The following is a 72,089-nucleotide window of genomic DNA, read 5'->3' as shown; positions in this document are numbered from 1 at the left end:
GCGGAAAATTATCCAAAAAAGCTTATTCCACTAATTAAAAAATTCTCTGAAATGGAATTCCAACTTCATCACATACTATGTGAGTCATTTACACTCTTTTTTTTTTTCTTTTTTTGAGGCAGAATTTTCCTCTTATTGCCAATGCTGGAGTGCAATGGTGCGATCTCAACTCACTGCAACCTCTGCCTCCTGGTTCAAGTGATTCTTCTGCCTCAGCCTCCCCAGTAGCTGGGATTACAGGCATGCACCACCACGCCTGACTAACTTTTTGTATTTTTAGTAGACGAGGTTTCTCCATATTGGTTAGGGTGGTCTCGAACTCCCAACCCCAAGTGATCTGCCTGCCTCAGCCTCCCAAAATGTTGGGATTACAGGCGTGAGCCACCACGCCCGGCCCACACTCTCTTCATGTGCATTACTTAGCTCCTTCATCTGGAGCCACAAATATGGTGGTAGTAGTGGTACCTGCCTCAGAGTTTGAACAGCATTTAGCCTTGTCCAGCACAGCAAATACTCAATAGATGTTGGCTATTGTTATTATTCACACAGTCTTCAAACTGCTATCAGAGGTGGTTGTAGACATGGAGACCACTGTTCAGCTCCCTCTTCATGGAAGGACTTGTGGCCCAATTGCAGGGAGAAGTCTTGCCTGAGGTCTTGTGCTTCCTGGGACAGCCATACCTGCTGACCGAGTGATGGGGACTGGCAGGTTGGGTATGAAGACCCAGCCACTTCCGCCAGGTGTATGATAGCTCTGCCAGGCAATGCTTGCTCCCAGTCTCCCTATGGCCTGATGGAGACTTATCAAGTCCTCATGGCAGTTGGCATCTTCCTCCACTCAATTCTTTCACAGGTGTTGAACCCTAATAAACATCCATCTGAGTGTTTTCTTTCCAAGAACCTTATCTGTAGCAGTTGGTTCTGGGAATGATCCAAGAAAGTAGGTGACTAGATGGAGCTTGGGAGCTGTGTTACTCACCTCTCAGCCAGCAAGGAGGACCCCAACCCCATGGCAGGTGGAATATAGGAAAGCCTGTGCACACGGTGGCTTCCCACCATGGTGAACTGGCTGGGGTACTTGTGGCTGGAGTGTGCTGGCAGTCAATGAATGTAACAGGCACTTGAGGTTGGGGGTTGAAAGTGGGGATAGTAGCTATGAAAGTAACAGCACTGAATGGCCATTGCTGAACACCATTGATGTCCCCACAGAAAGATAGTGAATAGCAAAATGTTACTAACAACTAATAGCCAGAAATGGAAGTCAGAGGGCTTCTTTAATTGCATGCAAAGAAACTTTCATCTTCTACAAAAGGAAGTGGGGAAAGAGCCTAACTAGGAGAAGCCCAAGACTTAATAGAGTGGTTAACTGCCCAACCAGGGCAAGCTTGTTATGCCAAGGTAAGGTCCCTGTTTGGGAAAACCTGGGATCCTCACCAATAGGATAGGGATATCTGGGTGGATGCCCATGAATATTTCAATTTCCCAGACTCCTCAGAACCGGAAACATGGCCCAGCTCTCTTTTTTTAGGGTTAACCCTCCCCATCCCTCAAGACAATATAGAGGCCCCTCTCTGCATAGCAACATGTATTCCCATAGGGCCCACTTCTGTCTCACCTTCCCACTTTGGGATTTCCTTTAAGAAATTCTTACCAGCCAGGCACTGTGGCTCATGCCTATAATCCCAGCACTTTGGGAGGCCGAGGTGGGTGGATCACCTGAGGTCGGGAGTTCAACACCAGCCTGACCAACATGGAGAAACCCCATCTCTACTAAAAATAAAAAAATTAGCAGGGCGTGGTGGTGCATGCCTGTAATCCCAGCCACTCAGGAGGCTGAGGCAGGAGAATCACTTGAATCTGGGAGGCAGAGGTTGTGGTGAGCCAAGATTGTGCCATTGCACTCCACCCTGGGCAACAAGAGTGAAACTCTGTCTCCAAAAAAAAAAAAAAAGAAAAAAAATTCTTACTCTGAGTCAGTAATTTTTTCTTTGTTCTTTTCTTTCTTTCTTTCTTTTTTTGAGACAGGGTCTTATTCTGTCACCAGGCTGGAGTGCAGTGGCATGATCTCAGCTCACTACAATCTCCGCCTTCCAGGTTCAAGCGATTCTCCTGCCTCAGCATTCCTAGTAGCTGGGATTACAGCCACCCACCACTAAGCCCAGGTAATTTTTGCATTTTTATTAGAAACAGGGTTTCACCATGTTGGTCAGGCTGGTCTTGAACTCCTGACCTCAAGTGATCCACCTGCCTTGGCCTCTCAAAGTGCTGGGATTACAGGCTTGCCCTACCCGGCCTATAATTTTCATAGTCTATTTATGAATTTTTACAGTTTTACCTATTACATTCAGGTCTTCAGTCAACCAAAGATAACTAACACACACAGATTTTTTTTTTTCAGATAGGAGCCAGTTTTCCAACTCCATTTATTAAATATTCCATCTTCTGCCCACTGATTCTTGATAACATGTCTATCACTTGTCAAGTTCTAGGATAATCATAGGTTTGTTTTAGAATTTTCTAGTTCGTGCTATTTGTTTGCTTTGTCATGTGCTGCTTTTTTGGCTCTGGCTTTGTAATATGTCTTAGCAACTGGTAAGAGGGTAGGTTTAAGTAATAATCATCATCACAGATGAAAATACTCAGGCTTGGAAAACCTGAGAAAGTGTCTAAGATCACATTGCTAAGTGGCCAAAGGGGGATTTGAACTCAGATTTGAGTTATTTCAAAGATCGAGCTCTTTCCCCGCCACCAGGCTATCTTTAGAGCTGGCTTTTTTTCCCATGAATGAAAAAAGAATAGGATGGTATTTTGATTGCACTGACTTCATGCTCCCAGCCTCAAGTTCCTTCCCAGAAGAAACTGATATTTCCTTTTGGAACTAATGAAACCACATTGTTGGCTTCCCTTGGGAGCACCCAGCAGTAGAAGGAACCAGTCCTGAGCTCAGGACCCAGAGAAATAACCCCTGCTTCAGTAAGCTTCCTGTTTCCTGTACTATGGTAGCAGGGAAGGGCTGGGAAGCCTCATAATTATCTTTACCCTTTGAAAATAGATCTAAACACATCTGTCCTCTGCTGAAAACAAACATAAAACACTACCCCACTCCAAGAAAAAACAAAACCTGCAATGGATCTCCGAGGAAGCAATTTGCTGCAGACTTTTCTTTTTTTTTTTTTTTTTGAGACGGAGTTTCGCTCTTGTTACCCAGGCTGGAGTGCAATGGCGCGATCTCGGCTCACCGCAACCTCCGCCTCCCGGGTTCAGGCAATTCTCCTGCCCCAGCCTCCTGAGTAGCTGGGATTACAGGCACGCGCCACCATGCCCAGCTAATTTTTTGTATTTTTAGTAGAGACGGGGTTTCACCATGTTGACCAGGATGGTCTCGATCTCTTGACCTCGTGATCCACCCGCCTCGGCCTCCCAAAGTGCTGGGATTACAGGCTTGAGCCACCGCGCCCGGCCTGCTGCAGACTTTTCTTGTTTTTGTTTCTTTCTAGCTAATACACCTCTTTTACCTAGAATAGATTCATATGCAGAAGCCCCAGATGTAAAACATTAAAATGGAGCTTTAAAGACAAGGGTCCTGGAACCCTGTCTGTTGAGCCTCCTCCTTGTGCCTGGCATGCAGTGGTATTATGTAAAATATTTGTTGGCTTAATAAAGAAAGCTTTGGAGCCTGTCCATGGAACCCAGTTGATTATCAACTGACCCTGAGTTCAAGGCTGAGCCTCCAACATGGCATTTAAGCCCCTTGTAAATTTGGCTCTGTCCTAACTTATCTCCCGCCCTCTAGACCAATGTCTGAACCATACCAGCAATCTCCTTATTCCCTACTTTGCCTGTTTTTTTTTTTTTTTTTTAATCTGTGCCTTTGCAAAAGCTTTTTCCTCCACCTGGGATGCATTTCTTCTCACTTCTCCTGTTGCTCATCAGATTATTGAAGGACGACTATCAACATCTGTGTTTTCTAGATGAGAAAACTGGGCTTACAGACATATGACAATATCAACAGCCATGGTCAGAACCCATATCACTCTGCTGCAGAAATGTTGAAAATATATGACATGAATTCACTGGTTAAGAAAAAAAAAATGTTTTGAAAATAAAAGCCATTCACTTGTTATTTTTTTTCCACTGCTGTAGGGAAGGCTCTAGGGAGGCAATTATTAATCCGAGGGTTGAAACGCCTTGTCACTGATTCATTTATTCAACCAAAATTTATTGAGCACCTACTGAGTGCCAGGTAGTAAGGATATCTAGAAGAAAAAAACACAGGCCTGCCCTCCAGGAGTTTGCACACTCGTGATGGGGGAAAAAAAAAATCAGACAAAGGCAATGCTTTGTGTCGAGGGCAGGTATGACAGGAGAGTCCGTGGGAGGCTCCTGGTTTAGTGGGGGCTGTATGGGATGTCACAGGAGATGCCCGTCCAATGTCGGGTGGTGAAGGGGTTCATGAGAGGCCCTTGGTCCAATGAGAGGCTCATGGGAGTCCCCTGATCCAGTGGCTGGGGGTGTCACACAAAGCTTGGGGAAGAAGGGATATCTGGGATGAGGAATAAGGGCTGCATGTAGAAGGCTGAATGGGAAAACCAGGGGAAGAAGTCCAGAGAGACCCTGGAGGAGAATGTACAAAGGTCTGGAGGCCAGCCCTCTTTCCCTGGGCCCTGAAATAGACTAACAGCCACTTGTAATGTGTGTGAGTTCCAAGCTAACTAAGAAATCTATGAGGCCTAGGCCAGCTTTTCTGGGGTTACTGCAAATCCATCATTGCTCAAAGTTGCATTGTGTAGCTTGAGGTTAGAGCTTTGTAAAGTCCTATAGAAAGGGATACAGGAGGTTGAAAGGCATTCCAGGCCACAAGAAAGGATGGCCTTTTGGAAAGATTCTTGGTTCACTTTTTCCCCAGAAGCATCCCCTGCCCAGGGGCTGCAGGGACCTCTGGCTTAAGAATGGTCAAGTGAGGGCCATTGCTCCAGCTGGAAGGTAGCACCTAGACTAGCTCAGGAGAGAGGAGACAGGGAGCTTCGGGTTCGGGTAGTGTCACAGGCCACACAGGGCATCCTGCCGTGACCTATGCATGCCTCACAGAGGGCTTTCTGCTTGCCTGAGTTGTCTTTGTTTGGATGGCTTTCGAAGGTGAAACATTGATTATTCTAAAGGGACAGACTTCCCTATCCCTACTCTGCTGCATTTACAGTCAAATAAATTTGAAAAAGAAAATACCCACTCATCTGACTCCAGATTCTATCAGTTTTCCCTCCAGCCATGACTTAGGAGGGCAAAAGTTCAAGCCATCTCAGATACCTGAAGAAAATCTCACTGTCCCCCCAACCCTGACATTTGTATAGACCAAAAAAAAAATAAAATAATAAAATAAATAAATAAAAATAAAAATAAAAATAAAATAAAAATTTGTCTAAATGGGTCTCAGAGGAGTCCTGGAGACAGGTGAGTCCCCATCCTCCATCAGCTAGGTTCTAGTTATAAGAACTTGGGCACACAGCTCACCCTCTCTAAACCTCAATTTCCTCCTCTGCATGACACTTCTTAGAATTATATGAGTCAATGCAGATAGAGCTCTCGGTACCTGCAGTTACAAGGGTTTAGTTCTCTTCCTCCTGCCCCTGTAGTCTGGGCAATAGAGGCAAGTTATGAGCTGGGTCTCCAGACCAGCGTTTTCCCTTCCTCCACCGACCCGATTTCCCACAGCTTTTCAGCCACCCAGGGATATTGGGTCTTCCACACTTCGGGCTCCTCCCCTGAAACTACACAGCTCTCCCTCTCCCTCACCAAAAAGGGGCCCGCTGGCGCATGGCAGACAGCATTTGCCCTCCAGGTGTCCAGTCTGTTGCAGGTCAGGTCTTGGCTTTTTTTCCATCACTCACTTGGACTCTTCGTGTTACTTCCCCCCACCCTACAGTGTGAGACCTCCCTCCTCTCCCACCCTATCTCCTTCAAACACTTCAAGCACACCTTCTTCTAGTTCCCTTGTTAGCTGTAGGTGCTGAGCTCCCACTACTGCCGATGGCGCCAGTTTTGCTTTTGGCTTTGAGGCCAATGTCCATAAAACAAATGTGTAAATCAATAGTTATGGTCAGAGACGCACAGTTTCTGTGCCACGTGTTCAGGGGGTGGAACAAGGGAACAATCCTCTGCTGGCTCTGGGGCAGGAAAGACTTCACAGCGCCTGTAACACTGAAGTGGGTTTTAAATGTTGAGTAGAAGTCCAGATGAGGAGAGGAATAGGGGAGAGGTTCTGGGCAGAGCACACCAGAGTGTAAATGCATAGAGGGGCGGAAAAGGCCAGGGTAACAAAGCCCTGTTGGATGTGGTAGGGAGGGAGAAAGGCCAGGAGATAGTTCATAAGGGATGCTGAAAGCCAAGCAGGGAGTTTAGAGTTTGTTTTCCTGAAAGCAGGAATGGAGACCAGAACGGCAGAGAAGCATCACACAAGCACCAGGTATCTGAGCTCCCAACCTAGACTCCAGAAGACAAGAGGGAACACTTCACCAGTGCCCCAGTGTTCTTCCCAGGCACTCTTTTCTGAGTCATCTAATACATCTAACAGAGAAACCAGCACCCAACACGGCAGTTCTCAAGCTTTTTGGTCTCACGCCCTTTCCTCCTCTTAAAAATTACTGAGAAACCCAGAAGAGTTCGTATTTATTTTTGAGACGGAGTCTCGCTTTGTCACCCAGGGTGGAGTGCAGTGGCATGATCTCGGCTCACTGCAACCTCTGCCTCCCAGGTTAAGTGATTCTCCTGCCTCAGCCTCCCAAGTAGCTGAGATTACAGCACGTGCCACCACACCCAACTAATTTTTGTATTTTCAGTAGAGAAGGGGTTTCACCATGTGGCCAGGCTGGTCTCCCAAAGTGAGCCATAGCAACCAGCCTCCAGAAGAGTTTTTTGTTCATTTGGGTTTCATCTATCAATATTTACTTGATTAGACATTAAAACGAAAATGTCAAAAATATTTAATTCATTTAAAATAAATTCATTACATGGCAGGATTTCTTTAAAAGCATCTTTTTATGAAAAATAACTACCTTCAAAAAACTAGCAAGAATGGCATTGGATTTGATTTTTGCAAATTTCTGTTGTGCAGTTTAATAGAAGACAGCTGAATTCTCACATCTGCTTCTTCACTCAATCTGTTGTGATGTCACATATTGTGTGCCCTTTGGAAAACTCCAAAATATACTTATAAGAGAGTGAGGGCCAGGCGCGGTGGCTCACGCCTGTAATCCCAGAACTTTGGAAGGCTGAGGTGGGCATATCACTTGAGGCCAAAAGTTCAAGACCCCCAGCCTGGCCAACATGACAAAACCTTGTCTCTATTGAAAAAGTGGGGGGGGGGGGGGAGGGGGGGGGGGGAGGGGGGGGGGGGGAGAGAGAGAGAGAGAGAGAATGAAAACTCAGGGAGAGTTTTAGTGTTTTTTTTTTTTTTTTTTTTTCTGAGATGGAGTATCATTCTTGTTGCCCAGGCTGGAGTACAATGGCAGGATTTCGGTTCATTACAACCTCCGCCTTCTAGGTTCAAGTGATTCTCCTGCCTTAACCTCCTAAGTAGCTGGGATTACAGGTATGCACCACCATACCTTGCTAATTTTGTATTTTTAGTAGAGACAGGATTTCTTTATGTTGGCCACACTGGTCTTGAACTTCCGACCTTGGGTGATCTGCCCACCTCAGCCTCCCAAAGTGTTGGGATTACAGATATGAGCCACCATGCCCGACCTAGTGTTTTTATGAAAATAATCTTGACACTTGTAATCCCAGCAGTTTCGGGAGGCCAAGGCAGGCAGCTCACTTGAGGTCAGGAGTTCAAGACCAGCCTGACCAACATGGTGAAACCCCATCTCTACTAAAAAATAAAAAATAAAATAAATAAAATAAATTAGCCAGGTGTGGTGGTAGGCACCTGTAATTGCAGCTACTTGGGAGATTGAGGCAGGAGAATTGCTTGAACCCGAAGGCAGAGGTTGCTGTAAGCTGAGATCATGTCACTGCACTCTAGCATGGGCAACAGAGCGAGACTCCAACTCAAAAAAAAAAAAAGTTTTGATTTCATAGACCCCCACCTCCCCTGGCTCTTGAAAATGGTCCTCAGACTGCATGTTAAGAACTGCTGGTCTAGCAATAACCAGGCAAATCACCAGGGGAACAAATAACTGTGAAAACAGCAAAGAGAGAAAGACAGGATGAAATCACAGGCAGGATAGAGACTGGCTCAGGGAGTGAGAGGGGTCAGGGGCTGCAGGGAGGCAGTGTCACCTTGGGTGACTTCGGAACCAATCAACTTAGGTTTGCCACCTGGCTCTGCCACTTGGTAGCTGTGTAGCTCTTCCCTGACTGACCTCAGTTACCCCATTTGTAAAACGGGAAAAGTGTGTCATATAAGTAAAGCACTTAGCACAGGATGAGACACTGGGCTTGTAAATGACAGCTCCATTTTCTTGGTCCAGAAGAGAACTTTATGAAAACAGCAGTATTTGTTTAGCAGGCTGCTTTGCTTCCATAACATGGGTCAGATATGACACCCAAATGCATAGACACCTTGAAAAGTCTGGTGTATTACCAGGGTTACTTAGTCTAAAGGCACAGTGTGATGTGGCTGCCAAGCCAGCAAGACTAAATTTAGGCTGCATTAATAGAGGTATTATGCACAGAACAAGGGAGGTGAGGGCTCCCCTGTAGTTCATATTGCTCAGCCCCTCCTGAAGTATTGGGTTCATCTGAATGGGGAAGGACTCAATTCACTCATTCCAACTGAGGGACGTTTTTCAGCTTAAGACTTGGCCACAGGGTGGGACGTGGTCAGAGAGAATGCAATCACTCTTCTCAAAGACCTAAAGGACTGACACAGGAAAGAGCGGTTAAATTGGCTCAGGGTGAGCCCCAGAAGTGAACTAGAGCCTGAGGACAGCCTGGTTAGAGAGGAAGATCAGGAATCCCAACGCAGCGACCCTTCAACCACTGCAGTGTCTGAAATCTAAGAGGTCTGAGCTGGAGGGAGTGCCTGCGGTTGTTGGAAGCGTGCATGTGGAGGCTGGAAGTCACATGTGCAGGAGGCACTGCACTCCATTGCGGGGGTCCCCCTCAAGCCCTCCCCAGTTCTGAGTTCCTATGCCTCTGGAAGAACAGCAAGATTGTCAGAGGAAATCAAAAGAAAACATTGAGAAGAAACAGTCCCTCGAGACAGGGCAAAGGAGCAGTGGGCATTTTGTCTGGCAGGTTTGCCTGGCTCTCTGCCAAAGTTGATCTGGAGGTTGGATGTAGCTGCCAATCCTGTGGCCTAGAAACAGACAGGAGAAAACATGGCATTACTCAGAAACAGGTCGTAAAAATGAAAACTTTCTGTTCCCCAAATGCCAAATGCTTGGGCTGTGTTGCCCAGCTGAGTGGGTTGCCCACCGGCTGCTTGGGAACACTGAGCCGATCACAGTGAGGCAGAGAAGGCAGCGGCACCCTGAGATCAAAGGGCTCACCCCACACATGCAGCAACACGCTCTTTGTGGGAGAAAGGCAAAGAGAACTTCTCTTCCAAGACAGTCTTTGACTGCAGGGTAGGCAGTTGGCACCCACATCAAAAAACAGACCTGGCCTTTGTAAAGATACTCTCAATCCACTCTCTCACGATCTCCACCAGCAACCTGGGGCAGGCATCCACAGCTCTATTTTACAGATGAGAAAAACAGAGCAGAGGGAGACAGACTTGGCTGAGTCCACTCAGCTGATGCGGCTGGGAAGAAAACAATGGGAGACCGATGGACTCCAGGTTCCAACCCAGACCCTCAGACCTGGCCTCGGCAAAGGCTTTCTGGGAGTGCTGCTGTCAGTGTGCTCTCCCACTAAGTCTCAGATGCACACCCATCTGGAACTGGTCAGTAGAACCCTGCAATCTCCACCACCAGACAGTTCACTGCATTATGCATCAAGACTTTCAGAACCCGGTGGAAAGCTCCCTGGAGCTGAGGAACGAAAAACAGAGCTGCCTTCGAGGCACTGTTCATTGACTATCTTCTCAGGCCACTTTCAGAGCCAAAGGGGTTCTAGCGAAGGTAAAGCGGGAGCTTAGGACCACAGGAAAGACAGCAAAAGGCATCTCAACTATTGTTCACTGTCTGTCCACCCAACGTTGCCTCAGTATCTCCTTCGGTCCAGCCTTTCACCCGGTTTTGGGGACACAGAGATGAAAGGCACAGCCCTGAATTTTGAAGAGCTCACCAGTTTTCTCTTGTTCAGTACCTACAGTGACACACCAAATGCAGACAATCCCAGCTCAGGGTTTTCACCTTTATGGCAGATACTTATAAGCGGCTGAGGGAACCCAGGAGTTCCCTGGCCCAAATTAGGGGGAATAGGGGGTCATGGGAAGTCTTCCTGGAAGAGGGGCCATTATTTTGCATAAAGAAAAATTAGCAAGATAAAGGACGTGGAAAAATTCCAAACCACAGGCTCACCCATGGTGATTGCTCCTTGTTCAGGGGATGCATGCATCAGAGCAGCAACACGTGCCAGGACAGAGAGGGCACCATGCCAGGGTGGGGCTGCATTTCCTCCTAAACTCCACCACTGTCTCTCACCACCACAAGCACCTAAAATACACAGGTCCTAAACTCCAAGTAGGAGGTAATCTTCCAGTGGAACAGCAACTGGAGCAGAACAAATAAGGCCCTTCCTTTCCCATGCAACGGTGCTTTCCTGGAAGCTCCATCATAGGAGCGCCACACCAGGAAATCATCTATAACACATTTCACTTCCATTTCCAAGTCCACTTCAAATACAAATGCCCCGGCTGTGCAGGAAAGTGGCCGAGCTGAGTGGCAGGTCGGCACAAGAAAGGCAGCAGAATGCTGCAGGGCACTGGTTACCTTCAGTGAAGGAGAAATTATATTGAGGATACTGGGAGCCAAGTTTCTCACTGTCCTGGAAGCAGTTAGAAATATGGGAAGGCAGTAGGATGAACCTTATGGCAATTTTTTTTTTTTTTTTTTGAGACAGGGTTTCCCTCTTTCACCCAGGCTGGAGTGCAGTGGTGCGACCTCGGCTCACTGCAGCCTCAACTTCTGGGCTCAGGTGATCCTCACCTCAGCAGCCCAAGTAGCGGGGACTAGAGGCATGCACCACCATGCCTGGCTAATTTTTGTATTTTTCCAGAGACAGGGTTACACCACGTTGTCCAGGCTGGCCTCAAACTCCTGGACTCCAGTGATCCACCCATCTTGGCCTCTTGAAGTGCTGGGATTACAGACGTCAGTCACCATGGCCTGGCCTGAACCTTATGGCACTGGATCAGAACTAATGGTACGAGTGAACTCCGTTTTCAGTATCTATGTATATATCAAATGTAAATTTAAGTATGTATCTACTGTGTGTCCACTTAGATGGCTTGGGAGATGTGAGATTCTAATAGTAGTGAGCATGCCTAGAACAAGGGTTTGCTTTCTAAATACAGTCTACATTAAGGGGAGATAGAGCTCTTTGATAAATGGCTGATTCCAGTACTAGGGCACAGGAAGTGGAAGAGCTTGGAATACATTACTGTGCCAGAAAGTAGAGAAGTATTCAGAGGGTAATGGCATGTCAGAACACAGAAGCCAGCTTTAAGAAGACACACAATTAGTCAGGCGCGGTGGCTCATGCCTGTAATCCCAGCACTTTGGGATGCCAAGACAGGCAGATCATTTGAGCTCAGGAGTTTGAGACCAGCCTGGCCAACATGGTGAAACCCTGTCTCTACTAAAACACACACACACACACACACACAATCACAGAACCTGGGACAATTCCAACATCAAAGTAATGATAGTAATGGATTATACACCACTGAATAAAATAGGAATCTGAGTCCATACAGATAGAAATAATGAGGAAAACAGTAAGAATACACGACTAATAAATGTAGAAGGAATTTGAAAATCACCACTTGGAAACCATCACAGTAATAAGTCAGGCAAGAATAAATACTAAAATGAATGGGCCAAATTTTGATGAGAAACACGATATTTACAAAGGCTTAAAATATCTCCCTATAAAATATCCAATACAAAGGGACAACGAGTAAATTTCCATTGAAGGCTGGCAGACATCACTCTCTTCAGGGTTCAAGTGAACATCACCAATGATGGGACACATTGACACCCTGTGTCACCTTATGGGGTGCAGTGAGGGGCACAACAGCACTTCTGTGTTTCCTCTGAACATGCATATCAAGTGTAGTAATGAGGAAACACCAAACATACATTGAGAGACATTTTATAAGACAATTGTCCCACAGTCTTCAAAAAATGTTAAGGTCATAAGATCACAGAGGGACTGAGACAGTGAACTGGAGATTCATTAAATGCAGTTAAAACGCAGTGTATTAACGTGGATCGGGCCCTTTTGCTTGGAGGACAATGTTGGCATAGTGTACAATTTTAAAAGGTTCTCTAAGGTGGTGGTGGGGTATGTGGGAGCTCTCTGTGCTGTTCCTGCAACTCTTCTGTAAGTTGAAAAACTGCCAATGCTCTTTGCAAAAATGAAAACATGGTATAAACATGATAAAACCATCCTGAGTCACAACAGTTAAAGATATGGCTGAAAATATTTTACAATTAAGTAGTAACAAATTGGTTTAAAAAAAGTTTAACTGCAATTACCTTAGAACTGAAGACAATATAAAAATTATAGTCAAAATGCTGTTAGGCAGAAGCAGGCCTAATTGACAATTTCTGTACAAAAAAACAACAAATGCTATTCTAAGACATAGTCCCACCAGCAACTCATTCTCAACAAATTTTCAACCAATATACTGGGCTCGAATCTGCTATTGTGTGCAACAAAACTCATATGGCTTGTATGATTGTGCTGCAAATCAAAAGCAGTTTTCAAACAATTTTGGACTTAGAGGTGGAAGCTGTCAACATCCGAGGCCAGTATCCAGAGCAAGCATCCCATGAGCCTCAAGGTGGCAACCCAATTGGCAGTTCCAGTCCTGGTCAGCACACTGAAGTGTGGAGGGCCATTTATAGCTAAGAAGCCTGTGATGGTTTTGTGTCAACCTGACTGGGTGAAGGGACACCCAGACAGCTGGCAAAATGGTATTTCTCACGTGTCTGTGAGGGTGTTTCCAGAAGAGTTTAGCATTTCAATCAGTAGACCAGAGTACATGATGCCCACCCTCACCAGTGCAGGTGGGTGTCATCCATTCTATTGAAGGTCCAAAAAGGCAGAGAAAGGGCAAATTTGCTTGAGTTGAAACATCCACCTTCTCCTGTCCTAGGTATGGGCCTTACACCAGTGCACCCGACCCCATCCTCGGCTTTCTTAAGCCTCTGATCTTGGACTGAACTACACCAGTGCCTTTCTGGCTTCTCCAGCTTGCAGACAGCATACTGTGGGACTGCTAGGTCTCTCCATCATCAGATGAGTCAATTTCCATAATAAATCTCCTTTTCTGTTTTTCTTGAGAACCCTGACTCATGCAAAGCTGATCTAGAGAGCTAACAGAAGTATAGACAGAGCTTCCTGGTCTTTCATGGCAAACACGATACTTGTAAAACAAAACAGATGAGGTTGCTTGGGGTTAGAGCCCAGGTTCCCCAGCTGCCTTGAAGACGACCTCATGGGCTCAGGAAAATCACTATCTCGAAACATCTATAGCTACTGCAAGCTGAGTTAGGAAGCTCTGGAGTAGGAAGATGAGGAGTGCATAAATCAAAGGCAAGAAGAATGGAAAATTAAGTTTGACTACGACATGAGGCAGAAGTCCAGGTTGACTGTTTTCTAGTTTATGCTCATGGAAGACAAGTTAGATCTGTAAAGGATCCATTACTATTAAAATGGCCTCTGTCACAGTATATCAAGCTCAACGGCAGAGACCATTTTGGTATCTGCAGCACCATACCACACATGAAGAAAACCTGTCATTGGTTTCTTTGGTCCTCCCAGCCTCCTCTCCAGTGAAAAGCCTACATGATGGACCACTGCTTTCCAAATCTATCTTCTTCACCACAGTAAAGTCTCTTTACAACCAGCTTGTTACTGTTCTTGCAGTTCCCCAAATGCTACTGACGGTACTGAATTTTTTTTCCCACCAAGTCCAAGCCTCACTCAGTTTCATCACTCCCCTTTCCATCCCCCCATACACAAAGTATGCAGTTCTGGAAACTCTCCCCCCTCAACCCCCGCCCCACCAAAACAAGTCCAATTGCTATTTCTCCCACCGGGGTTCCAACCACTCTCTTCTTCCAGCTAAACTTAAGATGCTTCCTCCAACTGCCCCAACTCCAATCCATAAGGATTTCCAGATGCATTCATCTGGCTTTGCTTTTCTGACTGACGGTCATACTATGCCAGGTGCTTTTGACAGTGTGGCAATGAACTTCATTACCTTATTGTAAGGATAAGAAACTGTAGCAATAGCCAAGAGTAACTTAGACACCAGGAGGTCAGTACAACAGGCTCACAATGTTCCTTTTGTGAGTGGATAGTAGGGGTGATACCACTCCTCTGGAAAACGCCTACAACGGACACATGGAAGCCGAACTAAAGCTAAGACCTGAACTCGAGTTCAGAATGTTAGGAGAGAAATAAAAAGCATCATATAACTTAGGGTGGACTAGACAGTTTTGAACAGGGGCGCCAAACTTTTGCTGTAAAGGGCCAATGAATAGGCTTTACAGGGCACCTTGCCTGCTGCAGCTATCCAAAAGCGTTATCTTAGGAGCACAAAAGTAGCTATAGACAATACGTAAAGAAGCCGGGCGCGGTGGCTCACACCTGTTAATCCCAGCACTTTGGGAGGCCAAGGCGGGTGGATCACGAGGTCAAGAGATTGAGACCATCCTGGTCAAAATGGTGAAACCCCGTCTCTACTAAAAGTACAAAAAATTAGCTGGGCATGGTGGCACGTGCCTGTAATCCCAGCTACTCAGGAGGCTGAGGCAGAAGAATTGCCTGAATCCAGGAGGCGTTGGTTGCGGTGAGCTGAGATTGCGCCATTGCACTCCAGCCTGGGTAACAAGAGCGAAACTCCGACTCAAAAAAAAAAAACAAACAAACAAACAAACAAACAAACAATACGTAAAGAAATGAGTGTGCCTGTGTTTCAATAAAACTTTATAGACACTGAAATGTAAATTGAAACCTTCAGGTGATAAAAAAACATACATAATTAAAACCATTTAAAAATGTAAAGACCACATTTAGTTCATAGACCACACAACAAGTATAAGCCAGATTTAGCTCATGAAGCTGTAGTTTGCCAGGTCTTGGCTTAGGGGCTAAAATGGAGAAAATGGACAGAGGCCAACTGAACTTCGTGGCTGGAGAATCCACCAGCAGTGACTGGGTCAGAACACCCCATTCCCTGCAACTGCTTACTTTCGGTAGAACATTCTGCAGCAGCCTTTTGCTGGCTGCTTCAGACAAGTAGTATGGAACAATGGAAATTTTATGCATTCCCTAAAAGCCCTCACTAAACTTAACTGACATCCCATCAAGTACCCCATCTCTTTGTTGGCTGAGAAAAGAACCAGGAGACCCAATAAAGTCAATCTAGTGCCTGGGCCTCCTATATGCTACACTCACCAATTACTGAAGAAAAAAGAAGTATCAGTGACAGAAGCATTGTCAACTTTCAATCTGATTCTTTGTGACAGAATCATTTAAAAAATGAGAAATGCAATGTTGGATGTATTGAAAATATTTTATAATCAAGTCTCTAGAATCCTAGCCATCCAGTACAGGAAAAAATTATATTGGAACACTTCAGTATTTTTAAACAATGAAAAAAATATTTGACTAGAGGATGGCATAAGAAATTTACAAATACAAACTTAGGTTTCCTCATATTTCCCACAGAGCAACTAAACAATAAAAGTATTTCAATAAATGACAGTATACCTCAAATGCAAAATTCCAAAGTCAAATAGCCACTTACATTAAGAGAGTTACCAAAACAGTTTGTAAATTAAACAATAACAGCAAAAGGCACAACAAGCCTGTTTCTTTTAAGGTGTCTCAGCTGATTCATTAAGAAGCAGATAAACAAGGTACTGTAAGGAACAATCAAAACTTGGCCTGGGCTGTCTTCTGATCATTAATCCTAGTATGTGCAGATTCGTTGTCCAAGGACAAAAGCTCCATGCCACCTTCTGCTGTAACTTTCCAAGGAAAAGGTTTTTTTTTTTTTTTTCCTTTCCAGTTTTCACTATGCTCTGAGTAGACAAGAGTATGTCATAAAATAAATGAGAGTATTCCATTATACGACCAGAAATGCCACCTCTTTTCTCAACTCATTGCTCTGCCTTGAAAGATGAACATATTTACAAATTCTCATTTTATTCTCCTGGGAAATTATGCATGATCCATTAAAAAACACACAATATAAAGTCCAAAAGTCTGTCATGTTTACTGGCAGTGGTGTGATCTCAGCTCACAGCAACCTTCACTTCCTGGGTTCAAGCAATTTTCATGTCTCAGCCTCCCAACTAGCTGGGACCATAGGCGGGCCCACCATGCCCAGCTAATTTTTGTATTTTTAGTATTACATAGCATTTCACCATGATAGTCAGGCTGGTCTCGAACTCCTGGCCTCAAGTGATCTGCCTGTCTTGATCTCCCAAAGTGCTGGGATTACAGGCATGAGCCACCGTGCCCAGCCAGTTTCATTTATTTTCATAATAGGTTATAAGTGCATGATGTAAATGCTTAAAAATCATCACCAACCTGTGCTAAAGATATTGAGGAATTATATATAGAGAAATCTGTACAAATTCATCTTCTTACTCAGTATCAGATGGCTAAAAAAAAAAAAAAAAAAAAGAAAAAACAAAAACAACCCGAATTATTTCTTTAAATACTCTTATTTATACTCAGGAAAACAGATTTGAAAAACTGAACAAGTAGACATCTGCCCCATTCATGATCAAATAACAATGCCAATGAAGGAGACTGCAAAGAAAAAACTGAGATGAAAAAATCCAAATAAAAGCCAACACTGCTATTAAGATTTTTCTTTTAATATGCCATGAGATACCTTGATTGTATATTTTTCAAAGTACTTTCCAGCCACATCTCCCAGCCCTTCCAAAAGATTTTGCCAGTCTTTCCAATGCAATAAAAATGCTGGATTATAGTTTTGTCTACCATCTCTTTTTGAAAGCAATATACTAATGATTTTAATGGTAATACACTCTTATCTAATAAAGAAACACATTTACAAATATCAGAAACTCAGTTTTGAAACATTTGCATTAATTTTGAACTGAATCAGCATTTTGTGGGTTTTTTTAAAAGGCAGCAGTTTGACTCACGACTTGCTGATAAATACATTTCTGCTGAGAGAAGGGGAAAAGACAGGGAGAGTGAATGCTGCATTTCTCCATTGGCCCCAAAAGTGCTAATTTCACAAAGGGATACATCAAAAGCAAACATGCAATGGCTGTTTTAAAACTTTTACTGCAATGTAACAATGAAGTAAACAGTAATTAGACACCTACCAATTTTTCCCCAAAACAAAACAAAACAAAAAAAATGTAAACAGGAAAATAACTCTGCCTATACTTGTACAGCTTCTCAAATCATGTTAGAAGGGTCTCACATTCAATGATCAAGAAATTTTAAAATAGCAGTAATTATTTTCATTTTAAGAAAAGGTTCCCTTTCTCCCCTCCCACCCCAAGTATTTAACATGAAAGAATGGGCTTCCTTACACATTAATTTTATACTTATTTTTGAAGCAGCAACAATTAACCATCAATAATTTGGCATTTCTGTTTACAGTCGCTACAAAAATTTTTTAAATTTCACAAAGCCATTATCCAGTGTTGCCATGAAACAGAGACTGTAAATTCTAGGTAGCTAAGATTCTTTCTGAAACCAATGTTAAGTCAAAGAAATATAAAGCAGGGCATTACACTAAGTTTCTGGATCTAGTACACTAAAAAGAATGAAACCTAGGAAAAGTTACCTACTGTTTTACAGAAGAAATAAAAGACCTGCAAAAGCTGCTTTTTGGTTGTATAATATTTTACACACTGTGTGGAGTTGCGGCATCTGCTAACTGAAGCAGACATGCACTGTATTTATCCCTGCCCTATATCCTAGATCCCTCCCTCCCCACCCCCAACAATCTACTACCTTATACCAAGTATTGTGGATATGAGCCCAAGTCATCCCAGACAATCCAGTGAACAAGTTAGTGTAATGCACTGGTGTGAAGTGTGAGATATAAAAAAGTCCCTTTCAATCTTCATCAAAGTTCTGCTGTAGAAGAAAATTGGCAGCCAAATTTTCATTCTTCTCACAAGCAAAATACGCTTGGATCACAAGTCCTTCGGGAAATCCTAATGCCTTTAACTGGAAGAAGAGGGAAAAAATATGTAAGTCCAACACACCAATTATGACACGTTTAATTTTATCCGGATCATTACTCAAAAACATACTGCAACCAAAAAAAGCTCTTGAGAATTTTACATGAATTAATCTCTATCTGAATATGGATTTTCTGCCCAACCCAAGGGGTTAGATGGAATCTAGACCCTTTCCTTTACTAATCACGTAAAAAAAAAAAAAATCTTTGTTTCTAGTTAAAGCTTAACAGGTACTATGTTAATACTCTTTGGCCTAATTAAAAATTAGTTGCTAATTGCTATGGTTTAAAAATAAATGACCCTACAGAAACGTGTAAATCAAATGGCTTCTAGTATATTAAGAGTGACGATAAGGATGACAGTACCTAGAGTATAGTTTAACCATCTCACCTAATTATTTGTACAGTAAAAGCAAATGTTTTATTTATTAATGCCAATTCATGTCTTTCATTTGGATCAAACATCAATCTCCTTGCTTTATTCAACACTCCAAACTAGAAAAACAGGTGACCAATTATTAGTAAGTAATACATGATACATTTTGAAGACAGTGTTCTATTTTTATCTGCTTAACAGTTACAGCATTTTAAATGGTGATACCAGCTACTTAATTTCATTTTCCTAGTCTATTAAAAATCACTTGTGACAATACTTACTGCCTTTAAAAACTCAGCCAAATGTCATCCTCCTCAATTGTCTTAATCACCTTGTGTTAGATCAGGGTTCCCAAACCCCAAGGCCCCAGACCGGCACTGGCCATTGGCCTGTTAGAACTGGGCTGCACAGGAGGTGAGCAGTGGGCAAGCAAGTGAAGCTTCATCTTATTTACAGCCGCTCACCATTACTCCCATTAACTCCTGAGCTCCATCTCCTGTCAGATCAGCAGCTGCCTTAGATTCTCATAAGAGCATGAACCCTATTGCAAACCGTGCATGTGAGGGATCTAGGTTGTGTGCCCTGTATGATAACCTAATGAATGCCTGATGATGGGAGGTGGAACAGTTTCAATTCCAAAATCACTACCCACTCCACCTCTACTGGTAGAAAAAATGGTCTTCCACAAAACTGGTTCCTTGGTGCCAAAAAGGTTGAAGACTACTGTGTTAGATTATATTTGGAAATGACCTTTAAAATCTGAGCAAAAATCCCAATTCATTATGAATATTGATCTATGAAAGGAGAAGAAACTAAAAAATGAGTTATCCAGATTAAAGCTAGGATAGGTGAAGTGAAAGACAGGGTACAATCCAACTGCCTCCTTCTACAAAACATAGTTTAGATTGAAAGACACAAGTAGGCTGAAAGTAAATTGACAGAAAAAGATATATACCATGCAAATGGTAACCAAAAAAGAGCTGGAATGGCTACATAGATGAAACAGATTTAAGATAAAAATTGTTACTATACATCAAAAGACATTTTATAATAAAGGATCAGTAAGACACAACAATTATCAACATATATAACAGAGTCGCAAAACACATAAAAACTGAAATTAAAGGAAGAAACTGGCAATTAACAATAGTTGGAGATCTCTATATCCCCACCTTCAATAACAGATAAAACAGCTAAGGAAGAAGACTTGACTATAAACCAGTTAGATCTATATTTATAGACCACTTAATAAGAACTACATTATATTCTTCTTCAGTATACATAGAACATTCTTCAGAAATACCATTAAGAACCTCAGTAAGTTGAAAAGTACTGAAAGCATGTTCTCTAATCATAATGAACTTAGAAAGCAAAAGAAGAAAATGTGGGAAATTCATAAACTTGTGTAACTTAACACAATCCTTAAACCAAAGGGAAAATTAAAAAATATTTTGAGATAAAGAAAGCAAAAACACATCATACTAAAACTTATGGGATGCTGCTATAGCATAAACGCAGAAAGAACATTATAGCTGTAAACATCTGCGCCAACAAAGATAGGTAATAATCTAATCTTAAACTAAAACTAAACAAAGACAAACCAAACTAAACCTAACCTAAAAGAGGAAGAACAAGAGAAAAAAAATAAAAATTGGAGAGACCTAAAAAACAAAACCAAAAGTTATTTTTATTATTATTAAAAAAAAAAAAAATCAACAAAATTGAAAAACGTTTAGTTAAACTGGGAAAAAAACAAAAATCTTAGGACTCAAATTACTAAAATCTGGAATAAATGCAGGGACATTACTACTTTATCAAAAGAATAAAATGATTATAAGGAAATACATATAATTGTATGCCAATAAATTAGATAACTCAGATAAAATAGACAAATTCCAAGACAAAAACCACCAAAACTGACTCTAAAAGATGCAGAAAAACGGAGCAGACCAGTAACAAGTGACTGAATCAATAATCACAAAACTTCCCAAAAAGCAAAGCCCATGCTCAGACTTCTGATGAATTCTATCAACTGTTCAAATAATTAACACCAATTCTTAATAAATACTTCCAGATAACAGAAGAGAGTAATTCCCAACTCACTCTAGGAGGCCAGTTATTACCCAGATACCAAAATCAAAGACATCACAAAAAAACTACAGACCAATATTACTTATGAACAGATGTAAAAATCCTCAACAAAATATTAGCAGGCTAAATCCAGCAACATATAAAAAGGATTACACACTGTGACCAGTAAAATTTATCCTAGAAATGCAAGGTTGGTTCAATATACAAAAACCGATCAATGTAATAAAGCATATCAAACAACAAAACCCACATGATCATCTTAGTAAAAACATTTGACAAAATCTAACACCTGTTGGATTGAACAGGTGTTGTGATGAACACCTGTTTTGATGAATAAACTAGGAACAGAGGGACTTTCTTCAACCCGATAAAGGGCATCCACAAAAAAAAACCACAGATAACATCATACTTAGTGACGAAAGACTGAATGCTTTCCCCTAAGATCAAGAACCAGACAAGGATGTTGGCTCTTGCTAGTCTAATAATATACTGGAGTCTCTAGAAAGGGCAATTAGACAAGAAAAAGAAATAAAAGGTATTCATATTGGAAAAGAAGTAAAACCGTCTCTATTTGCAGATGACAGGATCTTGTATATGGAAAGTCCTAATAAACTCAGACACAAACTACTTAATGAATAAATAAGAGTTCGAGGAGATTTTAGGACAAAAGATCAATATACAAAATTAAATTGTACTTTTATATAACTAGTAATGAATAATCTGAAAATGAAATTAAGAGAAAAATTCCATTTATAACAGCATCAAAAAGAATAAAAATACTTAGGAATACATTTAACAGTACTGCACAACTTTTACACAGAAAACTATAGAACACTACGGAAAGAAATTATAGAAAAACTTTATTATTAATATGGAAATACTCCCCAAATTCATCTACAGAATAAAACAATCCCTATCAAGATCCCAAGCAGCTTTTTTTTCCTTTTGCAGGAATCAGACAAGCTGATGTTAAAATTCATGCAAGGAACACAAAGGATCCAGAGCAGCCAAGATATACCTTGGGAAACAATAAAATTGGGGTAACTAACACTTTCCAATTTCAAAACTTACTAGAAAGCCACAGTGACTTTCTAAGTTAAAATGTACTTTATCTGATTTCCATGTTAAAACACTTTGCAATATAAGGAAGGGCAAGTACTACAATTCCTATGATTCCCTGTTATAGTAAAAATGAGGGAAAAAAAGAATGACTAATCATGATATAATAAAAACTAGGTTACTGGAATCAGAATAGCAGAGTTCTGATGTTTAATATAAATAAAAATGTAAGTAAAAATGAAAAATCTAGAAGTAGGTATATACTTATAAGACTTTTTCTTCTTGAATTTTAACACATCAATGAAATTATACCTTTACTGCTCGTCCTTTGGCTTCAAAAAAGACAAGATGAGGGAACAGGGATAAGAGACAATCTTTACTGCAATCTGCAAGGCAATGCTCTATTTGGCTCTGTCCATCAGAACTCTCTCCAGTGAATGGAAAAGTTCGTATCGGTTCTATCCAATAGTAGCCACCAACCCCATGTGACCTCTGAATATTTGAAATAGGGCTAGTGTGACTAAGGAACTAATTTTTTTTTTTTTTTGAGACAGAGTCTCACTCAGCAGTGGCGCAATCTTGGCTCACTGCGACCTCTGCCTCCCAGGTTCAAGCAATTCTCCTGCCTCAGCCTTCAAGGTAGCTGAGACTACAGGTGAATGCCACCATGCCCAGCTAATTTTTGTATTTTTATTAGAGATGGGGTTTTGCCATGTTGGCCAAGCTGGTCTTGAACTCCTGACCTCAGGTGATCCGCCCACCTTGGTCTCTAAAAGTGCTGAGATTACAGACGGGAGCCACTGTGCCCTGCCAAGAACTAACGTTTTAAAGTTTTACTTAAACTCACCCTTTCTATAGCTTCTTTTTCCTGAGGCGTTACTTGAATGTAGTTCATATGACCACTTCCAGCTTCTGCAATTCCTCCACTGCCACCTCCACCTCCTCCTCCTTGACTGCCAGCTTCTTGAACTGGTTCATTTAACATCTGAATAAAATGCTCCTGGTGTTGGCTAATTTGCTGTGGGATGTGAAGGACAAGAAAAACAATACATTAAGTATCTGCAGGAACAGGAATTCTAAATATTACTAAGAGAAACAGCTGTACTTTTACAAACGTAGTATTTTAGTGATTCCGAATTATTCAGTCTTTGGAAGGATGTGATTTCTTGTACATTAATAAAGAAATTCACTACTTTTGGGTGAAGTAAACGGTGAAGAAATTCAAATTCCTAAGTATTCTGAGCCCCCTGTGCTTTAAAAAATAATAATAAAAAAAAAATAAACTACTGTAGGACTACTGAACTTATTCTTTATACTTGCATATATTTTTACCTCCCACACTAGTGGGCACTAAAATGCTGTACAAAATTCAAATACTTGGTGATCTGAGCATCAAATAAGTCTCACAGCTATTTTTTCTAAGAGTAAGTTTTCCTGTTGCTTAAAAGTTCCTAAGAAAAAGGAACTAAGTAATAAGCTTGTGAGAAGTGATTTAAAGTTAGGCAATGTCTTTGTTACACAGCTTCCCAAATTCTTTAACATGTTAGTATGTACTGGGAAACTCCAAGAAGGAAATATAAAATGTTTCCCAAACTTATTATTTGGTCAAATTAAATTAACCCAACCTCCATATCTCAATTGCTTTTTAGTACACCTGTCTAGATTACAATATTCTACTGAGTGTAGCTTGGGAGAATACATTCACCATTCTCAAATACAGAGTTGGTGGGGAGGGGGAAGGACGTTCACAAACTTTTTAAAAATGTGATACACTCTAACCCACTTGTGAAACTGACACTGATTAATCACCTGAAGTAACTGAGGATTCTCTCGACCTATCTGCTGTAGTAACGCTGGGAGCAGGGAAGGATTCTGTTGAATAATTTGTCTCATCTGTTGAAACTGAGGCTGATTCCGTAAAAATTCAAGGGGATGTCCTAAAATACACATAAACACTGTTAAACAAAAGCAATAAATACACTTACAAAGAGTGGTTAAACAATACATTTAGACAGCAAACACTAAGTAAAAAATTGTCTGAGTTCTCAGATGTAATAAAACGAAGGAAATGATGAAATCTTCAAACTGTACCAACTTGCAAGTTTTATACAGCAAAAATTACTCCTATTAGCAAAGAAAGTGAGTGCAGAACATTGACTGTAACAAACTTTCCTAAAATTGGCCTTGGCATTCAATATTATAAAATAATACTAGGAACTTTCCCCCTGTGCATGTTCTATCAAAATGAAAAGTACTAAAAGTTGGTCCCGTTGCTTAAGAGCTCTTAAGAAAAATATATGCCACAACTAACAAAAACAAAAACTCACTTACTTTATAAACAATCAAAACCCCTTAAAGAACACAATCTGAGCTTGAATTCCTAGGAAATGCTAAACCAAGGAAGAGAAGGATATTTAATATTTAAAGTTTGAGGTCAGGTTTGCAAAGCAGGAGAAATTTTAATGCAAACTTACTTACATTAAGGAAGACTTTGGTTATTACCATTAAATTTCAAACATAAGCCGTATGGTAATCTAGTACTAAAATATCTAGAGCTCTTCAGTCTAAAATCCATTCACAATAGTAAATGTTAATAATGCCAAATAAAAAATAAAATAAAATACAGAACTTATGGCTTTTTCAAGGTGCCAGTCCTTGTCTGGTTATGTTATAGGAAACCAAAAATTATACATAAAGGAAGTATGTTTTTGAGGTTACTAATGAATAAAAGAGAATTTTTAGATGTATGTTGTAATTTCCTATTCAGGAAGATAATCATTCAAATTAAAATGGTCATGACACATGGGTTTTTTGTTTTTCCATATATAATAATAGCTTTATAGAGGAAGGCAATGAGATTTAGAGACTATGTTACCTAATAAGTGCTGAAAGGAACAGGACCCCAAATCCAAAGCAAAGCTGTGGCCATCTCTTTCCACTACCATGCTCAATCTCAACAAACAATAGGCCTGTCCTCTGGAGGCTACACAAAGCACTTAGTGACTTTTGTCAACCAGAGGTGACTATCATAATCAGAGCTAGGAAATGGATGAAAGAATGGCTTTTTCAAAATCAACAACTTACTTTATTAATATACGCAAGAACAAACGAAGGAGAACACTACATAATTGCTAAGCCAACCTCGGGCTCCAGGCTGTGCTCTGCAGTCAGACCTATAGCAATGTGTGGGTATGGTCAGTACCCGAGTAAGGAAGACTTTGGTTATTAACATTTGACTTGAATGTTAGCTTTGCTTTCTCCTCTAGACACAAGGTTTTAAACCTCTCACGGTTTCATTTCCTTGGTTGTATAACTGCTAAAATCCTGCTGGCTTTGAAATCACATACACTTTGTAACATTTATGGAGAGAGTAAGAGACAAAGTGAGCAAACCATTCTGAATGCCAGTAGAGAGTAACACCAAATACAAACTGGAAAGCATCTTTTCCTTAGAACAAATAAAACAATATGCCCTTTGACAAAACTGCAGCACTGATGTTTAATATCAGCAAGGATACCTTTTATATCCACTTGGGAGAGTTTCTTTTGGGCCTTTCTCAAATATCAGAGTTACCCACTGCTCTGGGAATGAACCTCATTTCTGAAGCATTTCAGATTAAATTATCTTACACTAAAAATTCAGGGTCGTTCCCTTCCCCATCCAAGAGATTCCACTTTACCTCCAGAACTTGTTGTTGTAGTCGTTGCTGTTGTAGTTGCTGCAGCTGCAGCCACTGCTGAAGACTGAGGAGCCCCAGTACTAGCTGCTTGAGGGGGGTCAACCACAGCCTGATTTTCTCTATCTCCAGGGATTCCCTAAAACAAAATTTCCAAGCTTTAAGATATCCCATCAAGAAAAATTAAATATTATACAGAGTAAAAGATTTATAGTCTATTTAACATACTGTCTGATTTTCAAAAGCATCAAATAGATGTTTGCTTCAATTAAAAGTAAAGGATTATTAACCTGCATGGATTCAAATTAGATTAGAAACGACCTGGGTGCATTATAGAAAAACCCACATTGCTATATTAATGCAAAGCAGTACTGATCAACAGAATTTTCCATGATGATGGAAAAATAGTCTCTGTGTTGTCCAAATACCAGGCACACATAATTATTCAAGTTTGAAAACCAGAATCTATACATGTACCTTCTTAAAACAGAACATAACCAAAGGTTTTGGTGCTACTTATTACTTCAGTTAATTTTTTAACTTTTTAGAAATCTTCATCAGCTGTTAGTGATAAAAAGGATTGAGTGTACAATCTTAGCTTAAGATAATCCAAACAAAGAAGTTTTGATGGGCATCTGACAGTTCTAAAATGACTCCTGGAGAAAAAATATCTAAGGGATAGGCGAGGTACCACAGTGGCCAGGCAGCAGGATCTCCTCTACTGATCCATGGTACTGACAAACTGTCACTCAGAAGGTATATCATAAATTTGAGATACTTTTGAGTAAAGTGTTACTTTGAGAAAGTGTCACTCAGAAACTATCTCATAAAAAATTAATTTTATTTTTTATTTTTAAATTTTTTAAAAACACAAAATCAATCTAAAATAAATGGAAACCATTTAGTTTTCAAAGGGGATGCTTTTTGCAAGTGTGTGGTATTTATCTTCTAAAGTTGTTAGAGCTTAAAACTGCATGCACTAAAATCTTTTAGGACACCCTATTTTGATGCACATGATTTGACAGACTTGTCATTTAAAATTTTTAAAAAGTCTTTATCACGTTCTTATAGATTCTGAAAAGAGGAGAACTAAGTATTAAAATTGAGTAAGATGATAAATGCTTCCATTTCCTAAGAAGCCAGAAGCCAAAAGCAACAACGTATAAAGGATGAAGAGTAACAGAGCAGGAATATGGCTGCATGCATTAGATGTCACTCCAGGCCTTAAAACAAATGTTTTTGAATGAGTTCACCAATTCAAACCCTTAACTTCGATGGGCAGTTATTAAAGTGCTAACAAACTACATATAAATTTAGGATCCAGAGCATCCATCACATTCTGTTTAATTTATTAAACTAAAAAGTTAATCTTCATTGCTATAGATCTACCTCTATTCTCACACGTTACAAAATCTCTTATTAGATAAGGAATCAACATTTCTTCCTTCCATCCATTCAACTTATCTGTTAACTACTAACAGTTAAAGGCAGCTCCCCACCCCGGTCTATGAAACAAATAGCAAATATATAAGAAAATATTTGTTATAAATTGGTTGACGAACTCATGTCTCAACTGTTTATTTGCATTTGATGCTATATAGCAGTTTTAGCATTTGGCAATTTTGGTGACAATGATTTATTTTATACCTCAAAACTCCACAACCATTAGCTTAAAATAATTGATACTGTTGAACTTATGCAGAATTCTAAATCAGATGTAAATGAAAGCCACTCCAAAAAACTAATACTTTTATACAATCTGTTTAGGCTATGCACTCCTCGCCAAAAAAATTCACAACAATTATTAATTCCACACAAACTGGATAACCTGCCACCATTTAAAGACACTACTCAAGACGACATTGAAAAAGTGAATTGAAAAAGATAAAATAATATGCTAAGAAAAGGTTTTGAGAACTTCACAAGCAAATGCATGGGCAATAAATGGTAGAGGCAGAGTACAGTTTTGAGGCTTATAACGGACTCTTCTGAAACTAGCTAGCTACCTGAAAGGAGTTCCTAACAGAAGTACAAACTAGACACAAAGGAATGCATTAAACTGTGGACATAATTCCCAAAGGAGTTAGACTCATGCAACTCTAAGATGGTATTTGGGCAATTCAGACTTAGAAAAAATACTCCAAAACACAATAAAAATCTAAGATTTTTAAAAAGTTAATTCAGGCTGGGCGCAGTGGCTCACACCTGTAAGCCCAACACTTTGGGAGACTGAGGTGGGTGGATCACAAGGTCAGGAGATTGAGACTATTCTGGTTAACATGGTAAAATCCCGTCTCCACTAAAAACACAAAAAATTAGCCGGGCGTGGTGGTACGTGCCTGTAGTCCCAGCTACTCGGGAGGCTGAGGCAGGAGAATCACTTGAACCCAGGAAGCGGAGGTTGCAGTGAGCTGAGATCACGCCACTGCACTCCAGCCTGGGTGACAGAGCGAGACTCCAAAAAGAAAGAAAAAAAAAAAAAAAGTTAATTCAATCACTTTAGCCTGTGTTACATCTGTAAAACTAGCAGACTTTCATCTTAATACTAAAGGTTTCAGTCAATGTCCACAATACTCTATTTCTCAAAATCTTTCATTACCAGTAAAAAAAAAAAAAAAAAAAAAAAAGATAACCTTATTTAAAAAGTCCCTCAACTCCTACTGACTATAAAAACAAATTCAAATGCCAAGGGAACCAGGTAAGTAACATCATTCATTAAATGCATGTTATATTGGTAACAGAGTGAATCAGAGGATAATGAATTGAGTCCACAATCTAAAATATTTTTCTAAATCTCTTGCAAAAATCTGAAATCAAAGTTGTCCAGATAAACCAAAAATCTGTACTTTTATGTGAAATTTCCCAGTTTTTACAAAGTTGGCAACTTATCACAGAAATATATACAGTATGAGCAGAAGAATTTGGCCTGGGCTCTCAAGCTTGAAATTTTTGCTCTGAATAATTCATGCATAGTGGTACCTAAAAAGCTACTACAACGTTGGACCACTAGATTAAAAATTTGCCCCCTACCCCCAACACATCCTTTGAGGATGACATTAATTGGGGTACAAGGTGCTATACCCCAACTGGATAGCCAGTCTTACAATTCATTTAGCCATATTGTTTCTAACTAAAACCTAATCAGAATATTTTAGAAAAGGTTGTATTTTATTAACACACAATACTAACATAATAGGAAAAATAAAAGTATTATGCGTATCATCTATCAGTGATTGGTTAACTGGTCCTTTAAAATCTGTTTCTTTGACTTTGATCTTAAACAACTAGAACAGAGAAAAGTCAAACATGTTTCTCACCATTAAAAGATACTCCACTGCTCTATCAGGGTTGTTGAAACTGGCTCTCAGGGCTGCAATTACTTGCTCTCGTTCATAGCCCATTGACATGATCTCAGTGACCATATTCTCATAAGACTGACCCGTCACTAAAAAGGGAGGGTGGACAAGAAAGAAAAGGAACATTTAATAAATAAGCATTCTCTACACATTTCTTGATTCACATATACAACATTTCAGGCACTACTGTGCTAGGAACACAAAGATGAGTAACAGTATAAATTACAACATATATGTATTAGGTAATGGTTCCCCAAAGATGCCCCTGGTTTGATCACTGGAACCTATAAATAATTTACATGGCAAAGGGAACTGAGGTTATAGATAAAATTAAGGTTGCTAATCAGCTGACTTTAAGATAGAGACCTCATTCTGGATTAGCCAGGTGGGTCCAACGTAATGACAAGAATCCTTAAGAGTAGTAGAAGGTGGCAGAAGAGAGGGTCAGAGAAACAGGTGTGAGGAGGAGAAGACAAAAGCAGGATGAGAGATGCTATGCTGTTGCCTTTGAAGATGAAGAAAGGGGCCACAAGCCAAGGTATGTGAATAGTTTCTAGAAGCTGGACCGGATCAGGAAAAAAAAATTCCTCCCTGGAGTCTCCAGAAAGGAATGCTGACCCTGATTTTAGCACAGTGAGCCCTGTGTCAGACTTCTACAGTACTAGAAGACAGTTAATCTGTGTTGTTTCACACCACTAAGTTTGTGGTAACTTACTACAGTAGCAACAGGAAACTTATATAATAGGTTTCACAGTACAATAGAAAATGAGGTACAAAGGTAAGGGAGAATTAGCAGGAGATCAGAGAAGGCACAGGAGATCAGTGTCTCCTCTGGTAAGAGGAGACACTGATTTCTAAAATCATGCTGGTGAAGGGATGGCATTTCAACAATCAACTCTGATGCAACAAGTTCAGTTTCCCTTTGACACCTTATATAACCAAAACTGTGGGGAAAGAGCGGTTAGGAGCTGGAAAGTTAAAATCCTGTACACTATACAAAGCTGGCAAAATGCCCTAAATGCTACTATTCCAACAAGTCACTTCTTACAGACTCCTATCCTCCCTCCTCTCAGCACAGACAACATGCTGAATAAAAGAAAGTTGTTTCTCTCATAAACTTACCTCACTTAAAACTATCCTTTCTTCCACTTGCTTTCTAGGGACCATTACCTTTACTGTCACCTCACAAAACTGAATTTGGTTATCCTTTCTCTTCTCCGCCAATACCTTTCCCCTCTATGTGATTATCCTGGGTCAGCAGTTAACTACGTCCTGTATTTCACCGTAAAACAAAAACAAACACACCTCCCTCCTTTGACTTCATCCTAATTCCTCTTTCAGGAATCATCTGCTGTCTTCCCATCACAGCCATAGCTATGAACATGTGTCCCCTTTCTCACATTCCACTCATTCCTCATTGCAATTCCGATTTCCCTCTCAAATGTGTTCCCCCATTATCTGTCGGCTCTCTTTGAACAAAAAGCACCTCTATTCACTTAAGTGCTTGAACAGAAACCCTGGTGATTTCAGTTCCTTTTCTTATTCCTTCCACACTTGATTTACCAGCACACCTGGTAGCTTCTATCTCTAAATTACACCCCAAACCCATCTCTTCATTCTCTACTGTCATCACTGAAGACAACAAGCCCACAACAGTCTCTGGATGGGATTACGCCCTGTTTCCAACTCGCCTCTATATCTACAATCTATTCTTCAGCCAGTGCAAAAGTCAATTAAAAAAAACACACAAAAAAACCCCCTCATCTCATTTCTGGCTCCAGCCCTCAGCAATCCTCCATCCACCACAATCATCTTCCTGGGGTTATTTTACCAGGCCACACCTCTTCCTGCCCCAGGGCCTTTACATAACACCGGCAGTCTGGGATGGCCAGTTCCTTCAACACGTTTCAGTTCCATATTTAAAAGGTATTGCCTAGCCATCCTACATAGGCTTTTTTCTTTGGGGAAGCCCTTTATACTTTTAATATCATTTATCTTTTTTTTTTTAATGTTTCTTTTTTTCTTGCACCAACTGAATGAAGATTTAACTGTGTAGGAAACCATGTCATTTTGCATATTTTGCTGATACACAGCTGATACTCATTATCTGTTGAATATTTTTTCCTGCAGAATTTTCAAAAATAAAGGTGTTTAATAGCTAAAAAACCCCCAAGTACCATGAACAGATTAAGAATTTGATACACTGCTTAAAATAATAACTTTCCTTTTCCCATCCCATAAAACAATAGTTTTTAATATTTTTTATTTTCATATCTATTCATATAGTTCGAGCACAAAGCAACTTTAGAAGCAATATACTTTCAGTAACCTAGTTTCCAGATACAGAAATCAGTATCAATACAAACAAAATTAAGAGCTACAGAAAATAAGAACTGCACTATTTTGACATGATGTTTCTCTTTAGTTCTCTCTCACTAATTCATAAAAAAAGTTTAATTTCAACTACTTTAAAATATGAGGCCGTGGCTTGGAGAGATTAATAATTTGGAAAAAGTATTAAGTCATGGTGCAGAGATACAAACACAGACTGAGAGTCAAGAGTCTCCACACCTAATCAATACACTATGACTCCTAAAATAATGTTTCTGAGTTAAATTATAAAATCTCAAAAATATCCATAAGCAGTGTGATATGTTTTAGATCTTAAAATTCTGAAGACGAACGACTGTAAAAAGAACTAGGGAGGCTGGGTACAGGGCTCATACCTGTAATCCGAGCACTTTGGGAGGCCAAGGCAGGCGGATCATCTAAGATCAGTTCGAGACAGCCTGGCCAACATGGTGAAACCTCATTTCTACTAAAAATACAAAAATTAACTGGCTGTGGTAGTGGGCACCTGTAATCCTAGTTATTCTGGAGGCTGAAGTTGCAGTGAGCCAAGATTGTACCACTGCACTCGAGCCTGGGTGACACAGTGAGACTCCATCTTAAAACAAAAACAAAAAACAAACAAAAAAACTAGAGAGACTGGACAAGGAACAGAGTTAATGAGGCAAAAGACGTGGTGATAAAGAACCTTATATATCTTATTCAAAATAAGCTTTGAACAGATTGCCTGATTCAAGTTATACTACGAGGCTACTGTAACCAAAACAGCATGGTACTTCTATAAAAACAGACACATTAATCAGTGGAACAGAGCAGAGAACCCAGAAATAAAGTTGCATACATCTACAACCAAACTGATCTTCAACAAAGTCAACAAAAACATACACCAGGGAAAAGACACCCTACTCAACAAATGGTGCTGAGAAACTGGATAGCCATATTTAGAAGAATGAAACTAGATCCAGACCTCTCACCAAACATAAAAGTTAACTCAAAACAGATTAAAGCCTAAATATTAAGACCTGAAACTACAAAAAACCTAGAAAAAGTCTTCTGGACATTGGCTTAGGCCATCTAACAAAGTGCTATTATCCAGAATCTACAAGAACTTAAACATCAAGAAAAAAACAAATAGCCCCATTAAAAAGTGGGCAAAAACATGGACATTTTTCAAAAGAAGACATACAAGTGACCAGCAAACATGAAAAAATGCTCAGCATCACTAATCCTCAGAGAAATGCAAATTAAAACCACGAGATGCCCCATCTTATAACAGTAAGAATGGCTATTACTAAGAAGTCAAAAAACAGATGTTGGCAAGGATGCGGAGAAAACAGAATGCTTATACACTGCTGGTGGGAATGTCAATTAGTATATCCTTCAAGGAAAACAGTATGGGGATTTCTCAAACAACTTAAAAACAGAATTATCATTTAATCCAGAAATCCTACTACTATGTATATACACCCAAAGGGAAATAAATCATTATATCAAAAAGATACGTGTACTTGTATGTTAATCACAGCATTATTCACAATAATAAAGATATGGAATCATCAACAGAGGATGGGATAAAATGTGGAATCTGCGTGTGTGTGTGTGTGTGTGTGTGTGTAATAATAGTATTCAGCCATAAAAAAGAAATGTCTTTTTTACAGCAACATGGATAGAACTGTGGAGGCCACTATCCTAAATGAAGTAACTCAGAAACAGTCAAATACCACATGCCCTCACTTACAAGTGGGAGCTGAACAATAGGCACACATCATGTAGAGTGGAATAATAGATACTGGAAACTACAAAAGGTAAGTGGAGTGTGGGTTCAAAAATTACCTGTTTGATACAGTTCATTATTCAGGTGATGGCTACACCAAAAGCCCAAACTTCACCACCACATAATATATGCATGTAAGAAATCTGTACTTGTAGCCCTAAATATATATAAATTTTAAAAATTAAAAATAATAAGCTTTGGACTTATCTTCTAGGTCATGAGAAACTATTAAAGGAATTAACAAAGACCCCATTAGATTTGCCTTGTAGAAAATCCAATCTGGTAAGGAAGGGGTAGACCAAATGGTTAAGGATAATGTAAGCATATGGGGATGGGGAAGGGGAAGGAAAAGAAACAGATTCATCGGGCCAAAAGAGGCAAAGGTGAATGAATGAATGGCTGTGCAAATAAGAAGGGAACAAAGAAAAGAATCAGATGGGGAAATAAAAAACGAGTCAGTTTGGAATCTAAGGTCATGGAGTTTCTAAGTTTTCCAGTTGACAGTGTCAAGACACAAGTGTGGGAGTTCAAAGGGAGATCTGTACTGTAGCTATAATTTGGGGGAATCCATATAGTATATAGATGGTACTGGCCATTTCCGCAGTTTAAACTTTGAACTATAGCCTAGAATGGAACCACAGAAAACTCATACATTTAATGGTCAGGTAAAATAAAATGAATTAACTAGAAAGCCTGAGAAGGAAGAGCCTGACCTACGCATCAGGAAAAGAGTAGTGTCATAGAAGTCAAAGAAGGAAAGTTTACAGAAGCAGGGTTAATTTGTGCAGCAACAAAAGAAATCAGAAAAAAACAGAATAAGCAGGGAATCAACATAGAGACTCGGGTAAATTAAAGATGAAAATGTAGAGGGATCCCGAGACCATTAAGTTGAGAATGGGAAGTAAGACATCGTCACAGAGGCTTAAGTATAGCAGCAACAGCTATAGCCATGGCCTCCCAGGCTCCTACTCAGGAGCATCAATGCGTTCCACCTGCAGCAGCAGTGACCACAGCCAGAGCCTACAGCACCATCAGGGGCAAGTGCCAGCTGGCTCCAGCCCAGAGGCCACAGACAGTTTACTGATCTCTGGGTAATCCTATTCTCCAGCCTTTCCAACTCCTAACCATTTCCTAAAATTAATCCTTTCCCTGTTTGCAATAGTCATTTCTGTTTTCCTGGCTGGAGACTAACTCATACAGTATGTGCTGGCAGAGTAGTTCTAAGACACTGTTCCTCAAAGATGAAAATCTGGGGTTGGCACACCCAGGCGATCTTAGATTGATTAAACTACTGTTTTGCCACTACATGTATGTGCCATTTTCCACAGCAATGAGGGCATCACGGAGTTCCGGCCCAATTAGGTCAGAGACACTACTGCTGCTGGAATCCTGCTACTGTAGAAGCTAAGCAGGAATCCAGAAGCCTGTACCACATCGAAGCTGCTGTTTCTGCCTATTTCTCGCTTTCTCCCTTCCTGCCATTTAAGAGTACCAAAGAGTAGGAATGGAGTTGTGAGCCAATAAACCAGTTGTTAGCAGGAACTGTATCAGAGATGCTACAACAGGAAGAAAAAAAAAGCTGCTTCATTTTAACAGATTGGGATGATGGGAGATGGAAAGGCATTATTTAGCAGGTAAAACTAAAAGTAGGGATAAAACGGCATTTTTGCTGCAAGCCAATGCAAGCAACAAGATGTAGATGGGAATGTATAGTGCCATTAAGTTGGAATTAAGTCGGAAGGTAAATACACATGAAGTGTGAGGCAGATCTAGAAAAATTTCATACCCATTTCAAAGACTCTTTGTAATAAACTCATACACAGAAACTATGTTAGGATCACATCTAAAATTTACATCTGGAAAATAGAAATTTATTTGCTTTAACGAAGTATGTTCAACTCAGAACAAGTTTTAAAGAACTCAATACATAAATATTAATTTAAAAGTCTTTAGTAACATTATTACTTACCTAAATCGATCATTTTACAGCTTGATTACAACCATGCAAATTATTAACACTTACTTTATCATGCTCTAGAAAAGTGAAACCTCTGATCTCTTATAGGTTTATAAGGAAAAGTAGATGCTTACCAAGTGCACTTGTTGCATCTTCAAAAAGGTTTGACCGAGAAGAATCTCCTGATGTACTATAAAAGGATTTTAGAAAAATCACATTTTAAAAAGTATATAAAATTTAATTTACATGAGTTTAGTAACTATCCAATTTTTAAAGAGATTCTTTGATTTTAACTAAATATAAAAGTCTGACTACAGTATTTAAACTGTTCCTTCTAGATTAAATCCAAAAGCTTTATCAACAACATTTGTGGTTTGGGAAAAATTTTCAATCTTGGTATTCCTTCTATTCTGAGAATCCATCATTTAAAATGTCCAAAGATACAAAATAATATCCTAACAGATAGTTATCTACCTATTGAATACAAAAAAGATAATGCATAATTATTTACCTGAAAGAATTTACATGAGAAGTTAAATAATTTATAAATCAAGCCATACCAGAAGAAACAGCAAAAGCAGTATATAATAAAATAACACATGGAGAAACCAAATTAGGCTAGAAAGCTTTCACATAATGAGGTCTTACAGGTAAGTTCTAAATAAGGAAACTGAAAGAAGGCATTCAAATAAAGAAATATATAGCATATGCAAAAAAGGTAGATATGGGCTAAATCCAAGTTTAAATGTAATGGAAACCAGTTCAAAAAGATTACGCTTCTCTTGGAGAACTACAGAGAAGTCTGCAATAGAAGACAGAAATTATGAAAGACCATGAAAAACAGGCCAAAGAAAAAGAAACTGAAGTTTACAACAGTGGTAAAGGTAGTAGTTAGAAGTTTAAATTAAAATATACACTTAGACCTGTGTCTCAGTTAAAAAGAACACACCCATTATATTTTAATTCTGAGAAAGCCCTTGGTAGTATAGTAAGAGTAGAAAACCCAAGTTTGTATTCATAAATTACTTAACCTTTCTAAGCCTCAGTTTCTTCATCAGTACAATGTCAATGATAGTATCATATACTCCAAAGTGTTGTGGGTAGGGCTACGCTAGTATGGTGCTTAGCAATGTGTTTGGCATCGTAACACCCAATAGGAATATTATGATCAATACTTTGGTATAATTTTTAAGTTCCTCTTTAAATATACAGTAAAACTAATATGGATAAAATAAAATTTCAAAAGCACACTACATAAAAACTAAATTTTTCTAACCCTAACCCAGAGACAACCACTATGACGCCAGTTTCTATTTAAAAGAATAACAACTTGTGTCTTGCTTTGGTTTTTTAAGCTCTTTTTTTTAACTTAACAATTATTCATGTCTGCACAATCAAATCTACTTCTATTTCTTCCCACAGATGCACAGTATTTCATTTAAAAGACCAAATCAAGCTCTTATTAAGGCATGTGTAGTCTGGTTTCCTGCAATGAATTTCTTTCTATAGTCAAATTTATCAAACTTTCCTGTTACAATTTTTTTTGGTTGTCTTGCTTAGGAATAACTCCTCAAAGTAAAGATTATTCTTTTTTCCCCTTGTTCTCCACTAAGTTTAAAGCTTTGCTTTTACATTAAATTCATATCCATCTATAATTTATTTTTGTAAGTGTATAGTACGAGGAGTCATTCTTTTTTCATTCCAGATGGTGAGATCTCAGCATTTTCCCAACATTGTTCTGAAATTGTATCTTTATTTTATATTAAGTTCCTGTATCTCTTTGGGTCTATTTCCAAGCTACTGTTGATTTCCCTGAACAATCTTTCTAATATGAGCCATTCTAAACTGTTTTAATCATTACTGTGTAATACATTTTAAAATCCATTAAGACTCGTTTCCTTCAGAATAATTTACACTATTATCACACATTGTTTTTAAAAAGTTCTCTTTAAACACCACAGATAAGAATGTGTGTACATATAATATTATCATCATCATTATGTACACTATTAACCACTATTCTTTAATCTTGATTCTGTCTCACTGCTTCTCCCCTCTCCAGACACAGAGGAAACCATTCGTCAGTTATGTGTCAACCCCTGCCTACTTTTTTCCTACACATTAACATGTATACCCACAGAAAATGTACATATTGTTTATGGGTTTTGTCTGGTTTATGGTTATTGCCTATACTCCTTTGCAACCTGCTTTTTTTTTTTTCACTCAATAACAAAGCCTCAAAACCACACTCATTTAATATGCTTACACAGTACATATTTTAACTATCTTGCAGTATCAGGTAGTAAGGCTTCTCAAATTTTACAAAGTCCAAGAATCCCAAGAATTCACCAGGAGGGCTTGTTGATTTCTGGGATCCACTCCTAGACAATCCTGACTTAAAGGTCCAGAGTGGCCCAAGAATTCATGTCAAACACATTTTCAGTGATGCTGCTGTGGCCTATTGACTTCTACACTTTCAGAGTCCTGTTCTCCACTACGAATAAACCACAGGTCAATTTAGGATTCCAATTTGTTCTTTACTACAAACAATACAGTCATGTGCACAAGTGTAGTTTCTCTCAGGTAGATGTCAAGTGGAATTTGCACTGTAATAGTTTTAAGAACAAAATTGACCTAAAGAAACAAATCCTTAATAACAAAATGTCAGGTCAATGGCCATAAACAGACTTCCTGATACTCTACAAACTCATATCAGCTTATCTCCCGATAATTATTCACTAGGTTTTGTGCTTCACAGGATACCAGGTATTTTCCAGCAAAGATAAAGGAACATTTAAGCAGTTTATTTTTTGAGTTTCTCTCATTTCTCTCTTCCTGTGTTATTTTCCTGAAGAAAAACTTTGAGAAATAAGAATAAACAGTTGGTGTAAAGTCCAACTAAGTAAGAAACTGTAGTGTCTATTTTCCTGGATCGCTGACCATCAACTTACTCATGCAACTTCTGTAGGTCTGAAAAGATAATCCTGGGTCTTTTTAGAGCAGGTAAGTAAAACTGCAACTCCAGGAAGAAAATAAAAGTAGAGATAACGAACAAACAAATTTAAATTGATGGTATTAGCACATTAAAATGTACTGATCAACTTTAAAATTCTCACACTGTAAGCTTTTTTAAAAAGGAACTTAAAGCAATTAAGAGAATAAGATGCAATAAAAAATATATATAAAAAGAGAATAAGATGTACTATACTGACGTATTAAGTTCACAATATTTACGTGCTTTGGTGAACCAAATTTTGTTAGTAGCCATGGGTGAACCCATGGGTGAACGGATTGGTTAAATTTGTAAGTTCCCTCTCATACACAGACCTGATCAACCGAACTTTGATTTAACAGCTTAACCTGACTCTAGGTATCCACTAGGACAATATGGTTGAACGCATTTCTAGCTGTACACGGGAAAGACGAATCAAGTTCGGCAATGGTGTCATAGAATGCTTAAATCAGTGTTCTAGGCAAGAAACAGGGCAAATATTTAATTGCCTAAACCCATGATTTTTCTCAGGGAATCAATTATTTAGAAAGAGACCACCGGGTAAACAATGAACCAGGTGGCTCGGACTCCTCCAAACACGGGTGACTAAGTCAGACACAGAAACCACACTCAAAGGCAGAACACTAAAATGAAGGATCACAACTTGTTTTTCTGATCACTGTCATATATATCATAACCCCTTTCCATGTCTGTAAATCCTTCCAGTCATTGCATAGTTTTCCATCGTGTCTGATTCTGACTCCAAAGATCGTTAACTACTCCTCTGAGGTCCTGAGTTGCACTAAGTCACAGAACACAAACAGCTGCAGAGCCAGTGAAGGCTGGCCATAATATAACCCATGCTCTTAGGTCAAGTAATTGTGCTGTATGATTTCCAACCAACAGAACTCTGACTTAAGCATCTGCTTTGGTCATTTTACCTGATCACCTGGGGGTGGGGGTGGGGGTGGGGGTGGGAAATCTTGTCTTAAACTGCTCAATAATCCTAAACTATCTAAGTAGTAACTTAGTTGAGGTGTTTCTGCTGTCAACTTCTCACAAGAAATTACTTCTTGCTCCTCAAATATCCCAACACTCTTTTCCTTTTTTCCCCCTAAAGATCTACACAGGCAGAAGCTTGCTTGAATTTCTACTCAAGTTCACAAAGATACAGATATAACAGTGAAAAACTGAAACAATCCACAGGTTCAGATTCCAAGAGCTAACAAATATCAGAAGCAAATACAATGCTATTTAACAACTGAAAAGATTTACTGACATGGAAGGATGCGTATGATATATATGACAAAGACCATAATACAGATCAAGTACAAACAATGATCAGGGTGGCAATGTCATGTTATAATCCTTATTCTTTTTGGTTATTTGTATTTCCTAACGTTTCTACTCGAAACGAATGACTCTCACCTGCTTTCTCCTTCCCAGTGTCTCCCACCCTGCCCAAAACAACACAGAGTACAGAAATCTGGATTATGAAAATCTGTACTTACATTCTCCTTAGTAAACAATCAAAATAGACAAAGCATAGGTTTCAAATGTTCAAAAAAAGCTTAGCATAGTATAGTCAGTTTTAGCAAAACAACAATCAAAATAATGCATGAAGTTCCTGTAAACACATATTCTGAGACATAATTTCCTAGAATCCAGTTCCTACCTATCAGTTGATGTTGGGCTAGTAGCCACTGGTGTCTCTGCTGGCTTTTCTGCAGGTTTCTCTTGTTTAGTTGCACTAGCAGGTGCAGGTTCAGGAGATGCTGTCGCTGATGCTGGAGTGACGGATGTTGGTGTTGAAGTGGGCGCCAAAGCAGGGGCAGGGGTTGGAGCCTGAGCCACAGTTGTTACTGTGGAGGAAGTAACTGCTGTAGTGCTGGCAGGAACTGACTGCTGAGTTGTAGCTGGTGCTGGTGTTGACACTGCTTTGGGCTAAACACATTAAAAAGCAAAATAATTATGATAAAGCCTGTACCTTTATAGGATGCCACAAAAATAGCGCTAATAACAACCGGTAACTTAAAAATAATTTTGTAAAATGACACAATAAATGATCAATATGAGGAATCCAACTCATGGTTACTTTCAAAGGTCATGAGAGCATATGTTATTTTAATTATCAACCACAATTAATTTTACCCAACAATTTGTCTTCATATCAATATAAAACAAAAAGTCAAAAATTTGAAATATATATAGTATATATCAAAAAAAAAAAAAAAAAAAAAAGAAACCATATCATTTTCCAAAAAAACTTCATGTACCTGGGTTTTAAAGTATCTAACACCACTTAAAAGCATTACCAAAATAATTTTCTTTTTTAATTTTAAAGACAGGGTCTTGCTACATTGCCCAGGCTGGTCTTGAATTCCTGGCCTCAAGCAACTCTCCCTCCACCACCTCCCAAAGTGCTAGGATTGCAGACATAAACTACTACACCCAGCCCAAAATAATGTTCTTGAAATGGCAGTATAAATGTTTATTTATGAACATGTCAAATATTCTGCTGTACTGTATTTTAGAAGAGGGAAGAAAATCCAAAAACTGACTATAAACCAACAGGTCCAAGTACAAAAAGGTTCACGATATTTTGATATGTATAGTTAAGCAGAAAAATAAAGGCCAAATTAAGTTACCTCCATGTGCTCAGCACTTTCTGAACTGGAATTAGAGCCATAAAGCTTCCCACAGAGTAAAAAACAATTAGCTGACCACTGAACAAGGCTTTAAACTACACTGGGTCCACTTACGTAATAATTATTTTCAATATAAGTTACACTGAGTGTGTTTGACTCGCCTTCTACCTCCTCCATCTCTGCCACCTTGAGACAGCAAGACCAACCCTTCCTCTTTCTCAGCCTACTCAATGTGAAGACAAAGATGAAGACCTTCACGATGATCCACTTATACTTAGTGAACACTAAAAATATTTTCTCTTGTGATTTTCTTTACATTTTTATTTTTTGTTTTGAGAGAGCGTCTCACTCTATCACCCAGGCTGGAGAGCAGTGGTGTGATCACAGCTCAATGCAGCCTCGACCTCCTAACGCTTCTGCCTCAGCTACTGCCCCCACCCCTGCCACCACGTAGCTGGGACTCTGGGCTCACACTATCACTCCCCACTAATTTTTTTTTTTTTTTTTTGGTAGAGAGAGTTTTGCCACCTTAACCAGGTCTCCCTCCAACTCCTAAGCTCAAGTGATCCGCCCACCTCATCCTCCCAAGTTGCAGAGATTACAGGCATCAGCCACCATACCAGGCCATCATATTCTTAAGTTTCTCTAGCTTACTTTAATATAATATCATACATGTAACATACAAAACATGTATTAATTCAATGTTTATGTTATCAACAAGGCTTCTGGTTAAGAGTAGGCTACCAGTAGTTAAGTTTCGGGCAAATCAAAAGTTACATGTAGATTTCTGACTGTAGGGGAGAGGTTGGCAGTCCTAACCCTTAGTGGTGTTCAAGAGTCAACTGTAAATTTGTAAAAATTATACTACACAAGTTTTAATCTCCTAAGGCCTACCAAAACTCACTACCTGTTTAGTTCATCACTTTCCCAAGGACAAAAGGTAACTGTTTTGGTGGAAGACAGAGCTTAAATTCAACATAATTTGCCACAAGCACAAATAAACTCAAAAACCAATGAGCTGCCTTGTGTCTTTTTGATTTGAACTAATAAAGAAGATACTGGGGGGAAAAAAAAAGACTAGTGAAAGACAGGTCTTAAAAAAATGCTAGTAGCATTACTCCCTTCTTTTCCTATGTAGCTTAACTTTCTTAACTTATATTAACAACATAATATTCTGCAGATTATTAATGTTCTAAAACTTCAATGAGCTGAAATCCTCACGTCATTCTGGATCCTCAGTTATTCTGGATAAACTGGAGCTTTATAAAGGTGAAAATTCAGAGTTCAGAGTTTTAAGCACCAAAACTTTATAATAACCAATCTAGATAAAAATGTATTTTAAAATATGGTATACTCATTTTATATTTTCCTTGTTATCAAAATAATATTGCAATATAACTTGCCTTCAAGATTCCTATTGCCAAGGACATAGTTTACTCTAAAAAGTACCAAGCCCCTCTCTGCATTTTAGTTTTTATTCTTGCTTTTGATCTTAGTAGCTTGTTCTTTCCCTTTTTTGTATTAATAAAGTCATTTCGCAGTGCTTCCATAATGCCTTACTATAGCAGCCTTCCATCCCTTCTTATAGCTGTCCTCTACTATTAACTTCAAAATAAAATAATCATAAATATCATTAGAATTCTACGTAATATTAGGAATGAAAGACTTTAAGGAAAAACTCAGGAATTGTATTTAATATAACAATAGGCTTCAAGTATCTATTCTTCAAATACATGTACCTATTGACACTTTTTCTGCTTATTAGTTGTATTCTAAATAGTCATGATCACTGTAATATTAAAAGAAATAAGACCAGCGACAAAACATGTTCAAATGTGTGGCTATCACATTTCCTATTATGTACTATGTATGCTAAAACTAGATAGAATAGCATTCAGTCTTAAAAGGGAAGCAAATTCTGGCACATGCTATAACATAGATGAACCTTGATAACATTATGCTAAGTGAAATAAGCCAGTCACAAAAAGGCAAATACCACAGAATTCCACTTAAATGATGGTGACAGTTGCAAAACAATGTAACTATGTAATTGAACTGTACACTTAAAATGATTAAATTGGAAATTCGTTATGTATATTCTACCACAGACCTAGATGATACAAGGTTTCCTCATGATTCTGCTTCTGTTTTTAAAGCTTAACATATAATTAAGTTCCTCAGTACAGCAAAATCAATATTCGTAATGGATTAAAAAACGTTGAAGTCCAACACATGGAAACTATTTAGCTGCTTTCTGTTTCCCAGTACAAAAGTATGTGATAATTAAAATTTATTCAACTCTATTTTCTACTACTAATTATTTTGTGACTTTGAGAACTCACATTTATTCCACTTTTGGCCTTTGAGGAACTGGTTTCAATTAGTGATTTAAATTCATTTTCAGTGCTACAAGGAACACTGTTCTTTCCCAGATTATGTCAATCCAATCCTAAAAATGAATGTCATGAGTACCACTTCTCCATTTGTCTCTTAATTCTACACTGCATGATTATATAACTTAACTATATACATAAAGTAGTCTCTTCTTCCTCACACACATCATTCCATCATTTCTTTAGTTACCTTTTCCTAAGTTTCTAAAATCATATTCTTTCGCTAATAAATAGCATTGTAATAATTAGCTTACATGCTTTTTCGCCTTGAGGAATTTGTTAGGACTAGTGCACAATTTAGCAAGTCTATTTAAGGCAAGCTTATAAAAACTACAGAATAAACATTTATTCAATTTCTAAGCACATTTTAAAAGAATTACATAAGTGATTTCAAAGCTCTAGCAATAATTTTAACATGACATTTTATATTTCAGCTTTGATTTAAATAAATTATATTAAAACTATATTATAGTTAATGTATAATTAATGTAAAACATTAATAACTTTATGATTAACTTAAGGTAAATTCTTAAAACCTTTCATAGTAGTTAAGTGCACACCACTATGGATGTGTATACACTGTGTCTATTGTGTGGACTTGGGACCATCATTTTTAAAAAGACTTACATACACAAAGATATAGAGAATGAGGTTGAAACTTACTTTGGTCACCATAACCACCACAAAGTTTTTCTCATCAATTTTATATTCTTTGAGAGCAGTATCATCATTGAGGATTTTGCCTAATACAGTAAGAGAAAAATACATCATTTAAGGCACAGTAATCTTTCCCTTATACATAAAACAACTTTCTACTTGAAATATGAATTTCGGAAATACTAAAATATGAATCACCAACATAAATTCTATCAGTACTTTTCCCCCCAAAACACCAATCAATCAAGATAAAAATAAAAAAACTCATAAGTGGCAGGGCATGGTGGCTCACAGTTATAATCCCAACACTCTGGGAGGCTGAAGAGGGAATATAGCTCCCGGCCAGGAATTTGAGACCTGCCTGGACAACATAGCAAAACCCTGTTTATACAAAATAAAAATAAAAAATTCAAAGTTAGCCAGGCATTTGTGGCACATACCTATGCTCCTAGCTACTTGGAGGCTGAGGGAGGGGGATGACTTGAGCCCAGGAGTTCAAGGACACAGCGAGCCATAATCGCACCACTGCACTCTAGCCTGGGTGACAGAGCCAGACCCTCCCTCCAAATAAATAAAACTGAAAGCCATAAACATCTGACTAAAAGATGCCAAACTTATATAGTGTATATAATATTAACAATCAGTTTTTTACAAATCTATTACTTAATTATATAACTTACTGGGCAAGGAAACATGAAAAAGGCCATGAAAAGGAGATCATGAAGATAAAGAAAATTCAATAATTTGATTGCACAGGGGTCCTCTGGAAAATAACCTACATTCTTTTCTGGTATGAAAAAGGGGAGAGGAATAAATTTCCTGCTCCCCAAAATACTGATGCCTGATAAATCAGATACTTAAAAGTATTTCAGAAAATGACATGATATCTAAGAAAGTGCAAGATGCTACAGAACTCAAAATGCACGAAGAAGTACACAAGACTGTGGTCATGTTGAAGGTAGGTAGGTAGGACTCCCTGATGTTTCCTGTTCCGTGAATTTAGTCTTCCATCTTTAAAAAGCTATTGAATCAAAAGATACTAACATTAAGACAGAAAGGAATATAGTCAGGAATGAGAAAACAGGTCAAAGTCACAAACTGGAAATTTGAATTTTATGCCTGCTTCTTTAGGTTCTGAATTCTGACCTATAAAAATAATGGGACTGAATCATCACATTAGCATTTCCTCCAGGCTGTATCAGTTTAGGAAACACTATTCAGAAAAAGAGAAGAATCCATGGGCGGGTCAAACACCCACCTTACCAACATCTACAATGAAAGTATTTTCTCTACTAAATTTGGATATCGAGTGTATTTTTAACATACATTTTCCTGTTTACTAGGGAGGCTAAATTTATCATTCCTATTCTTATCCTTTGTTGCTTTATTGGTCATCTTTTCCTTACTAATTTCTAAGAATTCTTTAAATAATCTGATTATTATCTTTCTTCTTGTGTCTTTCTGTGCAATGTGTTTTCTGTATTCTTCAGTTTTCGTTAAAATTTAATTTTACAGGAATGATTCCAAGCACACCAATAGTAACTAACACAATCAGTATGAATGGTTTCAATTCAGTTTTTTAAAAAAAGCTCAGTTTGATTAAAAACACGAAAGCCAGTTACATGATGCTTACAAAAGATAAAACTAAACAAAACAAACACCATTTGATGGAAAAACACATGGGGCAAATGTGAATAAAGAGAAGATTGAATATTAATATATTTAAATGACTGCTCTTTCACTGCTTTTATTTGTACAATCATTTTTCTGACAATCAATTTGAATACACTACAATTTGTAAGATAACATTTCTAAAAGATTATCACTATAAGCAAGACATGGCATGTTAATTTTAATATTTAATTCATACCTGCATAAATTAATTTTTGACCTGCTACCGGAAAGGCATCTTTCCCCTTTTCAGATTCAATCTTCTCTTTCAGTGCTTTCACCTATAGGAAAAATAAAGATTTTTTTTTTTTTTTTTTTTTTTTTTTTGGAGAAAGTCTAAACAAAAAATGACAATCCAGAATCTGAATAAATAATGGAAGACAAAAAATTATATACATAATTATTAATACTTCCAAAACATCAAAGATTGTTTCTCCAATTTATATCAAAAGATTCAACATTAACTCACATTATTAGGGCATGATAGGCATAAACTTTAAAACCATCTAATACACATAGGTTCTTTAAAATTTACTAGTTGATTTCATTAATTTAAAACAAAGTTTCCAACATCAAAGTTTTGATTTACATAATGTTTGTGGGTTTATTTCCCACAGAGCAAGAAAATAAAGCTCGATCACCTAAAATGTCTAAGAAATAAAACAGTCTCATCAATAAGAATACTTCAATGTTAAAGGTTAAATTGTGAATGTTAAAAGGCAAATGATTCATTTTAAGAGTCTTATATTTCATTACAATCACCAGGGGGACTTTACAAAGACCAATTAAAACATAATCTCTGAGGGTGAGATCTTGACATCAGTATTTTTAAAAAGCTTTACAGGTGGTTCCAAAGTTCAGCCCAGGCTGAAAATCACCAGACGACTTCAATGCTCTTAAACAAGTAGCTTAGCTTCTCTCAGCATCAGTTTCATCTATAAGAGGAGCTGGAATCCATGACCTTTACAGTCTCTTCAATTCCTAAAATTGTGTGACAATAGGCTCATTATAAAGTATTTGGGAAAACGAGTCTAATGGACTTCTTAACCTGTTAAGTAGGGAAGCATAGGAGTAAAAAAAAAAACAAAAAAAAAACCGCGGAGATGACTTTCCCATGTGCCTTAATATAACTATTTTCATTACTTTACACTGATAATCCTGAAATGGGTTAGCAGCATCATTGCTATTCTGATGTTTCCCGAAGTAGAAATCCATCGCAAAAATCTCAATCCACTATTTTCCACTGTTCCCCATTTCAAAGGTAAAACCAACACAAGTAAAATCTTCTTAAAGCCAAACATGAGACTTGCAAAGGAAAGTAAAACAGTGTCAGTCTTCTCAGTGGTTTGTTGTTGTTACTGTTATTTTGGCACATATTTCTGCAGAAAACATTAATACTTATAATAAATTTATTATATTTAAATGAAAATTAATAGAGTTTGTTTTAATTTATAATACAGTAAACATTAATAAATGTTAAGTACATTGGGCCAGGCAGCTCACGCCTGTAATCTCACCACTTTGGGAGGCTCCGGTGGGAGGAAAACCTGAGGCCGGGAGTTCGAGACCAGCCTGGCCAACGTGGTGAAACCCTGTCTCTACTAAAAATGCTAAAAAATTAGCCTAGTGTGGTGGTACACTCCTGTTATCCCAGCTATTGGGAAGGCCAAGGAACACAAATCACATGAACCCTGGAAGCAAAGGCTGCAGTGAGCCAAGATCACGCCACTGCACTCCAGCCTGGGTGACAGAGTGAGAATCTGTCCTAAAAAATAAACTAAATAAATGTAAGGACATCAACAAAAGTCATTTTGGAGCACTCAATAACTTATTTAAATGTAAACAAGTCTTGAAACCAAATCATTTGAGGACTGCTATCCCTACATGCTAAAAAAGACTTCCCAAGAAGTGATAGCAGCGCATGAGTGGAACACTCAGTGGTGAATGGTAAACTTCCTTTCAAGCTTTTTTGTTTACAGAGAGACAAAAGCATACAATACTTGCAAGTGTGATTATTTGGTGAAAACTACAAATAAATTACACATCAAGTGTATCTCTATGCACAAACCCAGTTCTCAAAACAATACATAGTGGTTTGGCATTGAGTGGGTGCTTCCTTTTTCTGTTGATGAATAAATCAACAGAGTATAAACATATGTGAAGAAAAAAAGACACATATGAAGCAACAAATAAAAGAAAATAAGCAGAAATATCTCATTCTTGACAGGTTAGAATGAGGTAAAACGTCTCAGATTTCAAAAAGCCTAAATAATGGACTCTCTAGCTTTATACATCAAAAATGAGGGAGAAGAGGAGAAAAGGAAAAAAGCCCCACAAATTAAAGAAAACCTGAACCAAAAAAGGACCTTTAATCATTAACTACTAAATAACTTTTGTTTCATAGAAATCATAACTGATTAAACAATATTAAGGGTGGGCATGGTGGCTTACACCTATAATCCCAGTACTTTGGGAGGCCAAAGCAGATGGATCATTTGAGGTTAGGAGTTTGAGACCAGCCTGGTCAACATGGCAAAACTCTGTCTCTACTAAAAATAGTAAAATTAGCTGAGCATGGTGGCACATGCCTGTAATCCTAGCTACTTGGGAGGCTGAGGCAGGAGAACTGCTTGAACCCGGGAGGCGGAGGTTGCAGTAAGCCAAGATCACGTCATTACAATTCAGCCTGGGCAACAAGACTCCAACTCAAAAACTAAAAAGCAAAACAAAACAAAAAACACCCAACACAGAGTATTAAGAACAATGGGAACTCCAAAATACCTGTACGATTTGGCTAAAGAAATAATCATAGACTAAACACTAAAAGTTTATTCAACAAAAAAGGAAAATTAACAGGGTAAACATACAACTAAAACAGGAAAAACGGACAAATAATAAAAAGAAAAAAATGACAAAGAGAAAAGGCAGCTGGGTGCAGTGGCTCATGTCTGTAACCCCAGCACTTTGGAAGGCCGAAGTGGGCAGATCATTTGAGGCCAGGAGTTCAAGACCAACCTGGCCAACATGGTGAAACTCCGTCTCTACTAAAAATACGAAACTTAGCTGGGCATGGTGGCACACGTCTGTAATCCCAGCTACTTGGGAGGCTGAGACACAATTGCTTGAACTTGGGAGATGGAGGCTGCAGTGAGCCAAGATCACGCCACTGCACTCCAGCCTAAGTGATAGAGTGAGACTGTCTCAAGAAAAAAAATAAAAGAAAAAAGAGAAAAGGCACAAATTTTTACACTAATAAAAAAATTGGACAAAGGACAGACAATTCACAATTACACAGTCATAACACAGAAAAGCTTAACCTCATTAGTAACCAAACAAAATTTTTTTTTTTTTTTTTTTTGAGACAGAGTCCTGCTCTGTCACCAGGCTGGAGCACAGTAATGCAGTCGCGGCTCACTGCAACCTCCACCTCCCGAATAGCTGGGACTACAGGTGGGTGCCAAACGCCCGGCTAATTTTTGTATTTTTAGTAGAGACGGGGGTTTCACCATGTTGGCCACAATAGTCTTGATCTCTTGACCTCCTGTGATCCACCCGCCTCCGCCTCCCAAAGTGCTGGGATTACAGGCGTGAGCCACTGCACCTGGCCCAAACATAAATTTTGATGCCTCATATTATTAATCCAATAAACTTTCACACTGGAAAGATTGTTTTGAGTAAGTCTTGTCATTAAAAGTGAAGAGACACATTCTCAGAATAAGAAAGTATCAAATGACCCAAAATTTTTCAGGGCAATATGCCAAGATGCCTCAACATTTTTAAGGTGGTGGGGGAGGTACAGGGATTTGACCCAACAGTATCACTTCAAAGAAAGTAACTAAACCAGACTTTAGAACCAGGTTCACTGACCTGTCTAAAATTCTGGCATTGCTCCTTTACCTTGAACACAACAATAATTGTTACTTACAATCCGTTTAACTCATCTATCTAAACTCACGGAACACAGGCTGAATTTTGTCATCCAAAAACCACTCCATCTTTAAAATTGTAAGTGAACAGTCTTCTGTTCCTACCGCTCTTAGCAATTGTTCACTACACTTGCTCTTGAGCCTCCTTAAGACTTGGTCCCTAGAGTCTCTACTTTCATTTCCATCTTCACTATCAGCTCTATTTTGCTTAGACAACACTGTCATTGCTCCTATCACCTTCTTTGTAGTATCAAAGACTTCCTTGTCTTTCTGCTGCTCCTGACAGGCAAAATTCTGTATTTGGACCAACACCATTTATTTCGATCAGTACTTAACTCCTAAAATTTACTCCAACCACTCTGTGGTGTCTCATTCTCCTATCTCAACTTTTACCTACGAGACTGCCTATCTACATTTACACCCCATTTTCTAAATGCTAGTGGAGAAAAGGATACACTAAATTCTCTGTTCCCCTGCTTAGCTCTCTTCTCCATCCTCCACAAGGATATTTCAAATTGGTACCCTAAATCTGATTCCCAAGACCCTCTCCCACTCTCTACAGGTGACCACTTTGTACCTTATTAAAAACAGAAGACAGAGGAACTTATTTTCAACTTTCTGCTTAACTTTGTTGCATCCAGACCCATCTACATCTCCTTTTCACCTATTAAATAATAGTATCCCTTTCTTTCAAACCCAATTCTTTCCACCGGTCCTCTGGTTCTCCTCCAAATATTTTTCAGTATCTTACTAAATTCATTATATTTCCTATCTCCCCCAGCTTTTTCAGCCTCTCTGTCAGCTCACTTTCATTCACATTTAGACCTAACTATCATCTTAAAAAACAAAACACTTAACAACCTTGTCTCCTCCTTGACTCTCTCCCCTTAATCTAATTCTTCAAAAATGCAAATACACACATTGTCTTCACTTAATCATAATCCCAAACCGACTACTCAAAAGAGAGCAATACTGTGCTAATAAACAAAAACATGAAATTTGTTCTCATTTTGCTTATTTTCTTTGGTAGTCCTCCCCCAACCCCGTGGCCATTCCATTAACACTGCTCTTTAGCAACATCGCTGAATTCTGCAACATCATAAAACACTTAAATGCCTCTTTAACATATTTTTTTTTCACTCTCCGTAGAGATTGTCAAAAATTGCCAATGCCGACTATATTTCAAGTCGTCATGGCGGGGTACTGGGAAAAGTTTTCAATGAGCAATAATCATGCCTCGGATAAATCTCATTGGCGATGATACTGCCACTGCACTGCACAAAGCTCATAAGACACTTCTTAATTCTCGCCTATCTTACTCTTGCCATGTGTAACAGCACTGACCTGTCCCACCTTTACATACCACCATCCCTTGGCTTCCATGATGCCGTACCTTTGGTTTTCCTATCTCTCTGCTCACTGCTTCACGAAATCCTCTTCCCTGGCCAGCCTTTAAGTATTACTTAGACTTCCAGGAGAATCTACTGTATCTACTTCTAGTTTTAATAACGATGCAGATGTCGTCTGTTATTTCTAGCCCAGGTCTCTCTCCTCAACCTTCATTTATGCACACTTAACTCTCTACTGAACACCTTCACTGGATGCCCTAGAGGCATTTAAACCATAATGTATTTGTGGAAGAACTGTGTCTAAATTAGTTTGTCTAAATCACCCCTAACACAACCAAATTGAGCATATTTTAAAATAGGTTAGCAAGAAAGACTGCCTTCTTTCTGGATGCTTCAAAGGCAGAGATAGGAACTTAGCACAAGGTTTCTCTTGGAAAAGACATGGCCCATAATAGATGCAATTACAACTCCTCCAACTGTGCTGAACCCCACGCCAATGCTCCCATTCCAGTAAGCCATTTCAAGAGTGAATATAAACCTGAGCACCATAGTCCCAGTATATAACCAGGGCTAGAACTTCCATTGTGATGCTTATTCCCTCCTACATAAATAATGGTGGTTTATTCCACTAGAGACAAAGGCATGGTTAACATTCAAGAAATCAGACCTTTTTCTAGCTACTTAAATCTCTCTTACAAAATTATGCATTTAAAAATAAAAATGTACTCAATGTAACATTAAACATTATGGGCATGGTTTTTCTTTTTTCCTCCAAAGGAAAACAATCATAATAGTGTATTTAAAAGTGCCACCACACAGCTAAACTTACCGTCTAATTATTTCCTAATGTGAGCACTACCGTGCAATCTCTGGTGCACTGGCACTATTCTAGTTCAGGCCAATGACCATTAAAAGTAGTCATTTCTCCTGTAATCCCAACAGTTCAAGGTCTGTCTGGTCAACATAATGTGCCACCATCTCAAAAAAAATGTTTAATTAGATGGGTGCCCACTTATAGTCCCAGTTACCTTGGGAGGCTGAGGTGAAAGGACTGACTGAGCCCAGGAGTTCAAGGTTAGAGTGAGCTATAGCCCTGTCAGTGTACTCTAGCCTGGGCAACTGGGCAAGACCCTGCCTCTTAAAAAAAAAGTAGTTTTCTTTCAACAAATTTAGGTCATGCATGAGACATCAAAATAGTATCTTGCAAATCATACTCCTATGATAGTATAATGGGCTGCCATGTCAATCTTCTTACACAGCACTTTGCATAAGATTTCTAGGCTACTGCTTGTTAATTAGGTCAGCAACTGCATATTCCATATAACAGTTTGCTCAACCTTCCAGTATTATTTTTCCTTATTTTTGTAACTATGTTATTTCTTATCACTGTTGTAACTACATACCGTAAAAAGAATTGTGTAAAGTTTAATGGGTAGCCCTGAAATATAAAATCTGAATAAAAGCTAATGTATGCTATGTACTTGCCATATGCCAGGCAGTGTACTAAGGGCCTCACAATAATTAACTCTTTTAATCGGTATGATAGCTCTATAAGGTTATAGTAGCCAGCATCAAAGATAGCCCTCAATGACTCCCATCTCCTGGTATTCAAGCCTTTGTACATACCCTTTGCATACTTAATTATGGCTAGTCCACAAGAACAGTAAGATACTGCTGAATTAAAAGTGTGTGACTTCTGAGCCTGGTTTATATATAAAAGCCATTGTTTCTATTTTGCTCTCTTGGATCACTCACACTGGGAGAAGCCAGCCACAATGTCATGAAAACACTAAGGAATCCTGGGGAGAGGCCCATATGGGGAAGTGTGGAGATTCAGTCAGGATGGGGGGACAAATTTTAGTTATAGAGAATATACACAACCCTTTTGGAAGGCCTAAGGGTTTTTACCATAATACTTAGCTGAAGGCAGACTTGTCCTCTTAAATAAAGAGTAGAGGCCGGGCACGGTGGCTCAAGCCTGTAATCCCAGCACTTTGGGAGGCCGAGGCGGGTGGATCATGAGATCAAGACCATCCTGGTCAACATGGTGAAACCCCGTCTCTACTAAAAATACAAAAAATTAGCTGGGCATGGTGGCGCGTGCCTGTAGTCCCAGCTGCTCAGGAGGCTGAGGCAGGAGAATTGCCTGAACCCAGGAGGCGGAGGTTGCGGTGAGCCGAGATCGCGCCATTGCACTCCAGCCTGGGTAACAAGAGCGAAACTCCGTCTCCCCCACCCCCAAAAAAAAAAAAAAAAGAGTAGAAAAAAAGGAGTGTGGGGCATTTATCTAACTTGTTTACCCAAGTGGTCCTATAAACTAATCCTTACTCATTCCGGATGGTTCTCTTGGGGGGAAGTCAACCAGGGATATTACCCCACTAATGGTGTTTGCTTTAGGCCTCAGAACCTGGCCTTTAATCTATACCCTCTAGTGTTAACTCAACACCTTTGTCATTTAATGTGTGCTGGCCTTTAATCATTAACCCTAAGTGTGTTGACTTAGAGCCTCTGTTATTAAATCTATACTGAATAAAATGCCTGAAGGGGCAGCTAGTAGGGGCCAGTGGCTGCTATCTCTTTACAGCACTCTCTTCCAGCATACTTGTTCCCTGTGTTCCGTGTCTGAGTGAATTTATTCATCCTCATTAGGTCAGGGCCTGCAGGACTGGCAGGTGGTGACCCTGACAGGAAGGTACTGAGGCCTCCGTCAAGAACCTTCACCAAGTTGTTAGCCATTGATGAAGTCACTTTCAGTGGGAATCATCCAGCCAATCAGGCCTTTAATGCACAGAATGAAGCCCTTAATGCAACTTCATGAGACTCTGAAAAACCACAGAGCTAAAATATCCCTGAATATCTGACTCATAGAAATTATCAAACAGTAGGCCGGGCGCGGTGGCTCAAGCCTGTAATCCCAGCACTTTGGGAGGCCGAGGCGGGTGGATCACGAGGTCAAGAGATCGAGACCATCCTGGTCAACATGGTGAAACCCCGTCTCTACTAAAAATACAAAAAATTAGCTGGGCATGGTGGCGCGTGCCTGTAATCCCAGCGTCTCAGGAGGCTGGGGCAGGAGAATTGCCTGAACCCAGGAGGCGGAGGTTGCGGTGAGCCGAGATCGCGCCATTGCACTCCAGCCTGGGTAACAAGAGTGAAACTCCATCTCAAAAAAAAAAAAAAAAAAAAAAAAAAAAGAAATTATCAAACAGTAAATGTTTACTGTTTTAATTAACTAAGGGGTAATTTGTCACGCAGTAATAGGGTAACTGGTACACAGGTAGCTACCATTATCCTCTTTTACTGATGGGGACACAAGGCAGATGAAATAGAAAGGTCAAATACATAGGCTCTGGAGGTAGAGTACCTAAATTTGAATCCTGGCTACTCCTATGGAAGATGGTATTTGTACATAACAAATATTGTTAAAATTTGTGAGCACTGACCAGGCATTTTTTAAGGCAATCTGCTACACTTTGACCAAATAATTCCACATCTAGAAATCAATGCTAGAGATGCTCATGTAAGAACTTCAAAGACAAAGGTGCAAAGTATGTGTCCTACACTGTTGTTTGCAATACTAAAAATTGAAAGCAACCCTAAACATCCATCAAGGGGAAAGAGAAAAATGAATTAATGCACATACATTTATTAGAACACTATGCAATATAATGAAATATTTGTAACTATCTTTGAGGAAAACACCTAGTTGCTAAGCAATTAATTTTTTAAAACAGCATAACTGTGTTCACTCATTACGTGTAAATATATTTTTTAAAAGGACTAGAGGGATATACAGAGTCTACAGTGGTTACTTAGACCAGGGGCAAAAGCCTTTTACATTTTACTATATATACTTTATTTACTATAACAAGCCTGAATTATTTGAGTAATTTAGGAAGGCTTTCACATTTTACTATATATACTTTTACTATATATACTCTATTTACTTTAACAAGCCTGAATTATTTGGGTACTTTAGGGAAAACTGGAGTTTCAAAGAGAAAAAAGAGATTTATTTCATTTAAAAGAAAAAGGTCTAAGGCAGTTCTAATACTACATGGCTTAGTTAATTAAAAAATAATAGCAACTAAATTTTGGCAATCAACAATCAGCAAAATAAAGGAGATTCCTAAAGCCAAATATCTTTACTAAAGGATTTCTTATGTTTACACTGCAGGCAATGCTTTTCGTTTTTTGGTTTTTTGGTTGGCGTCCTTCCACTTGAGAAACTGGTATAGGCACCAGAGTTATTTCCTGAATTTCTGTCCCAAGGAAGGTTCCTGCTAATTCTACAAATACAAATTTGATTTTAAAAATGTCAGTTGACTTCAGTACCAACAGGTAAAGTCTCCTCACTGGACCTAAGGAATAAAGTAATTTGGTACAAGAGATTTTTATAATTGAAACAATAACCAACAGTATAAACATTAATTATGTGAGGAAGAGGCAGACACTAAACAAAGGCAATCCTCCAATTGGGGTTATGATCCAAAGGCTATTTATCATCTTACATACATGATTTGAAATCCAAAACCCATTTTTCCCACAGAAACTATCTAAAATGGTATTTAGACTTTTAAGCCAACCTATACATGCTAATTTAATCTATTCTAAAATATATTCCTAACAGTATGATTCCAACAAGGCCAAAAGAAATATAAGAATTTGAAAACTGACTAAGCAGAATTCACAAGATACCTGTAACTTCTAAAGTTTCTATATCGGCAAAGAATGGATCGCTCCAGTGCACTAGCAAAAACAAGGCGCCTACCTAATTCAACCAGAAGTGTGTGGGGAATAATAGGTGAGAACAATTTTATCTACCTGTTTAAGGCTCTAGGATCTATTCATGTATTACCAGTCACTTGTAGCTGGTCTACCTCCTCTGCTGAAATAAGTTTACATAATGTTTAAGAAGTTTATAAAGTTCATTCAGTTGTAAAATTAGCTTTCATGACACTACAAAAGACATTTATTTATCTAAACTTATAGGGAACAGATGGGGTAGGGTAGTGTCCTTCAGTAGAATTCACTGTGCCACAGTAGGCTTAAATTTAGCAAATTTCTTCCAGAAATTAACCGGAATCCTATGCAGTATCTATCACAGCAGGACCTTGTTCACTGCTTTTACACACTGTTCAAAATTGCTGATTATGTCAAGCTAAGAGAATGAAAAGATTTCATTCATAGAAACCTTTTTCAGAAAGGATAGTGAGAAGAATGATCAAAACAAAAACTGATGAAAGGATTTATTTAAAAGCTGCAAAAGTTATTTCTAATTTCACAATTCACTAAATATTTCCATGCCTTTGATCTTACCTGATTTTCACTACCGTTAGGAAAGCAGGTCAATTATTATTACTCCCGTTCTAATAATGAGGAAATATATATATATATATATACACACTATATATATATATATATATATATATATATATATACACACAAAATATATATATATGTATATTTTGTAAGTATTGTGCTAGGCCAGGCACAGTGGCTCACACCTGTAATCCCAGCACTTTGGGAGGTAGAGGCAGGTGGATCACCTGAGGTCAGGAGTTCAAAACCAGCCTGGTCAACATGGCAAAACCCCATCTTAACAACAAAAAAAGTATCGTGCTTAAGGACAAAGCACAAGTACAAAGGTGGAGGGAATCCCTTTTATGAGCAGTATGGTGGATCTGAAAAGAGCAAGATGTGGAAAAAAGTAAACAGAATTGAGAGATACTCCTGAGTTTTGCTTGAAAAGCAGGGAAACAGGGCAGTAACTAAAGAGGGATGTGGAGACAAGGGAGTGTATCATTAAGATGAGGAAAAAATGTCTGTATACTCTAGAAATGGGAAAAATCAGTGATACAGAAGAGAAAGAAGATTTGATGGAGTAACGTCTTTCACATATGACAGGGGATGAAGTACAGTGGAAAAGTGGAGAGCTGGGCGCGGTGGCTCACACCTGTAATCCCAGCACTTTGGGAGGCCGAGTCAGGTGGATACGATGTCAGGAGTTCGAGACCAGCCTGGCCAACATGGTGAAACCCTGTCTCTATCAAACATGTAAAAAAATTAGCCGGGTGTGGTGGCACATGCCTGTAATCCTACCTACTCAAGAGGCTGAAGCAGAAGAATTGCTTGAACCAGGGAGGCGAGGTTGCAGTGAGCCAAAATTGCACCACTGCACTCCAGCCTGGATGACAACTGCAAGATAAAAAAGAAAGAAAAGAAAGGAAAGAAAGGAAGAAAGAAAGCATGTAAAGTGGAAGGACTGGCCTTTGATAGCACCATCTACAATTCAGAACTACCTACAGTAAGAGGAGGCTAGCAGATAGGTAGCTACGGTAGGACCTTGTTGACATTCTGTCTTGATTACTTCTAAATTCTCAATCAAATAAAAACTAGGGTCATCAAGTGAAAATAAGGAGGGCAGATGATATGAAACTGTCCTGTGGCAGTGGAAGAGTGACTGGACTAGTAAACTGTAAGATTGTCAGGTGCTGCACACTAAGGACCCAATTAAGGGTAATGTTCATGAATTTAAGCGAGACAAGTCAAAGTGGCTACAGGTGCATCTCTGGCTGCTCAGGTGCAAGTACAAACATTGAGGTCAATTTAATCACATTTGAGGTTTTCTAAGCAAGAACAACGGAAGGAAAGTGAGACCACATTGCCAAGCCCTGTTAATATTATTTCAAACTTACATACTCCATAGCTTAGTACTTTCAGTACTAGTATTCTCATTTCATAGAAGAGGACCCACCAACAGGCATCTATTCAGGAACTTGCCCGAGGTCACAAAGCAAGTGGCACAGCCAACTATACCCCTCAAAACATGCCCTAATTCCAACTACTTCTCTACATCTCCACTCCTACTACCCTGGTTCAAGCTCCAATTACTTAAAACTACTGCACAAGCCCCCTAACCGATCTCTCCGCTTTTCACTCTTGCCCACCCCACAGTGTCAAAGTAACCTTTAAAAATCCTAAAAGTAGTATTTCTCTGTTGGGTGTGCTGGCTCGTGCCTGTAATCCCAGCACTTAAGAAAGCCGAAGCAGGAAGGTCACTTGAGGCTAGGAATTGGAGATGCCTGGGCAAAACATCAAGACCCCAACTCTACAAAAACTAAAATTAGATGGGCATGGTGGCATGCATCCATAGTCCCAGCTACTGGGGAGGCTTAGGGTGGAGGATCACTTGAACCCAGGAGTTCGGAGATGCAGTGAGCTATGATCACGCCACTGTACTCTGGCCTGTGTGACAGGGCAAGACCTTGTCGAAAAAGGAAGGGAAGGAAGGAAGGGAAGGGACAGAAGGGAGGGAAGGAAGGGAGGAGGGAAAGAAGGGAGGAGGGAAGGAAGGGGAGGCAAGGAGAAGGAAGGAGAGTAAGGGAGAGAAGGAAGGGAGGGAGGGAGAGAGGGAAGGGGGGAAGGGGGGAAGGAGGGAAGGAAGGGAAGGAGGGAGGGAGGGAGGGAAAAAGAGAAAAGAGAAAAGATTTCTGTCCTGCTTGTAAATGTTTCCAATTTTACCTTGAAAACCCCTAGCCTACAAGGAATGCTCTGGCCACTTGCCTAACTCATTCTTTTATCTCTTACCCATCACCTTAGCAATGAGGCTTTTTTTTTAGTTCCCAAAACACATTCTTAAACACATTCTTTACCCCAGCAGTTCCCTACAGAAAATATTCTTCTCATCCTGTGTGCTCATTTTTATTCAGCTCTCAGCTTAAAATGTCACCTTATTCAGAAAGACCTTCAGCGACTAGTTAATTTAAAAGTAGCCACCCAGTGAAGTATTATCACATACTTTATCCTATTTCAACTTTCTACATAGGACTTAACATTACCTGGTTTTTAAAATTTGTTTTTTGATGGTTTTATCCCACTAGAATGCATACACCATCACAGCAGGGCCTGACCACTAAGTACACAGCAAATATTTATTAAATAAACGAATCAACATGCAAACACTCTACATTGGGGGATCACACTCGCTAGTTCACCAAAAGAAATATTCAATTCATTCAAAGATCTTCACTAAATGCTTACTGTGTGCAAGGCATCAAAACGGCAAAAGTCTGGCAAAAAGTGTACTAGATTTCTCAGTTTCTTCCTGTGTCTTGTTCTACCAATATGCCGAGGACTTTTAATTTTGCCTGTGATAAATTTTAATATTTACTACTTATTGCATTAATAATCTAGGAAACTTCTATAATTTGAAACTAGCATGACTATATTAAAAATATAACAAACCACCACAGGAATAATAAATGATAGCTAGTAAGTAAATCACTAATAAATGATGGCTAGTAAATACTGTATAATACAGGAGTACTAAAGCTAGATACACACACTTTTTTTTTCTTTTTTTTTGAGATGGAGTTTCACCCTTGTTGCTCAGGCTGGAGTGCAATGGTGCTTCTCAGCTCACTGCAACCTTCTCCTTCAGGGTTCAAGCGATTCTCCTGCCTCAGCCTCCCAAATGGCTGGGATTACAGGCATGCGCCACCGTGCGCAACTAATTTTGTATTTTTAGTAGTGCGACAGGGTTTCACCATGTTGGTCAGGCTGGTCTTGAACTCCTGACCTCAGGTGATCCACCTGCCTTGGCCTCCCAAAGTACAGGGTAAAGTAATATTTCGTAACAATCACATTATAGAGATAAACCACAAAATGAGGTAATTCTTCACAGCACACTAATATGCTATTTATAGATATTAAAATAGTATCTTTAAAATTCTTAGCAAAAAAAATCCAATGTATATGCACAGTTTTAATGTCACTTGTATAGTAATCCAACCCCATTTCAGCTTTTGCATTTAAAGTCTCATCTCAAATTTACTGAGTTTTTAGTTATTCAAAGCAAACAGTGCCCAGAGTTAGACTGCAGGATTAATTTGTACACCACATGCTCTTTCTTGTTGTCATTTCATTGATGCAATAAAATGCTGCACTGTATTTTTTTTTAAACTTAAAAGGTTTATTCTTAAATAAACCTTTTATTTAAGTGGCTTTAACCAACAGCAATATAAAAAACTAAGTGACTATGAAATTGAGCTTAAAAACTGTATTCCATGTCCCTCTAAATGTCCATCACACCACTAAACTTCAGAATTTTAAAGAATTTCAGAGAAGCAGTGGTCTATTACACATCTCACAATGCTTTAATATGTAGGCTACTTAAATGTCTCCCATAATTTTTAAAGAAGACAGACAGACCACCACATAATGAAAAAAAATCTAGCAATGGTCTCCCTACTGCATACATACCACCTTCTCATTTTGTTTCTGCATTGTTTGAATATTTTATAAGAAGGTTAGCATTACAATTGTAAAAATATCTTTGTAAAGGTTAACACTAAAGACAGTGGTCATGTAACGTATCACGGCAATAGTCAAGTAAATGGTACAAAATGCCTAATAAGTCTTAAGAAAGTTTTGTTAGTTAAAACTAGAGCAAATAAAAACACCTTAAAACAAATTATCTTGTTTTTTCCACTTTGTATATCCCCTACTCTATAGCCATGCACTCTAAGTCAATAAAGCTCCCAGATGCCCCAGACCACGTTCTACAGGTCCCTGTACTCCTCCAGTTCTGCCAGCAAAGCTCACTAAACATTTACTTGTTCAACAAATGAATCAGTCCCATGATTCCCCTTATCGCACGGTCCTTTCTTCCATTTTTGCTCACGCTCATCTCAAGTTCATAAGAGTTTCTATACTGACTACGTAAGTTACTAAATTTCCTTGGTTCCTCCCAGGTAAAAATTAAACAAGGACAAACCTCTGAGCAGAACAAAAATGGGTCTCAGTAAGATCCTATCTTGTCTTTTTAGATCTACTTCTAATATCCTTGGTTACCCAGTTCTCACAACAACTTAGAAACAGGACACTTAGTGTTGCCCTATTAAATATAATTTTCACTGTTTCTTTTCTTACTGGAAGTCTGAGGTGTCGTATCAAAAATAAATATTAATTAAAATCCACTACATAGAATTGAAACAGTTGTCTTGAAAAAATTTCCTAAAGTCATTAAAATAAAAACTGACAAGTCATTAAATGCAAACATTCCATATATCAGAGAAAATGCTTTAATTTCTTGCCTCAGACTAACAATATTAGTTTTTTATACTAATAGCAACAAAATTACATTTATATAAATAGCAATAAAAGCTGTAGAAGCCACTCCCTAACAATGAGCTTTTCAAAAATATTATTTCTAAAAGTATAACATACTACTTTTCCTTGGAAATAAACTGGAAAATAGCAAAAATAGTTAAGAATTTGTATAAGTTGGGTGGGGAATGGAAAAAAAATTAAAAACATTAAAAAAAAAAAAAAGAATTTGTACAAATTCAGATACAGCATTGGCTCTCAGTTAACACTCTAGGTGAAAAGTGCCTAAAACGCTAAACAAATCTTACAGAATATAAATACTTTAGTCGAGCTGTTGAAAGAGTCACTGCATAACTTCAATACACCCACAAATATTTATCAAAAAGCCACAATATTTCTTTAGGTTTCAATAATTCTAAAATCAAACTATTATAAGCTGATTAAGTTACTGTGGCACCAACATTTGTTACCGCAAAGAACCAAAGGCAAATAGGCATTTTACGTACTTTGCCTGATATCATCAAACAAACCCCATTTTAACTTTCATCCTTCAACTTATTAACGCATATTAAGCAGTAAAGAAATATTCAAGAGGAATTTGATTCTATTAGTACTGTCAGTCCACAGGGTGTTGTCAATTACTTCTGAGGACACAGAAAAGTTTCTCATGTGTAACTGATATCTCCTGTACCTTTAAGAAGTTAATCACACAGCCTACACCTACATATAAATATTTTGAAATCAAATAATTTTGTACCAAAATCGCAGAAAGGTTGGGGGAACTCTCCTTGTTTCTTAAACAAAGATGTGCAAAACTTAAGATTAAATAAGTACAACGTAACGCTGTATCTCCACTCAAAGGAATCCACTGTTTAATCGATTCCATTTACTGACCACCAAGTAAGTACAGTACATACTATTTAATCCTTACATCTCCGCAAGGCAGGTATTATCCCTATGGTACAGAGGCTGAAACTAAGCGTAATTTGCCCAAGGTCAAACCAAGTAAGTTACAAAACCACAAATGGTCAACTTAATTAACACCAAAGCCCCTGATCTCCACCCAAAATAGGAACAACTACTTTAAAAAATAGAGTTGGGCAGGAAACTGCTGGTTTAAACTTAGCATTATGACAATCTTAGCGGTGTATTCCAGAACATAAGCAGTAAATTTACACTCACGGCATTATTAGATTCTTGGCATAAAGTTGTGTTGACCTCAACAGTGTCTCTTTATGCAGTCACAAATACAGAAAAATGTATAACGTGGACTTCCGAAATGTGTAAGACTTTAACTGCAGAAGGGATTCAAAGTTGTTTTTTTTCTTTTTCCCCCCTTGAAGAGCTACTGTTTGGGGGCCTGGGGGAGTGTGGGTGAAGGGTTACAACTCCTAACAATGCCAAGATAAAGCAGAGAACTCGTTAAATCTGAAGTTCAGTTTGAGCTTGGAATGGATTTGAAGGCCTCTAATGCTAAATAAAACCTTCACCACCAAAGAGGCCTCAAAGTGGTCTACACAGGGTGTAGGTTGGGCGGCGGGAGGAAGGCAGCAGAACAATTCACTTACAAATAAAAGGGTTAACAATTCTGGGGGTAAAGGGGCAAATTCATTTTCACCACCGCACACCTCTCACTCGGCGGCAAACGAAACCTGATGCTTTTTTTTTTTTCTTAAAGCTCATCTTCTCGGGTTACCAACTCTGGGACCTAAGCGCCTAACCAGGTCCACACAGGAGTACCGGCGACGCCTACGTCTCCCTCCCCCACCTGTGCACCCACACCAGAAAGCCAGGCACCACGGCGGAGGCTGCCTGGACCTCCCCATCCCCCTCCGGCCTTGCTAGCACAAGCTCCTAGGCCCGGGCCCGCGGGCGTGCGCTCCACGCCATCTGCCACCAGGCCTTCTGCGTCCGGCCACTGCTTCCCTAGTCTACCACAAAGCCCCCGGCCAAGCCGGGAGGGTCGGCTCCGCCGCACGCCGGCAGGGCCGGGGTCGAGACCCAGACGCAGGGCCCTCACCGCACCCTCCGGGGCTTGCCCCGCTGAAGCGCGCCGCCCAGCTCGGCTCCCGGATCCTGGCGCTCCCCGCGGCCCGCACGCGGCTGCCCCCGCCCCCGGTCCGCGTGCATACCGTTTCCTCCGGGTCGATGTCTATCTTGAAGGTCTGCTGCTGGAGGGTCTTCAGGGTGACCTGCATGGTGCCGCCGCGCAGCTCTGCTGCCGGGCCTGCGCCGGGTGCTGGCCGCTGGGCGGGGTCTATGGCCTGGCGGGGCCCCGGGGTCGCCCGCGCTCCTCGGGCTCTGGGGAGGAAGGCGGTGGGGGTGGGGGCTTGTCACATTCGCCTAGCGGAGCGGCCTCTCCCCCAGCCTGTCCTCCGGCCTGCGCCGCTGTGACTGCGGCCTTCTCCGCGAGCTCGGGCCGCCGTGCCTCCTCACGCGCCAGGCGCCAGACACCGAGTCTGCAGGAGGCGCGAGGGGCTCTGCGAGTCAAGCAAGGAATCCGCTAGCTCACCACAGGATGGTGGCCGCCATCATCGTGACTCGCCGAGACGTACCCCCTCCCCCACCCGAAAAACCTTGGGGGGGGATGGGGCCGGGCGGACGAAGCGCGCAGGCGTGAGGGGGGTGCGGCGACGCTTTGCGCCGGCGCGGCAGAGGACTCCGCCCCGGAATTGGGGGCGGGCGGAAGGCGGCTCTGGAATGTCGGCGGCCTGGACCCGGATTGCGCAGGCGCGGCGTTCCTTGGACGGCTGGGGCTCTCCGGGCTTCCTCTACGCAACTATTGCCGGAGAGTTCTCTCAGTCCGCCGCCGCTCCGCCTCTTTCCAGACTCCGCCCGGCTGCCGAAGTTACGCAATCTGTAGCCCGCGAAGCGCTACGTGGAGACTCAGCAGAGTGGATGCCGAGCCCAGGAGCGGGGGAGTAATGGGGCGGAGTTTAAGTGAAAGGATGGCGGTAACCACAGCTAGGGGCCGGCCCCCGCGGGGGTCTCGCTGGGGAACTCAGCCTCCGGGTGTCTACTGATTCTTTAATCCCGCCAGCACAGGCTCCTGAGCCGGACTGCCCGTGTTCAAATTTTGTTTTCTCTCACTAGGCTTGGGACATTGGGCCTAAACAGATGGGCCGATTTAAAACGGAGGTCGGCCAGGCGTGGTGGCTCACGCCTGTAATCCCAGCACTTTTGGGAGGCCGAGGCGGGCGGATTACCTGAGGTCGGGAGTTCGAGACCATCCTGGCCAACGTGGTGAAACCCCCGTCTCTGCTAAAAATACAAAAATTTGCCGGCCGTGGTGGCAGGCGCCTGTAATCCCAGCTATTCGGGAGGCTGAGGCAGGAGAATCGCTTGAACCTGGAGGCGGAGGTTGAAGTGAGGCGAGATAGCGCCATTGCCCTCCAGCCTGGGCGACAGTGAGACTCCGTCTCAAATAATGATAGTAATTTTTTAAAAATAAAACGAAGGTCAAGTTTTGTCACACCTTGGGCAGAACTGTCCAGTGGTTCCCCGTCTAGCCCCAAGTTAAAGTCAGAGTTCTTAGAACGGATGCATTAGCCCCCTCACCTTTCCCCGCGTTGCTTTATTCTCCCCACTGGGGGATTCTAGGTTGCCCCCGCCTCAGGGCCTTCCTTTGCACTTGCTGTCCCGGCTCCCCTTCTTAAAATCCTTGCTCAGATGTTGCCTTCTTGGTGAGGTCTTCGCTGGCTGCCTTACTTAAAATCGCAACTTCCTATCTCTGTTACTGTGCTGTTTTCTTCCATATCGGGTATCCCCTTTTAATTATCATGTAATGTATGTATCTTTTGTTTCTCACCTTTCTCCCTTTCCTTTAAACCCCAGACTGAAGCTGCACTGCACAGAGGCAAAGATTTTGCTTTGTCCACCCATGAACATGGCTGGCACACTGCAGGTGCACAGTAAATATTTGTGGAGTGGGTGAATGTGCTTCCAGATCCTCAGCAGTAAAATGAGAAGAACAGTGTCACTCATTGATTATTGGAGGGGTAAGTTGAGTACTATATGTAAAATCTTAGTACCAGGATCATCATAAACAGTCTGTAAGCGGTTAACTATTAGCAGAATGTCCGTTTACAGATAAAACACTGAAGTACACAGATGTTGAGTAATGTACCTGGAATCACCCAGCCAGTAGTAAGTGGCAAATCCAGAATGTGACCTCAGGCGAATGACTCCAGAGCCTGTGTCCCAGGGTGCGCCACTCTTCCCTTCTTTTTTTGTTTTAAATATTATTTTTTTAAAGAGTCTCTGTTATCCAGGCTAGAGTGCAGTGGCACAAACACGGCTCACTGCAGCCTCGGCCTCCCGAGCTCAAGAGATCCTTCCACCTCAGCCCCTCCAGTAGCTGGGACTACAGGTACACACCACCGCTTACCAGCTGATATTTTTTGTGCAGATATACTCTCCCTATGTTACCAGGGCTGGTCTTGAACTCCTGGGCTCAAGCAATCCTCCTGACTTGGTGTCCCAAAGTGCTGGGATTACATGTGAGCCATCGCACCCAGATTTTCTCCTGTGTTTTACACTGTGCCTGTGGCACATTTGATTTAGTTCAAGTATAAAACACAGTTCTCGTCAGGCCACTAGCTCTACGACAATTACAGATTACTTCTCTGGGACAGCATCCTCACTAATACAATGTCACTGCTTGGTTTTCAGTAGCTTCTAGGAGCTTGGGTTTAATGTTTCTATGAAACTTTCCTTGACCAGCCTCCCCCTCCACTAACGTGATATTTCCCCTTTCACAGCAGGTAATTCCCTTCATAGTAATTAAATATGCATTCTTCTGCCCTCTATCTTCCTGTATATCTATTCTTAGTCACCAGGTGATTTCATCTTGGCCCTTGTTTCGAAATACCTCCCGCCTGGATCTCTCCTCTTAGCTATAGAGTTAGCCAATTGCCTAAGCAATATCTTTACTGAATATGTAACAAGCCTCTGAAACTTAATATGGCCAAAGAGAGCAACTACTTCCTCTCCCAGTTTTCCCCATCTTAGTTCATGGCCTCACAATCTACCCAGGTGCTCAGACCAAAAATCTGGTCCTCATCCCTCGTAAGTGTCTTCCTTCCTTCACCCAATCCCAGCTACCACATGCCATTTATTATCAACTCCTGTCAACCTTATTCTTCCAAGTGTATCCCCAACTCAACCTATTTTCATTGTTTCTACTTCTACAGCCCTAAGCTAATCCATCACTATCCTTCACCTGCCTCCCACCTGGTATCTCCAGTTCCACTCTTTACCCCCAACAGCCTCCCCAGCAGCCAGAGTGGCCTTTTAAACCCATAAATCAGAGCATGTCATATGTATGCTTAATATCTAATTACGTTTTAGAATAAAAGTCAAACTCTTTATGTGGCCCTGGAGAGCCCACATGATCTGACTCCTGTCAATTTCTCTGACCTCATCTCTTTCCTTCTCTCATCCTCTCCTTCACTGTCATCCATTTCCCTTTCTACCCTCACAGACTAAACTGGTTCTAGCCTAAGGGGCTTTACACTTGAGGTTCCTTCAGCTTGAAACTCTGTCTTCCCAATCTTCCAATGGCTAAACTCCTTTTCATCTTCAGGTTCCAATTTAAATTTTACCTTTTTAGAGAGGACTTCTCCAACAAATTTAATAATATATAATAAACATACATTAAGCCTTTTTTCTAGGCAAGGCACTTGCTTTTTAGGGAGAAACACTCACTCTCTTATTCACAACTGTTTTCCCAGCACCTACAACAGTACCTAGAACACAGTAGGTGCTCAATAGTGTAGGTTGACTGACTCCTAACTCAGTTGTAAACTCCATGAGACAGAGCCTGAGTCAGTCCTGTGCATCTTGTTATCTGAAGAAGCTAGCATAATGTAGATACTCTATACATATTGTTTGAAAACATGATAGTCACTTTAGTTATAATTTACAACAGTTGTAAGAAAATATGAAAATATTTTAAAACCTGGAATATGCTGTACAAAGTTATTATAATATTAAATTCTAGAACTTCCTGCCTCAACTATTATTGTCTGTGGAAAAAAAGGGATGAGAGAGATGCCTTTCCATTTATTAGTGCACGCAAAAAAAAGGGGGTTTTGTTTTTTTTTGTTTTTTGGGAGGTTTTTTTTGCTCATGGCAAAAGGAAAAAAAAGCCAATATAGAAAGGGAGGGATTGGCTGGGCATGAGGTCTCATATACTTTGGGAGGCCAAGGCAGGTGGATCACGAGGTCAGAAGTTCAAGACCAGCCTGGCCTATACGGTGAAACACCGTCTCTACTAAAAATCCAGAAAAACTAGCCAGGTGTGGTGGCGTGCACCTGTATGTAGTCCCAGCTACTCAGGAGGCTGAAGCAGGAGAATTGCTTGATCCCAGGAGGTGCAGGTTGCAGTGAGCTGAGATTGTGCTACTGCTCTCCAGCCTGGGCAATAGAGGGAGACTCCATCTCAAAAAAAAAAAAAAAAGAAAGGGAGGGATTGATTGAAAATAAAATGCCACTCCTACCTCCCTAGAAATAAGCATTGTTTTGAGTTCTTAGAAACTTTCTAGATATATAAAAGAATATTATTTCCCCAATATATTGGGAATATGAAGGGAATATGTTCTGAGAAATGTGTCAGGCAATTCTGATGTGCAAACATCATAGAATGTGCGTACACAGCCTAGGTGATATAGCCTACTACACACCTGGGCTATATGACATAGTCTGTAGCTCCCGGGCTACAAACCTGCACAACGTGCTACTATACTGAGTACTGTAGATAATTGTAACACAATGGTAAATACTTGTATATCTAAACAGAGAAAAGATGTGATTTAAAAAAAGGCATAAAAGATTTTAAATGGCACACCTTTATAGGGTGCTTATTATGAATGGAGCTTTCAGGAGTGCAAAATACTCTCGGCGAATCAATGAGTGACAGGTGTGTGACTATGAAAGTCTAAGGTGTTACTGTACACTACTATAGACTTTACAAACACTGCACACCTAAGCTACACTAAATTTATTTGTAAAATGTTTCTTTATTCAATAATATATTAGCTTGCTGTAACTATAAACTTCTAATTTTTTAACTTTTTGACTCTGGTACTTATAATGCAAACATATTGTACAGCTATACAAAAATATTTTCTTTACTTGCTCGGTAAGCTTTTTTTTTTTTTTTTTTTTTTTTTTTTTTTTTTAGACAGGGTCTTGCTCTGTCACTGAGGCTGGAGAGCAGTGGCATGATCATAGCTCACTGCAGCCTCAAACTCCTGGCCTCAAGAGACCTTACTGCCTTTGCCTCCCAAAATGCTAGAATTACAAGCACAAGCCATTGCTTGGCCATTGCTTTTTTTCTTTTTCTTTTTGTTTTTTAAACTTTTTTTTTAAGGACTAAGAAACACACATTAGCCTAAGCCTACACCAGGTTAGGATCATCAATATCACCCTTTTGTACCTTCATATCTTGTCAAACTAAAGGGCCTCAGGGTACAAAATGACATCCATGGAGCTGTCATCTCCTATAATAACAATGCCTTCTTCTGGAATACCTCTTGAAGGACCTGTGTGAGGCTGTATTACAGTTAACTTTTGTTTTATAGGTGGAAGGAGTACTCACTAAAAGAAAACAAAAAGTATAGTACAAGGCCCGGCACAGTGGCTCATGTCTGTAATCCCAGCACTTTGGGAGGCTGAAGCTGGCAGAATGCATGAGTTCAGGAGTTTGAGACCGGCCTGGGAACATGGCAAGACCCTGTTTCTACAAAAAATAAAAATAGCCAAGCGTAGTGACACACAACTGTAGTCCCTGCTACTTGGGAGGCTGAGGTAGGGGGATCACTGGAACACAGGAGGTGGAGGTTGCAGCCAGCCAAGATTGTGCCACTGCACTCTAGCCAGGGCTACAGAGTAATATTCTGTCTCAAAAAACAAAAAAGTATAATACAAACTGGATGCTGTGGCTCATGCTTGTAATTTCAACACTTTGAAAGGCTGAAATGGAAGGATCGCTTGAGCCCAGGAGTTCAAGACCAGCTTGAGCAACATAGGAAGACTTCATCTCTACAAAAAAATGTTCTTAAATTAGCCGGGCTTGGTGGTACACACCTGTGGTCTCAGCTACTCTGGAGGCTGAGGTGGGAGGATCCCTAGAGCCTAGGAGGCCAAGGCTGCAGTGAGCTGTGATGGTGCCACTGCACTCCAGCCAGAGCGAGACCTTGTCTCAAAATTTCAATTTAGTATGTTAATACATAAACCTATAATCATTTATCATCAAGTACTACATATGATACATAATTTTATGTGCCAGACTTTTATATGATTTGCACTACAATAGATGTGTTAACACCAGCATCACCACAAACACATGAGTTATACATAGCACTATGACGTTACGACACCCAAGATATTGTTAGGCATTAGGAATTTTTCAGCTCCATTAAAATGTCATGCATAGGTGTGCTTCAGCATTGACTAAAACGTCATGTAACACACGACTGTAGCTGTGGCAACAGTAGAATTTAGATGTCAATTAATTAAAATGTTTGCACAATATTTTCTGAGGTACAAAAGATAAAATTTTGTTTTGAATTTCTAGAAAAACTGCACACTGGACATGCTAGATAGTAAGACCTCTACCCCCACTCCAAAACACAAAAACCACCAAGATGAAGCTCTTGTCAGCAAGGCATTGTAGGTTAGGCCTTGAGCCTTTCTTCTAGAGCTATTGGGCCAAGATTAAATGATGGGAGGAAGGCATTAATTCCAAATGCTTGATAACAAGCATTGCTTGCATTTTTGGAAATCCATCAAATGGTTTAGGGAAGAGGCTGAGCAAGAAGAGATACAGCAGCTGCTGACTTAAAAAATCCGGGGTAAAAATGCCAGACTAGACAACTCATTCATCCAACAAATAAATTTTTTTTTTGAGACAGAGTCTCGCTCTGTCGCTGGACACCAGGCTGGAATGCAGTGGCATGATCTCAGCTCACTGTAACCATCGCCTCCTGAGTCCAAGCAATTCTCCTGCCTCAGCCACCCGAGTAGCTGGGACTACAGATGCATGCCACCATGCCCAGCTAATTTTTGTACTTTTTAGTAGAGATGGGGTTTCACCATGTTGGCCAGGATGGTCTTGATCTCTTGACCTTGTGATCTGCCCGCCTCGGCCTCCCAAAGTGCTGAGATTACAGGCGTGAGCCACCACGCTTGGCCCCAACAAATAATTTTTAAGAACTCAGTAGGAAACAGAACCAAGTCCTTGCACCCATGGAGTTTATATTTTAGTACAGTAATAAACTGATAATATGCTAAAAATAAAAACAATTGTAATACATCAGATGATAAGTACCATTTAAACAAATGTATGAAGAGGATGAATAGTGCTCTGCAAAAGGAATATTGCTTTACAAATTATTCCATTTATGTTTCAGTCTCATCCCACCCCCAGCAATGTTTTTGACTCTTTCTTTACCTGGAAATTAGCCCCAAGAAGGCTGATCTGTAGGACTACTGCAATTGGCTTTCTGTGGCATCGGTGCAGGAGACAGGTTTGAAGGAGGAGAGTGAAGTTAGAGAATTTATGCCTCCTTAAGGTTGGCAGTGCACTTGATACAAGGTCACCGCTTCTGTAGGGTGGCTCCTCTCCATGACATTCTGGTAACTGCTCCCCACTCTGCCCCCTCAAGCCTAGAGGGTTCTTGTTTCTCACTCCAGGGAAATGTACTCTCCCTGCAGTTTCTCTTCCACATCATTGCAAAGTGTCTCTTTCATGAATGTTTTCAGAGCATATATCCATATTATTTTTTTAGGGCCGCCATAACAAAGTACCACAAACTGGGTAGCTTAAAATAACCAAAATTTGTTGTTTCACATTTCTGGTGGCTTGAAGTTCAAAATCAAGGTGTTGGTAGGGCTGTATTTTCTCTGAGATTTGGAGAATTCTTCCTCATGTCTTTCTAGCTTCTGGTGCATTTCCAACAATCCTTGGTGTTCTGTGGCTTGCAGCTCCAGCACTTCAGCTTCTGCTTCCATCATAATCTGCCCTTGTGTGTCCACATCCCTGTGTCTCTTCTTATGAGGATACCAAGTCATATTGGATTAAGGGCCCCTCCCTACTCCAATATGACTTTGTCTAACTAATTGTATCTGCAGTGACCCCATTTCCAAATAAGGTCACATTCTGATGTACTGGGTGTCAGTCCTCACCAAATCTTTGGGATAATACAATTTAACCCATAAAATATCTAATTTAAATGTGATGTCTGTTTTTCTGCTGAGACTGATATACCCATTAATCAAGAAAAGTCTCCTTAAGAGAGTGATGTTGGAGTAGTGTAAAGCAAGGAAGCCAGTCATGCCAATGCTGGGGAAAGAGAGAACTGAATAAAGGGAACAGCAATAATATCCATAAATGTGCATACTCATATAGCACTTATCACATGTAGATGCAAGGCCATGAGGTAGGAGCATCCGTGGCGTATTGAAGGAATAGGGAAGAGATGGCATGAAGGAGCCAAGGAAGCAGGAAAGAGAGAGACATAAAGGAGGTGGGGCAGTGGGCTGAGAGCCATTGTAAAGAAAAGACTTTGGCGTTAGTTCTGAGTAATGTAGAAAGTCATTGGAAGGTTTAAGACAGAGAAGTGACATGATCTGACTTAAGTTTTGAAAGAATTGCTCTGGTTGCTTTATGGAGAACTTCCTGGAGGAAGGCAAATGTGGATGGAAAGAAGCCAGTTAGGAGGTTATTGAAATAATATCAGAAGAGAGTGGTGACTCATATCAGGGTAGAAGCCATACAAGTGGTAAGAAGCAGTTGGATTCTGGATTTATTGAAACTAGAGCCAACAGGCTTTGCCGATGGAGTTGATGTGGTATATGACAGAAAGAGGCTCACGGAATGCAAGTTCATGTTAGAAAACTTCCTAGGCATCATCTGGTCCTCCTCACTCACATGTGTCTACCCTGACTCACAGTGTTTTGCAGACATCGATCTATCCAGCAGATGTTCTCTGAGCACCTATTCTCAACCAGGCATTGTGTTGGAAATACAATCATAGGCAAGGTTTGATTCTGGGTCCTATTAAGAAAAATAGCAGTGTTTCACTTAACCCCTTCTGTAGGCAGAACACGCACTGTATAAATTTATTTAATATAGTTGTAGTCTTGGCGTCCACTTTTAGGCTTGACATAGGTTATTTGAAACCCAATTGTACCTTATCACCTTGGGCTTAGTTAAAACTTACCCTCCTGGCTGGGTGCTGTGGCTCATGCCTGCAATCCCAGCACTTTGGAAGACTGAGGTGGGAGGATTCCTTGAACCCCTGAGATTGAGACTATCTCGGACAACATAGCAAGACCC

At 39.8% G+C, this 72,089-nt stretch overlaps 1 protein-coding gene and 1 non-coding gene across 3 annotated transcripts; both read right to left on the bottom strand.

Annotated features, from left to right (window-relative positions):
• Positions 1-15,683: 15,683 nt before the first annotated feature.
• On the bottom strand, positions 15,684-63,396 carry RAD23B (RAD23 homolog B, nucleotide excision repair protein). Of its 2 annotated transcripts, XM_032240280.1 has the most exons (11): positions 63,261-63,396; positions 62,881-63,049; positions 45,563-45,644; positions 43,699-43,778; positions 39,670-39,938; positions 35,137-35,192; positions 28,884-29,011; positions 25,570-25,705; positions 23,700-23,827; positions 22,738-22,908; positions 15,684-18,351 (listed from the first exon to the last, which is right to left on the bottom strand). In XM_032240280.1, the coding sequence occupies exons 2-11, from the start codon at positions 62,944-62,946 to the stop codon at positions 18,238-18,240; spliced, it is 1,230 nt and encodes a 409-aa protein (XP_032096171.1). In that variant the 5' UTR covers positions 62,947-63,049; positions 63,261-63,396; the 3' UTR covers positions 15,684-18,237. The 2 variants fall into 2 exon arrangements, with proteins under 2 accessions (XP_032096171.1, XP_032096172.1); XM_032240281.1 differs by lacking the exons at positions 45,563-45,644; positions 63,261-63,396 and having other exon boundaries at positions 62,881-62,899.
• Positions 50,430-50,575, bottom strand: LOC116524926. Its single transcript, XR_004257526.1, has one exon. It is a non-coding gene; the product is annotated as a U4 spliceosomal RNA (small nuclear RNA).
• Positions 63,397-72,089: the final 8,693 nt, after the last annotated feature.

Source organism: Sapajus apella, unplaced genomic scaffold, assembly GCF_009761245.1.
Source record: "Sapajus apella isolate SASKATOON/1434 unplaced genomic scaffold, GSC_monkey_1.0 scaffold46, whole genome shotgun sequence".
NCBI classification, from domain to species: Eukaryota; Metazoa; Chordata; class Mammalia; order Primates; family Cebidae; genus Sapajus; species Sapajus apella.
The sequence above is the reverse complement of the archived record's forward strand: the minus strand, read 5'-3'. Positions and strand labels throughout refer to the sequence as shown.

Bases quoted from the DNA above. Each gene is read 5' to 3' on its own strand.
- RAD23B (XM_032240280.1), bottom strand. From the start codon at position 62,946: ATGCAGGTCACCCTGAAGACCCTCCAGCAGCAGACCTTCAAGATAGAC. The intron at 43,779-45,562 runs GTATGAATTAAA...TTACTGTATTAG, and splicing joins TCAAAAATTAATTTATGCAG to GCAAAATCCTCAATGATGAT. The intron at 35,193-39,669 runs GTAGGAACTGGA...ATCCTTTTATAG, and splicing joins AGCCCAACATCAACTGATAG to TACATCAGGAGATTCTTCTC.